The sequence below is a fragment of the Bos grunniens genome, chromosome 2 (genome assembly GCF_055505025.1).
Source record: "Bos grunniens cultivar Pamir isolate PY7600 chromosome 2, Bosgru_T2T1.0, whole genome shotgun sequence".
Lineage (NCBI taxonomy): Eukaryota > Metazoa > Chordata > Mammalia > Artiodactyla > Bovidae > Bos > Bos grunniens.
Genome location: NC_141166.1, coordinates 124,245,666 through 124,317,754, shown reverse-complemented (window position 1 = coordinate 124,317,754; position 72,089 = coordinate 124,245,666). Strand labels below are relative to the sequence as shown.

At 36.0% G+C, this 72,089-nt stretch overlaps 1 long non-coding RNA gene across 1 annotated transcript; it reads right to left on the bottom strand.

Annotated features, from left to right (window-relative positions):
• Positions 1 to 34,871: 34,871 nt before the first annotated feature.
• LOC147378702 (uncharacterized) lies at positions 34,872 to 53,971 on the bottom strand. Its single transcript, XR_015148717.1, has 4 exons — positions 53,755 to 53,971; positions 39,906 to 39,953; positions 38,551 to 38,621; positions 34,872 to 38,031 (listed from the first exon to the last, which is right to left on the bottom strand). It is a non-coding gene; the product is annotated as an uncharacterized LOC147378702 (long non-coding RNA).
• Positions 53,972 to 72,089: the final 18,118 nt, after the last annotated feature.

Here is a 72,089-nt window from a genome sequence, read left to right as displayed (position 1 = left end):
AAACTAAGAATATGTCTACCAGTCTACCATATGACCCAGCAATCCCACTATCGGACACATAATCTGCTGCTGCTGCTGCTAAATCATTTCAGTCGTGTCCGACCCTGTGGGACCCCATAGACTACAGCCCACCAGGCTCCCCCATCCCTGGGATTCTCCAGGCAAGAACACTGGAGTGAGTTGCCATTTCCCTCTCCAAAGCATGAAAGTGAAAAGTAAAAGTGAAGTCGCTCAGTCGTGTCCTACTCTTCGCGACCCCATGGACTGCAGCTTACCAGGCTCCTCCATCCATGGGATTTTCCAGGCAAGACTACTGGAGTGGGTTGCCATTGCCTTCTCCAGACATATACTCTGAGAAAACAACAATTCTAAAAGATACATGAACCTCAGTATTCACTGCAGCACTATTTACAATAGCCAAGACATGAAAGCAACCTAGATGTCCACCAAAAAAGGAATGGATAAAGATGTGGCACACATATACAATGGGACATCACTCAGCTATAAAAAGGAATGGATTTGAGTCAGTTGTAGTGAGGTAGATGAAGCCAGAGCCTGGTGTACCGAGTGAAGTAAGTCAGAAAGGGAAAAACAAATATCATCAGATCAGATCAGATCAGATCAGTCGCTCAGTCGTCTCCAACTCTTTGCGACCCCATGAATCACAGCACGCCAGGCCTCCCTGTCCATCACCATCTCCAGGAGTTCACTCAGACTCATGTCCATCGAGTCAGTGATGCCATCCAGCCATCTCATCCTCTATCATCCCCTTCTCCTCTTGCCCCCAATCCCTCCCAGCATCAGAGTCTTTTCCAATGAGTCAACTCTTCACATGAGGTGGCCAAAGTACTGGAGTTTCAGCTTTAGCATCATTCCTTCCAAAGAAATCCCAGGGCTGATCTCCTTCAGAATGGACTGGTTGGATCTCCTTGCAGTCCAAGGGACTCTCAAGAGTCTTCTCCAACACCACAGTTCAAAAGCATCTATTCTTCGGTGCTCAGCCTTCTTCACAGTCCAACTCTCACATCCATACATGACCACTGGAAAAACCATAGCCTTGACTAGACAGACCTTTGTTGGCAAAGTAATGTCTCTGCTTTTCAATATGCTATCTAGGTTGGTCATAACTTTCCTTCCAAGGAGTAAGCGTCTTTTAATTTCATAGCTGCAGTCACCATCTGTAGTGATTTTGGAGCCCAGAAAAATAAAGTCTGACGCTGTTTCCACTGTTTCCCCCTCTATTTCCCATGAAGTGATGGGACCAGATGCCATGATCTTCATTTTCTGAATGTTGAGCTTTAAGCCAACTTTTTCACTCTCCACTTTCACTTTCATCAAGAGGCTTTTGAGTTCCTCTTCACTTTCTGCCATAAGGGTGGTGTCATGTGCATATCTGAGGTGATTGATATTTCTCCTGGCAATCTTGAGTCCAGCTTGTGTCTCTTCCAGCCCAGCGTTTCTCATAATGTACTCTGCATATAAGTTAAATAAACAGGGTGACAATATACAGCCTTGACAAACTCCTTTTCCTGTTTAGAACCAGTCTGTTGTTCTAACTGTTGCTTCCTGACCTGCATACAAATTTCTCAAGAGGCAGATCAGGTGGTCTGGTATTCCCATCTCTTTCAGAATTTTCCACAGTTTATTGTGATCCACACAGTCAAAGGCTTTGGCATAGTCAATAAAGCAGAAATAGATGCTTTTCTGGAACTCTCTTGCTTTTTCCATGATCCAGCGGATGTTGGCAATTTGATCTGTGGTTCCTCTGCCTTTTCTAAAACCAGCTTGAACATCAGGAAGTTCATGGTTCACATATTGCTGAAGCCTGGCTTGGAGAATTTTGAGCACTACTTTATTAGCGTGTGAGATGAATGCAATTGTGCAGTAGTTTGAGCATTCTTTGGCATTGCCTTTCTTTGGGATTGGAATGAAAACTGACCTTTTCCAGTGTACTGAGTGAAGTACTGAGTGAAGTAAGTCAGAAAGAGAAAAACAAATACCATATATTAATGCATATTATGGAATCTTGAACAGTTGTACTGATGAACCCATTTGCAGAGAAGGGATAGAGCTGCAGATATAGAGAATACAACTGTGGACACAGCAGGGGAAGGAGAGGGGGTCCAAACTGAGAAAGTGACACAGACATATATACACTATCATGTGAAATACAGAAGGCTAGTGGGAAGTTGTTATATAATACAGGGAGCCCAACGTGGTGCTCTGTAATGAGCTGGAAGCCTGGGACTGGGGGATGGAAGGGAAACTACAGAGGGAGAGGATATAGTTATAATTATAACTGATTTGTGTTGTTGTACAGCAGAAACCAACACAATATTGTAAAGCAATTTTCCTTCAAGTTAAAAAGAAATTTTAAAATGTTGTCTTTATACATTAATATGTTGCCAAAATTTTCTATATCAACATGTAGCATGCATATTTTAAAAACAATATCATTTAGAAAAGTATTAATAATTCAAAATATTTAAAATTTCAAATATTTTTTCTTATACTTTTAAGAATCTTAAAAAAAAAAAAAAGAATCTTACACTGAAACCACCAGTATTCACAATTATAATTTGTCAGAAATGGTAAACAGATGATAATTACATTAAAAATATCAAATTTGCTGAGACAAAATTCCAACTTGTGGAAGTTACTTTTCTTTTATCTTCCTTATGACAAAAGTAAGAATCAGAAAGTTTATTGACTTGGTTCATGTTACATCTCAAGCTAGTGGGATATTTGAGAATCTAGCCTCCTGAGTCTCATATGAGGTTCTGTCCATTATCCTCATGAATGGTTTATGTTTCCTACTTCCTTTTATCTTGTCATCCCCACCAGATAATGAGTTTTTAAAAAGAAAACCAAGTCTCCTCCTAGTTTTATTACAATTCCCTATTCAGCAGTAACCTGAACACTAAAACTTCAAATGCATATCAATTTGCCAAATATCTTTGCTTCTGCAGAAAACAAAATGCTTTTTTAAGCGATAGAGTGTATAAAGAAAAGAGTGGTGGTAGTGGGACCGTTCAGAGTTGACTGCAAGCAATTCAGTATAAAACAATTTCACAAAAGCAATTCTTAGGTATTGAAAGCAATTACTAAGTTGGGAAGATCCCCTGGAGAAGGAAATGACAACCCACTCCAGTATTCTTGCCTGGAGAATCCCATGGACAGAGGAGCCTGGCAGGCTACAGTCCATGGGGTCGCAGGAGTCAGACACGACTTAACGACTAAACCACCAGCACCAAAACTTTCCCATAAATCATTAAACATGGTGATAGAAAAAGATAAGGCAATTTAACAGAAGTCATAAAATGGTCTCCATAATGTGAATCCTGACAAATATTAGAGACATCTTATTTTCCATGTTCATTATTTCTATGTAAGCTAAATGTCCAGAAAGGTTAGTTTATCCCCCAAGATCTAGACAGGATGTATTTGTAGCCTCATCCCATACCTGTTTATATGCAATGTCATGCCTAAGTTATATATAAATTTCCCCAAGTACATATTACCAATGAATTAAACGCAATCAGAAATGAGGTCAGGTACATAGGCAAACCTTTGAAAATTACCTCTGACAGTATTAAGATCTTTCCATTAGCTATGTCACACTACATAGCATAAAGAAATTGGCCAAAGTTTTTTTTTTTTTTTCCTGTCGTAAGCAGAAAATCTGAGAACTGGGAATTAGTAACTTCTATCCTACTTGGCCGGCAGGTAGTGAACTGTGGCAGTGTAACAGAGGAATGTGCCTTATTTGCAGCTTGGAAATTTTAACTACAAACATGGAGTTCCTTGGTTTTTTCTTTCTTTTGATGATCTTTATTTTCAAAAAAAAAAAAAAAAAAAAAAAAAACCATGTTCTTTTCAAGTTAAAGGTGCTAAGGTTATAATAAATGTTGCCAAATGACCAGAATCTTGGACTAAGAGAAATCTGGAACAATAAGAAGCCTTCTGATACATATTCTGCTAGAGCAATTCAACTAAATAACTGAAATCCTAAAAAATCCTCCTAATGACTAGCCAGCAAATCAATATCTAACTAAATCATTACAGGGTTTTACATTACATTTTTGGACACTGATCTCTACCCACAAAATAGTAACCAATCACAAGGCAACAGATAAGCCAGCTAAACAATGAACTTTGAGAAAAAAATACTCTTGCAGCTTTGAGCTTTAAAAATATATATATATATATTTCAAGGACTCAGAAAAATAAACATTTAATAAAAATGTTACTACCAGGTGAATTTTTTAACAGTGAAATATTTAATCATAAAAAATTTTTAATTTCATATTTATGAGTCAGTGTGATCATACTGAAGTATTAGATGGAACCATCATATTTCAGTTCAGTCACTCAGTCGTGTTTGATTCGGAGACCCCATGGACTCTAGCATGCCAGGCATCCTCGTCCATCACCAGCTCCTGAATTTAACCAAACTCATATCCATTGAGTTGGTGATGCCATCCAACCATCTCATCCTCTGTCGTCACCTTCTCCTCCTGCCCTCAATCTTTCCCAGCATCAGGGTCTTTTCCAGTGAGTCAACTCTTCACATCAGGTGGCCAAAGTATTGGAGTTTCAGCTTCAGCATCAATCTTTCCAATGAACACCTAGGACTGATTTCCTTTAGGATGGACTTATTGGATGTCCTTGCAATCCAAGGGTTTCTCAAGAGTCTTCCCCAACACCACAGTTTAAAAGCATCAATTCTTCAGCACTCCCCTTTCTTTATAGTCCAATTCTCACATCCATACATGACTACTAGAAAAACTATAGCTTTGACTAGATGGACCTATGTTGGCAAGTATGCTGTCTATGTTGGTCATAACTTTCCTTCCAAGGAGTAAGCGTCTTTTAATTTCATGGCTGTAGTCACCATCTGTAGTGATTTTGGAGCCCAGAAAAATAAAGTCTGCCACTGTTTCCCATCTATTTGCCATGAAGTGACAGGACTGGATGTTATGATCTTAGTTTCTGAATGTCAAGTTTTAATCCAACTTTTTCACTCTCCTCTTTCACTTTCATCAAGAGGCTCCTTAGTTCTTCTTTATCTTTTTCCATTAGGTGGTGTCATCTGCCTATCTGAGGTTATTGATATTTCCCCCAGCAATCTTGATTCCAGCTTGCGCTTCATCCAACCCAGCGTTTCTCATGATACACTCTGCATATAAGTTAAGTAAGCAGGGTAACAATGTAAAGCCTGGAGGTACTCCTTTCCCTATTTGGAATCAATCTGTTGTTCCATGTCCAGTTCTAACTGTTGCTTCCTGACCTGCATACAGGTTTCTCAAGAGGTAGGTCAGGTGGTCTGGTATTCCCATCTCTTTCAGCATTTTCCACAGTTCATTGTGATCCACACAGTCAAAGGCTTTGGCATAGTCAATAAAGCAGAAATAGATGTTTTTCTGGAACTCTTTTGCCTTTTTGATGATCCAGTGGATGTTGGCAATTTGATCTCTGGTTCCTCTGCGTTTTCTAAAACCAGCTTGAACATCTGGAAGTTCATGGTTCACATAGTGTTGAAGCCTGGCTTGGAGAATTTTGGCATTACTTTACTAGCATGTGAGATGAATGCAATTGTATGGTAGTTTGAGTATTTTTTGACATTGCCTTTCTTTGGGATTGGAATGAAAACTGACCTTTTTCTGTCCTGTGGCCATAGCTGAGTTTTCCAAATTTGCTGGCATATTGAGTGCAGCACTTCCACAGCATCATCTTTCAGGATTTGAAATAGCTCAACTGGAATTCCATCACCTCCACCAGCTTTGTTCACAGTGATGCTTCCTAAGGCCCACTTAATTTCACATTCCAACATGTCTGGCTCTAGGTGAGTGATCACACCATTGTGATTATCTGGGTCATGAAGATCTTATGAAGATCTTTTTGGTATAGTTCTTCTGTGCAAGAATTGCCACCTCTTCTTAATATCTTCTGCTTCTGTTAGGTCCATACCATGTCTGTCCTTTGTTGAGCCCATCTTTGCATGAAATGTTCCCTTGCTATCTCTAATTTTCTTGAAGAGATCTCTAGTCTTTCCCATTCTCTTGTTTTCCTCTATTTCTTTGCGCTGATCACTGAGGAAGGCTTTCTTACCCAAGTCTGCCACACCCAGAGCCGCTGCCCCTGCAACACTCCACTGCTGACCCGTACCTCCAGGAGACACTCAAACACAATTCTGTCTCAGTCTCTGTGGGGTCTCTGGGACCTTGTGGACACAAGGTTTGTTTGAGCCCTCTGAGCGTCTCTGGCTGGAATAAGGTGCCCATTTTTTTAATGTGCTTGCTAAAAACTGCTTAATTGGTAATTCAAAAAACATTCCTAGGACAGGGACGGGGGAGCCTGGTGGGCTGCTGTCTATGGGGTCGCACAGAGTCAGACACAACTGAAGTGACTTAGCAGCAGCAGGAAGACAGAGCCAATCCACCTGAGTCAATCTCACTTGTTCCCATCCATCCACACCATCCAAGTTCTACCCCAAAGTGTGTTTCTGGTATATTCTAAAAAGGATATAATGAAATCCATTTTATTTTGCAGGATATTCCAACTGATGGCCCCAAACTGGTCAAATCTGTCATTCTGTAAACCCATCCAGAGTTGCTTGTGATCTTTTTTTGGCATTTCATTGATTACTCGGTCATCATATTTAGTTTATGATATTTATTTACACTGTTTCATCCTTCTTACAATGTCACATCCTAAAAGAAATCAGTCTTGAATGTTCATTGGAAGGACTGATGCTGAGGCTGAAATTCCAATACTCTGGCCACGTGATGAGAAGAACTGACTCATTTTGAAAACACCCTGATGTTGGGAAAGATTGAAGACAGGAGGAGAAGGGGACGACAGAGGATGAGATGGTTGGATGGCATCACTGACTTGATAGACATGAGTTTGAGCAAGCTCTGGGAGTTGGTGATGGACAGGGAAGCCTGGTGTGCTACAGTCCATGGGGTCACAAAGAGTCAGACATGACTGAGTGACTGGACTGAACTGAACAATGTCACAGTAGAAACAGTTTGGGCACCATCTTGCAATGCCACAGTCAGAACTAATAGGGCCAATAATATTGTCTTTACCTAATTAGGTTATTTTAGGTGAAATCTAGAATGTGGGAAAACAGATATAGGGATTTGACTCTGAGAGCAGAACTGGGCTTCTGCTCCCAAAGCTAAGGTACCTTGGCGAAAATTTTCAATTCTAACCCATTCTCCTGGGCTTAATAAAAATTCCTCTCATGAATTTAATACTCCTCACCAAATATTATGGATTCTTCCTCCCTGACACTTTATAAGAAAATTAGAACTAGATTCATTAGCAAGTATTAAGGCTTGCACTCCACTTATTTATCTCTCACTAAATAAGAATGGAATTTTTTTTTATTCCTTTACTTTCAGTTTAAAAAGTCATAGGTTTTTTTGCTGTCTCACATACAGGGTTATCGTTGATGTATGGCAAAACCAATACAATATTGTAAAGTAATTAGCCTCCAATTAAAATAAATAAATTTAAATTAAAAAATAAATAAAAAGTCATAATTTGAGGTAAAAAAGAACTCTAGTTTTGTATCATTCAAGCTAAGAGATTCAAAAACAATATGTTTACTAGTGATTTTACTAAATCTGATTATGCTGTTAACATTTTTTAGGATAATCAATTTGAAGTAGCAGTAATCATTTATCTTTTTAGTATAGAATTGATATGCACTTATTATGAAAACTCAGAAATACATAGAACATATAGAGAAAAGCATAAATGTAAATAAACAGCAAAAAAAAAAGCAAATACCAAAAGCCAATAAAGATAGCTATTGCAAATACTGTCAGCCTTTTTAAAAATTCTAAGCACTTATATTTCTAATAAGACAAATCCCTAGACCAACTATATATTTTCACTTCTGATATTTCTGCTTTTTACCTATGTGAAGTTTATAAGGATCACTGCATTTCTTTCATGGTGTACTTGGATTAATTTGCATTTCCAAAAGAAATTTTATGTCTCCATTTTTTAAATTTTCTTTTTTTTCCTTTTTAATTCTTCCAGTTCTATTGAGATATAATTGATATATAGCATTGTATAAGTTTAAGGTATACAGCATTTTGATTCACCTTCATACATCATATATCATGAGATGACTATCACAATAAATTTACTGCATATCATGTAATGTTATGTAGCTACAAAATTTGAAGATAGACACCAAATTAAAGAAACAGAAAAAAATCTGATGAGAGCTCTTGTGATTTACTCCCTCAACTTTCATTAACAACATACAGCAAGGTTAATTATATTTGTCATGCTGTATTCATGTCTCTGTTTTTATCTAAGTCTCTCAAGAAGATTGATAATTATTAGATTTTGTGTGTGTGTGTGTCTATGTGTGTGTAATTCAATTCATAATCAATAAAGCATCTAATGCACCTCTTAGAGAGAGAAGCTAAGGAGTGAAGTTTACACCGGATTGCTTTCTGTACCACTTCATTCATCTGCTTCTACAAGAGAGCTACTAATGGATCAGGGACCCAGAAAAGCCAATCAGCCCATGGCAGCAATCCAGTCCTCCTTCTCAGTGCTTTCTGCATGTGTTTGAGCAGCTGAGGAAAGCATCCAGGAGTTTCCATCTTTCAACCAACCATCTAACAGAGAAAGTTTGGCAAGGTTTATGTTTTATGAAATTGTACACAAGATAGTGTCCAGATCACTCAGTCACTCAGTCATGTCCAGCTCTTTGCGATCCCATGGACTGTAGCATGCCAGTCTTCCTGGTCCATCACCAACCCCCGGAGCCTACTCAAACTCATATCCTTTCAGTTGGTGATGCCATCCAACCATCTCATCCTCTGTCGTCTCCTTCTCCTCCTGCCTTCAATCTTTCCCATCATCAGGGTCTTTTCTAATGAGTTGGTTCTTTGCATCAGGTGGCCAAAGTATTGGAGTTTGAGCTTCAGCATCGGTCCTTCCAATGAATATTCAGGACTGATTTCCTTTAGGATTGCATAGTTGGATTTCCTTGCAATTCAAGGGACTCTCAAGAGTCTTCTCCAACACCACAGTTCAAAAGCATCAATTCTTCAGTGCTCAGCTTTCTTTATAGTCCAACTCTCACATCTATACATGACTGCTGGAAAACGATCACACAAGGGGTACAAATTAAATTATATGTACTATGTAGGTAAGGAAGTAAAATGATCTTTGGCTTATTGTCTATAACATAAAATACAACTCATTCTCCACAAAATATCATCATGATCACTTAAGGTACAGCATTTAATAGTTTAATAGTTTATCAATACAAATAAGCTGTACTGTTTTGGCTTAACATAGAATCATTCTTACTGGACTCCACCACAGTGTCTTTCATCAATCAATCCAAAGAAATATTATTTTTTAAAGTCATATTAAAAAGCAGAGACATTACTCTGTTGACAAAGGTCAGTCAATCAAAGCTATGGTTTTTCCAGTACTCATGTATGGATGTGAGAGTTGTACCTTAAAGAAAGTTGAGGGCTGAAGAATGGATGCTTTTGAACTATGGTGTTGGAGAAGACTCTTGAGAATCACTTGGACTGCAAGGAGATAAAAACAGGCAATGTTAAAGGAAATCAGTCCTTTCCATTGAATATTCATTGGAAAGATTGATGCTGAAGCTGAAGCTCCAATACTTCAGCCACCTGATATGAAGAACTGACTCATTGGAAAATACCCTGATGCTAGGAAAGACTGAAAGCAGGAGGAGAAGGGGTTGACAGAGGATGAGATGGTTGGATGACATCACTATCTCAATGGATACAAGTTTGAGAAAGCTCTGGTAGTTGGTGATAGATGGGAAGCCTGGCATGCTGCAGTCCATTGGATCACAAAGAGCTGGACATGACTGAGCTACTGAACTGAAAGTCATATCACATGCGTTATTGTACTTACTATAAGGCTTTAGTTGAGTATATTATCTATTATAATATCAAAGTATCATTTATATCATGCACTGTCCAAAGGATTTTATAGAAGAAATTTGTTTCAAGTTTCAGTTCCAGAAATGCCTATCTTCTCATTGAGAGTAGGCTTGAATTTATCTTGCTATGTAATGAAATTATATACAATTATGATTTGCACTTCTATCTGGCTTTAAGTAATTAGAGCTAAATATAGCTAAATGTATAGCCCATCTCTTATAGCTATGTGAGACCTATGCTGTGCATTTCAGACAATGTCATGAATTCCAGTTTTTGTTATCTTCCTATCATTTTTAAAATTTAATTAATTTATCAGCTCTTTATTTTAACTATTTTCATGGTTTCCACTATTTTAAGCAGCTTCAATTTCTTTGTGAAACAAATATAAGTTAATAATGTTTACTTGATCAGGCCTGATGCTTTTAAAGGAAATTCTGTTACTATTTTATCTGCTTTTATCTAACTCCTTTAATGATATATGTGTCTGTGCACATGTGAATTTGAATACTCTTTGAGTTTGTACAAGAATAAAGACACTCAAAGCTCTTTTAATAGCATTGTCCTAATCTGCAATTTCTATTGAATTAGGAATGAAGAAAAAAATGTTCAAATCCTTTATTTTTCATTTAGTTCATATACTCATAAGGATTTTTCAAGCAAATGTAACAAACAACATAAATAAATGGATTTCTAAAGGGAGTTCAAATTAATAAGCCATAAGCAGCTTCACTAATCCAGTATAGAAAATTAGTTCTTAAGAAATCTCTTGGTAATCCACTTTCAAACCTCTCCGGTTTGTTCAATAACAATATAAGTTTATAGAGGTCCCAGAGTAAGTAACCTCTCTGTACCATGGTTTCAATGTTCAGCTTATAATTAAGCACTTGAAATGCTTGGGAATATACTTTTCAAGGTATCAACAAACTGTATAATTTATTTCTCTCTCCTTCAGATAAATATTATGAATGTGTCAGCACGAGCCATAGACTTCTACAATGCAGTATGCATAGTGGGTTAGTCAGCATTATCTTCACTTGGTTCTGCTTAGGAGACAAAATTGAGATTATGTAAATTAAAATACTTTATCATTTTTTGATTCTCTTACTTTATTTTGTATGCTTAAAAATATAGCTATTTCTTCAAAAGTAAAATCAAGGACAGATTTTTACTCTGTGAATGATATAAGCATTCATAAAAGTATAAAGGTCATGTTCCATTCATGTAGGAGAACATGATATTAAAAGTGAAACTAATGCAAGCAATATGGCAGAACTTATAATATTTTCAAGAGAGAAACATCTTCAGAAGTGAGATAATTTGGCCCCTTTGTTTTGTAGGTGATGCTATTAGCCAGGAAGCTGAGTAATTTGCCCAGTCACAAAGCATTAGAATTATGTTAGAACTCAGGCCCTAGATGGCCCAAATCTGCAGGTAAATTATCAAGAGAAGAAAGCCTTCCTCAGTGATCAGTGCAAAGAAATAGAGGAAAACAATAGAATGAGAAAGACTAGAGATCTCTTCAAGAAAATTAGAGATAGCAAGGGAATATTTCATGCAAAGACGGGCTCAATAAAGGACAGAAATGGTATGGACCTAACAGAAGCAGAAGATATTAAGAAGAGGTGGCAAGAATACACAAACTATTAAAAAAAGACCTTCAGGACCCAGATAATCACGATGGTGTGATCACTGACCTAGAGCCAGACATCCTGGAATGCGAAGTCAAGTGGGCCTTAGGAAGCATCACTATGAACAAAGCTGGTGGAGGTGATAGAATTCCAGTTGAGCTATTTCAAATCCTGAAAGATGATGCTGTGAAAGTGCTGAACTCAATATGCCAGCAAATTTGGAAAACTCAGCAGTGGTCACAGGACTGGAAAAGGTCAGTTTTCATTCTAATCCCAAAGAAAGGCAAAGCCAAAGAATGCTCAAACTACCACACAATTGCATTCATCTCACACTCTAGTAAAGCAATGCTCAAAATTCTCCAAGCCAGGCTTCAACAGTATGTGAACCATGAACTTCCAGATGTTCAAGCTGGTTTTAGAAAAGGCAGAGGAACCAGAGATCAAATTGCCAACATCCACTGGATCATCAAAAAGGCAAAAGAGTTCCAGAAAAACATCTATTTCTACTTCATGGATTATGCCAAAGCCTTTGTGTGGATCACAATAAACTGTGGGAAATTCTTCAAGAGATGGGAATACGAGACCACCTGACCTGCCTCTTGAGAAATCTGTATGGAGGTCAGGAAGCAACAGTTAGAACTGGACATGGAACAACAGACTGGTTCCAAATAGGGAAAGGCGTACCTCAAGGCTGTATATATTGTCACCCTGCTTACTTAACTTATATGCAAAGTATATCATGAGAAACGTTGGGCTGGATGAAGCACAAGTTGGAGTCAAGATCGCCAGGAGAAGTATCAATAACCTCAGATACGCAGATGACACCACCTTTATGGCAGAAGACAAAGAACTAAAGAGCCTCTTGATGAAAGTGAAAGAGGAGAGTGAAAAAGTTGGCTTAAAGCTCAACATTCAGAAAACTAAGATCATGGCATCTGGTCCCATCACTTAAAGGTAAATAGATGGGCAAACAGTGGAAACAGTGACAGACTTTTTTTGAGGGGGCTCCAAAATCACTACAGATGGTGAATGCAGCCATGAAATTAAAAGACACTTACTCCTTGGAAGAAAAGCTATGACCTATCTAGATAGCATATTAAAATGCAGAGATGTTATTTTGCCAAGAAATATCCGTCTAGTCAAGGCTATGGTTTTTTCAGTAGTCATGTATGGATGTGAGAGTTGGACTATAAGGAAAGCTGAGCACCAAAGAATTGATGCTTTTGAACTGTGGTGTTGGAGAAGACTCTTGAGAGTCCCTTGGACTGCAAGGAGATCCAACCGGTCCATCCTAAAGGAAATCAGTCCTGAATATTCATTGGAAGGACTGATGCTGAAGCTGAAACTCCAATACTTTGGCCACCTGATGTGAAGAACTGACTCATTTGAAAAGATCCTATGCTGGAAAAGATTGAAGACAGGAGGAGAAGGGTACTACAGAAGATGAGATGGTTGGATGGCATCACTGACTCAATGGACATGAGTTTGAGTAAACACTGGGAGTTGGTGATGGACAGGGAGGCCTGCAAGGCTTCAGTCCAGGGGGTCGCAAAGAGTTGGACATGACTGAGTGACTGAACTCAACTGAACTTTTGTGAAAAAAATGTTTTTATCATCTCCACAATAAATTTTAGTCAGAGAATATTTGTTACATAATCACATTCATATTTTTCTCAAAAATGTATTATTTGAAATATACAGCATCCTATTTCCATAAAGAAAATAATTTCACAACTTGAGATAGTAATTTGTATTTGAATAATTTTTCATACCTTATTAGTGGCCCTCATGGACTTTCCATCTTTATTAAAAGAAAAAAATAGCTTTAATTACACAGAAGGGTGGGAGCAGAATGGGAATTATAGAAAAAGCACTGCAAGAAATAGTTAACTTTGTAGGGAATTTTTTTTTTCTTTCCAGTTGTGTGCACTTTTATTTTTTATTATAAAAAAGTTTCTCAGTCATGTCTGACTCTTTGGAACCCCATGTGCTATACAGTCCATGAAATTCTCCAGGCCAGAATACTGGAGTGGGTAGCTTTTCCCTTCTCAAGGGATCTTCACAACCCAGGGATTGAACCTAAGACTCCTACTTTTCAGGCATATATATATATATATATATATATATATTTTTTTTTTTTTTTTCCCTTAATCAGCTGAAAACAAGGTAAGTCCAAAAGTACTGGAGTGGGTAGCCTATCCCTTCTCCAGTGGATCTTTCCAACCCAGGAATCAAAATGGTGTCTCCTGTATTGCAGGTGTATTCTTTACCAATTGAACTATCAGGAAAGCCTCCCCCACCCCTTTTTTTTATAGGTGTACCCTTTGCAAAGTTTTTCTAGATACTAATGTGAACTACATAAAATGCAGAAACTAACAACCAGGAAGTCACTTGGTAGCACATGACAGAAAAATCACACAAAACTAATTGGCCTAAACTATGAATGTCTTGAGGCATGTAACTTGAAGGACAGAGGGTATTTTCAAGCATGTCTGGATACAGAGAATAAAAGAACATCACAAGGACTGTGGCTTATCCATTATGTTCTCTGTATTGCTATACCATGGTAAAATTCTCAACTCTCCTCCACATGATGGAAAGATGGCTGCCTATACTTTTTAGCTTATACATCATCCTAACCACAATGTCAGTGGGGGAATACTTTATTTCCAGTAGTTTCAACAAAAGTCCTAAATACATTCTCTAGGACTCAGATTGCATCACCTGCTCACCTTTAAATTAACCCCTGATGCTTTAGTTTCTCAAGCCTATGCCCCATGGCCATAGGGTTTGAAGCAACTTCACTCAAATTACATTAGAATATGCATGAGGAAAGATTGGTTTTATCAGAAGACAGGGAAATGAGTACTGTGCTTAGTTGTTCAGTTGTGTCTGATTCTTTGCTAGCCCATGGACTGTAGCCTGCCAGGCTCCTCTGTCCATGGGAATTCTCCAGGCAAGAAAACTGGAGTGTGTTGCCATGCCCTCCTGCAGAGGATCTTCCCAACCTGGGGATCAAACCTAGGTCTCTCACATTTCAGGCAGATTCTTTACAGTCTGAGCCATCAGTACTGGGCATGTTAAAAATGACAGATGCTCACTGCAGTGAGCTTGTTATACAGACAGAAAAGTTTGAGGACCATTTCCTTTCTGATTCTTCCTCTTTATTCTTCATAAGAAGTTGTTATGAATTATTTTCTACTAAGCTGACAGGAAGGAGTACACTCAAATAGTAGGTAGAATCACAATGTGGTACTAGATTTTGCATGGACACGTTTCTCTTCTATCTCTCTATCCAAGGGACAGAAATGCTAAGTGGTAGATCTGCTTTCAAAATGGAGAAAGACTTAGATTTCTCAGGCTTCCTCTCAATTTCTCTCTAGTCCATTTTTCCTGTGCTACCTTAATTCACAATGGTAAGAGCCAAGCAAAGGTTTTGATGTTAAGGAGGGAAAGTCTGGGAGAAAGAGTGCAGTTTTTATTAGAATTAGTACTTAAGCTGGTAAAGAATCCACCTGCAATGTGGGAGACCTGGGTTCGATCCCTGGGTTGGGTAGACCCCCTGGAGAAGGGAAAGGCTACTCTTCTCCCAATATTCTGGCCTGGAGAATTCCATGGACTGTATAATCCATGGGGTTGCAAAGAATCAGACACAACTGAGAGACTTTCATTTTAACTTCACTTTTTTCCTCATTTGCTTTGACCAGTGAATACTGTATGTGCTGCATCTAATCAGACGCTTTAAACTGGCTGGTGTGTTTGGCTTGCGGTTTTGGGCTCCTGTCATCTGTCATCAGAAGATCTTGCCTACATCTCAGAATGAAAGATATGTGGAACAGATATGAAACTGACTTGCAGACTGAAAAACAGCCACCCCAGTCAACTCCCAGACCCATGTTCATTGTAAGGCTCTCACTGTAAGTCACTGGGGTTGTTGAGCTGTTTGTTAGGCAGATCTGTCACCCCAAACTGACTAAAACAACACATTAGAGAAGTTGTCTACATTATGATTTATGCCAGAGACAAATCTAAGAAAAATGTTATTTTAAAACTTTAGAGGCAAGATTCAAATGGTCTCTTTTCAGAGTACTATTATAATATTAAAATAAATTTTTTAAGTCTAAAAGCCAAAGTAAGATTAAATTAACTCAAGATTAAATTAAATACTCAATTATTTGTGTATTTCCTACATTTTGAAGTTGATATTGAAGTAAATGCAGGATTTTTAATAATACCCTCCCTCCTTTTTTCCTCATATACTTCTCACATCAAATATAGTCTCTGGAAACCTACACACTTCACCCTAATCTGTCTTTAATCCTTAATCTATACTCTGTTTCTTTTCTTTCTTAATTGACAAAGTATCAAATAAAATGTTTTGGCAAACTAGGATCTCCCTGGAGAAGTAGGTGGGAGATACTAAGCCAACATCAGACAAATCAGAATTCTCTTTCACAGGGAGAGAAAACTGATAGACTTTTTCCTATGTTCTGCTTGGGAACTGCTTGGGAAGAAGTGATTAGTCAGAGCCAGTATTTGGGTATATTTGCTCCCTCAATCCTGTTCATGTCAGTCGTCAAATGTCGTTTTAATATGAAAAATTTCATTTTATTCTCATTTTGTTTGTATGTCCTTGTATTTTATTGAATTTTTAATTCTGAAAGAAAGGTAGTTTTATTTCAAGAAATTAAATAGTCCAAATTTATAAAAAAGAAAATGTTCAGTCAGTTCAGTCGCTCAGTTGTGTCCGACTCTTTGTGACCCCATGAATTTCAGCATGCCAGGCCTCCCTGTCCATCCATCACCAACTCCCAGAGTTCACTCAGACTCACATCCATCGAGTCAGTGATGCCATCCAGCCATCTCATCCTCTGTCGTCCCCTTCTCCTCCTGCCCCCAATCCGTCCCAGTATCAGAGTCTTTTCCAATGAGTCAACTCTTCACATGAGGTGGCCAAAGTACTGGAGTTTCAGCTTTAGCATCATTCCTTCCAAAGAAATCCCAGGGCTGATCTCCTTCAGAATGGACTGCTTGGATCTCCTTGCAGTCCTTGCAGTCCAAGGGACTCTCAAGAGTCTTATCCAACACCACAGTTCAAAAGCATCAATTCTTCGGTGCTCAGCTTTCTTCACAGTCCAACTCTCAAATCCATACATGACCATTGGAAAAACCATAGCCTTGACTAGACGGACCTTTGTTGGCAAAGTAATGTCTCTGCTTTTGAATATGCTATCTAGGTTGATCATAACTTTCCTTCCAAGGAGTAAGCGTCTTTTAATTGTGTCTTTTAACTTCTCACCTCCAGTTCCACTATCTCTGAAGTAATCGGGGCCCAGTGTTAAGAGTACGCATTTTGAAATATTTATCTATATAAATATCTCGTGATTATCTACTTTTTTCCTATAGAAATGAACTCATACACTTTCATCTAAGAAGTGCTTTTTTTTCTTCCATATAATAAATAAATGTCATTTATTTTACCATTATAGAGTAGAGCAAAGTTAATGGGGGAGGATGTGTAATCTTATAGGCAAGATAGAACAAATTATTTGAGTCAACTATATAATTTGCCACATGGTCTTTAGTAATGTGTGTGCTTATGTGCTTCTGTTGAGATCTTTGCTCTTTTGATTCTTTTCCTTTATTGCTTCAGAACTTCCTGATTCCTCAACAAATCTCTGGGACAAAATGATTGTATGCTGAACACAGGCCAGAAATATTGAGCAGAATAGGTAACTTATTTTGTGATATGCATTCAGAAATTTAGAAAAACTCAGCAATCACCTCAAATTCCTCTGAAATTGCTTGCTAACATTTCTTTGTCTTAAAGTAACTTTAAATAACACAGAGGGTTAACATACTGTCTCATTAGAATTTTACATATTATCTTTAATACTTCTGTCAAATCGTGCATGAGAGTAATTTGTATGTAGAAAAAATGAGTTAAACAGTAATCCCAAATTATATATTAAACTAACTAAAATCTAAAAATGCCTCAAGGAAGATTGAGCAAGTAAGGGCAAATTCAACTAAATTAACTTCATAAAAAGGCAGACATAAACAGATGATTTTATGTTGATATTTTGGAAAGCAAACACACTTCAATATGTTGTATCAGGCAAGAGCCTAAGGTACTTGAAATAGTCAAATCATGCTTTATCCTTCAGCCTGAGAATAGATGGCAGAATAAGCCAAAATAGAGTATACTTTAATCTTTCAGATGCAGTCAAATTTCATGGTTGACAGAGCCAAATTTTGTGAGCCTTCCCCCTAGATGTAGGACTCTGGGAGTCACCACTTTCCTTTCCAAGAGAAAGAAAGCAGTTAAGTATAGCAAAAAGCAGAGCATCTGAGTTCCCATTAGAATGTAGGTACATTTCAAAACAACCATCCTTTAACTGATGATTGTGAAATAGACCCAAGCAATGAATGTAAAATCTTTCTTTGTCTCATAAAGTACTTGACAAATTAACCATCTTAAGAATATGCCTACTTTTTAAATAAAATAAAAAATGTTTAACTGTGATGAGACCCTGATTCTAAGCCAAAAAAAAAAAAAAAAAAATTCTTGGAGAACGAACTCCTTAGCTTATCTTAAGCAAAAATATTAGCTTTATGGATTTTTATTTCCCTTTGACCAGTTCCCCACAGCCTGGAAGTGCCACTGCAGAAAGATCTAAGTGGATCTAACTAACATTTTCCTTCCACATGAGAAATCACTATAATTGCACACTTGTCTTTCTGACTTGAACTTTATTTTTTCAGAGACATTTCCTTAATCATTAAAAAATGATCTCTTAAAGTCATAGGGAAGTACTGTGCAATTGATACTGTGAAATCTAGCAACAGAGGGAAAGCCTAACATTTGACGTGTCCCAGGATTTTAAATAACTTGACTGAGAGATTACTCTCCAAAAGTAACAATAAAATGGGTAAAACATAACTAAAAAGGAAAATTTTAAACATACTTTCTAATAGTTCACATAGGATTATCAAACATCAAACAAAGTTAAGAAAATATGGCCCTATAATTATACAGGGTATTCATTAAAATGGGATATAGTTGGTATTAAAACAGACTATAAAAGGAAGATTCAATGCCTGACCCTGATGCTGGGAAGGATTGAAGGCAGGAGGAGAAGGGGATGACAGAGGATGAGATAGTTGGATGGCATCATCAGCTCAATGGGCATGAGCATGAGTAAACTCTAGGAGATGTTAAAGGACAGGGAAACATGGCATGCTGCAGTCCATGGGGTCGTGAAGAGTTAGACACAAGTGACCAACAACAATATTATTGAATAATTTGAAATCAGTGATATTAAAAAAACCAACTTGATCATTTTTTATCGCCATCCTTAAAACTGCTGCTGCTGCTGCTAAGTCACTTCAGTCATGTCCGACTCTGTGCGACCCCAGAGACGGCAGCCCACCAGGCTCCCCCGTCCCTGGGATTCTCCAACAAGAACACTGGAGTGGGTTCTATTTCCTTCTCCAATGCATGAAAGTGAAAAGTGAAAGTGAAGTCGCTCAGTCGTGTCCGACTCTTAGCGACCCCATGGACTGCAGCCTACCAGGCTCTTCCGTCCTTGGGATTTTCCAGGCAGGAGTACTGGAGTGGGGTGCCATTGAGTTCTCCATCCTTAAAACTAGTTCTGCCAAATTATTTTTCTGGTAGTAAAAATCCATTCTGATCTAATATCAAGGCATTAGTATTTCATTTACACTTTTAAGCTCTCTTGCTCCCTCTGCTTGAGCCTGTCTCAGGCTGAGAAATCTTTAATCTGAGAGAGGCCACGATTGGATTTTCACTATTTCCCCACTTTATTCTCCTCCCCTTTCTCCTTGACTCATTTTGCCGACTTTGGGGTTAGAGACAGGAAAGAACAGCAATTTGGTATGTGTGAAATAAAGAAATAAAATAGGTTACCTATATTTGAACACCTGAGTAAATTCTAATTTTTCCCTCATTTATTCAAATAAAAATGAGTTTAGAAAAGAAAGGGAAATGTCAAATGGCAGTTTTACTTATCTGACACTTTTTCTAGGGTTCTTGTCATAACAGCAGATTTCAAACCACTGAATGCTACATGTGTGCCATATAGTCTAATCTTACGTGCAATCTCTTGTCCAGCAAACAGATCTTAATAAAAATACATTGATGAGGACTTCATAGGTCAGTTGAGATAAAAGTGAAAAAGTCATGAATAGCTAGAACTTTTGTTTCTGCACCAAATAGTTCTTCTGAGCTTCAGGCTCAACTTCAACTCTATTTTATTACTGTATGAACAAGACAGACCAAGATTCCTGACTTCACAAAACATACATTCTGCTGAGTGATAACAGACAATAAATACTAAATGTAAACAATTACATATTGTAGAGTGTGTTCAAACTTGTGAGATGTAATAGAGAAAAAGGAAAACATAAGTCAGGTCTAAAGAGGATACAGAATGTGCAAGTCACAGGGGAGGGTTTGGTCAACAGATTGCAATGTTAAATAGGATGGTCAAGGTAGACTCATTGAGAAAGTAATATCTGGGCAAGACTGGAAGCAGGTGAGGGAATGAGGCAAATGGAAGAAGTGACAGTTGATGCAAAATTCCTAAAGTTGGAGCTCACTCAAGTAAGAGCAAAAATGCCTGGTGGCTTGAAGCTCAGTGACTGAGAGGGGAATATGAGATGCTATGTTCATAAAGCTAGGGTGCGAGTGAGGTGTCACATCAGGCAGCATCTCTTCAGTCATTGGAACACTTTGACATTTTATTCGTGAAATGAGATAGATCACATGAGCTGATTTACAGTTTTGAAAAGATCACTCAGCCTAATCTGTTGAGAAAGACAGGGTATAGCGAGGGACCCTGGATCATTGTAGACTAAATTCAGTACTGTGGTAGCATGCAACCCTAAAATTTCAGAGGCTTAAAAAACCAACGAAAATGAAAAGTTTCTTTCTCACTCACATCACATAGCCATTGGGCTAAACTGTGGCTCTGCTCCAACATTGCCTTCTCTCTGGGATCAGGCTGACAGAATAGTTGCTATCTGGGACAATGCCAGCCACATAGCAAAGGCAAAAGAGAGACAGGCTGACCAAGATCCATCTCTCAAAGCTCCTGCTCACAAGTGCACTCTCTAGATTACTTCCAAACCCATCTCATTGACCACTGCAAGTCATGGGGTCAAATCTGATATCAGAAGACAAGAAATATATAATCCTTTCACTGAGAGGAGAAAAACCTCAAGTCACACAAATATTTTGAATAATAATACAATTTTCCAAAGTGGGCAAGAGGAAAATAAAGGGAGATTACCTAGAAGGTTATTTTAACCCTTTATGTGAGAGATGAAAATTACTATTTCTATATCAGTTACCTATCAAACAATGAAATCTGGAGGTTTCCAAGGGTATTATATAGAAACAAGCTGGAGACATGACAAAGAAGAGAGAACTATAACAGAAAATATTTAACATCAAGAATGGCATGGAGGAAACTCAGTGAGAAAAAAAAAAAAACTGGCCAAAAAAAAAACACACCCAAAAATCACAGAAGTATTATAAATATTAACTTATATCTAAACATTTCAGATACACAACTCATTTCCATGAGTACTTATAAATAAAATTCTCTAGGAAAGATTCCAAATAAATTTATTTCTAGTGAAGAAAATGTGGTGACCTAAGTATTGCTTTCTGTAGACTTAACCGACCTTGTAATTCAGAAGGAACAGTTTCTCAATAGCATGCCAATTTTGCCTCCTTTATTCAATTTGCTCTGTTATCTTAACTTGACAGCAGGATCTCTCTGTTAAATCAGATATTTCATTATCCCCAATTTCACTACGTGTTGTTGAGTAAGTGTAGACAGGTGACAACATTCAATTTATACTTCCTGTTCCTACTCTTACATCTTTCCCTTGTAGATCCTTCTGCACAATAAAAATCCCAAAGTTTAAATATGTCCTTTCTTGTATCCACCACAATTGGTTTATTCATTTATGTTTATTCCTAACATGCTCCAGGGAATATGCTAGATAATAGGGATACTAACATCAAAAGAACTACTTCTGTGGATGAGGTTCTTAAATTCCAGGGATAAAGATAAACTGGATTTATTGAGGCCATTGCTTGTTTGGAGGAATATGTGATGTGTAAAGATAATAGAGAAAGGAAAGTCAAACTCCACATAAGGAGACTTCAAAAAGAAGAGATGCTTTAGTTAAGTCAGTGTAAAGAAAGGGCGATAATTTTTTTTTTAAATGCAGTAAACAGAATTTCAAGCAGAAAGAAAGGCATATAAAAAGACGTGATAAAGTAATTAAAAAAATTATTTGAATAATAGAAACAAATGGATGAAAATATGGAAAAGGGCATTGCAGGAAGATACAAATGAACAGATTAAGAGATGAGATCACAGAGAAGCCATTGTGTCAAGATTAAATACCAAACAAGGAGGGATTGAAGAGAGTCAAGGAAGAAAATAACATCATTTAATGTTCATGGCTGTTAATGATTGCTTTCAATAAATGATCATTATTTTTATCACTGTTTGTGAAACACAGGAAAACATCTCTGCACTGAATAGTCATTCATGGAAGTCTATGCTGTCATTCAAAAAGCGAACCAGGTCTGGAGGCCCACCAGAACTCTAGTCTTTACAATTTTAGAACTAGAGTTTTTTTCTGTTGCCTTCTACTCTCAGAATTTCATGGCACACCTCTCAGCATCTTTATCTTAATTTCACAGTTCTGCAGCAATGGTTCTCAAAACTTTTGGTCTCAGGATTTTAAGATTTTAAAATTCAGCAAGTACTCTAAAGAACTTTTGTCTGTATGGGTTAACTATATCTGAAAATAAAACATTTTAAAATATTTTATATTATTATTTAAAATATTGATATTATTAAAATATCAATAATAATGCCATTGCTACTAGCTAGTCAAGATGGTTTTATTAGGTAGTTAGAATAGGAAAAAGGAGTCCAAAATGGCGGTGGCTAAAAGACAAGGAAGGGAAAAGTCCACGAAAATAGAACAAAGGAAGGTCAAAAGAAGGTCCGAGGACCAGAGTGAAGACCTCAGGTAGAACAAACAGCACTCCTGGCTAAGCCCAATTTGCATAGCGCAGGCCCAGGGGGAGGAAAAAAAACATATAAAAGGAGGAGCTAAAGCACTTTCTCTCCCCCGCGTGTGTGCGCTTTTTCGCTCTCTCTCCCTCTCCGTCTTTCTCTCCCTCACGCTGGCTCACTCCTCCACTCTCTTCTCTTTGCGTCTTTGGGTTGGCATGCCCTCACGCTTCAAGGATGGATTCTCCTGCTATCTTCTAAATAAAACAGACCTGTAACACTGATTTGTCTAAGAGCTATAACGTGGTGTGTCCAAGACCCGAGAGCTGTGACGCGCCAAGGGCTTTAATGTCCGTCACTCCAAATCTTTGTGTGACGAGACAGAACCAAGGAGAATACACTAGTCTGACAGTTTTATTTTATTTATTTATTTTTTAGTGGTCTTTTTTTTTTTTTTTTTTGGCTGCGCACCCAAACCCTCAGCAGTGAGAGCTGGAGTTCTAATCACTGAACTGCCAGGGAATTCCCAAGAGTGCTTGTATACTTTTACAAGTTTCATTAATGTCTTGCTTGATGAGCAGATTCTTTCATCTGCTTTCAGTCAGCTGCAACATGGTTGGTTGAAGTTCATGAAGATAATGTCCTCACACACATACATATTGCTAGAAAATGTAAAACCCTTTCATATAATGGTGAATAATCTTTCATAATAATATGTCCAAACTCAGTAAATGGTTTCACAAACTTTGTTGTAATGTGCAATCTGAAAACATGTCAATGCACTTTTTGCACTGTTACATTAAAATATCTTAATTTATCTTTCATTTAATGAGTTTTTGCCCTTGCAAGATTTTGTTACCTCTTCCATTGGTCATTTGTAAAATATTTGTTCATTGAGTTAGGCAGATATTTCAAATTTGGGCACATATATTATACTATATTTGATAATATCTCATCAGAAAATCTCAAGTATTGTAATTTTCCAAGCTTACAGTGGAAGATGCAAATTTCCCAAAATTATTGTTTTTCTTTGAAAATTTACATTTTTTATTAAATACTTTTATTTAAGAAAATTTATACCAAATATCTGAATTAGAATAACTGTACTTTGTCTGTTAGCCATTTCTGAAATGAAAATGGTGTTTAATGAAAAAATAGAAAAATTGGCTAGTTCAGCTCAGAACTGAATCACTCCAGGGTTTTTCCTTGAGATAGCCACCATACTTCAGTGTATGCCTCATGTATACTTCCTATTTCATCTTATACACTATTTAAATCTTTTTTCTATTAGGTTGTCTTCCTTTTTTTAATGACATGTATGAGTAATTTGTATTCTCTTCATTGGATACAAAAACTTTCTTCACTGGATCTATGTATTGCAAATATCTTCTTTTACTCCATGGCTTGCCTTTCCACTCTTTAAACAATATCTTCTAATAAGCTTAAGTTTTGAATTTTCAATTAGTTTATGATTTTTTTCCTTCCATGGTTACTGATTTTCTGTCCCATTTAAGAAATCTCATTCTATCCCAAGGTCATAAGGATACTTTCCTATATTTACTTCTCAAAAATGTTTTCTAATTTTCAGTTTAAGTGTTTTATATGTTTAAATGGCTTCATTTTAGGTATGTTAAATATTCTGATGCTATGACAAGGACATACAATTTTCTCACTTTCTATATTTTATTATGTCTATATAAGAATACAATTGAGTTTTATATATCTCTGTATCCAGCAAATTTGAATCATTAACAGTAATTCCTATAGTTTTGCTGTAGAGTTTTTAAAACTTTTCCATATACAATTATGTCACATTCAGATAATGACAGTTTTGCATTATTTTCTCCAAATTATAAACTTTATTTGCCATTTCTCATTTTATTTAATGGGAATTCTAAGACAGGACTGAATGGAAGAAATGTTAATGGGCATCATTAATAAGATTTTTCTTAAATAACTACATTTTTATTCATAGTTTTAATATAAATTTATGGTTTTATTGGAACTATAATCAGAGATTATGGCCTATAAGATCTCTTCTGCAAGACTAAAGATGTAATGTAGATAACAGACAGAAGAGTACAGAAAGAAAGAACCAACGATTTGAAAATAACTCTGCTGTTTACAAAGGCAACTACCGGGATCCTTTACCCAAGCTGGACATGTCTTTAAAAACTTAGAGCTATGCTAGGTAAAACAGAAAGCTCATACTAGAATATATCTCCATTCCCTGAAGAGAAAACAAATAAACAAACAAAATAGCTACATGTATGACTTGAAAGAGATATCTTATACAACCGTAAAACTTTACACCCAAATAAATCCCTGCTTGGACTCTCCATCTGCATCCCAAGATTCAACCATTTTCTCACACTACCAATAGATCATCACAACCAAAGGATGAATGCCTATTTTTATCTGGAAAGGATCAGCAGGCATTAAGACAATAGCAAATACAGCCATGTACATACAATTTTATATACTAATAAACCTATAGATGCAATTTCTCAAATGTTGGTCAAAGAATAAGAAATTTAAATACTAATAAATATTACCAGGTTGTCTTCCCAAAAGGTTAGAGCAATTTATTCTGACCAACAAGTATCTCAGTATTTATATTTTCAAATATTTTAAGTTTCCTAATCTCACAGATAAAATAATGATATTCCATTTTTGCTTTAATTTGCATTTTCCCAACCACTGAGGTTGATCATGTATTTATATATTTATTACTCACATGCTTTTTCTCTTCTGTGAATTATCTATTTACATTTCATTTCTATGCTAATATTTAACAACAAATTTATAGAACTTTGTTTTAAAAGACATTAATCTTTTGCCATATGGATTCCCTTTGTCTACAGACTTTGTTAATCCTCTGCTTTTTTTAAATAAATAGTCAAACAAGTAAATCTCTTGCATGTTTTCTGAGCATACATTCTTAAGAAGATCTTCTCACTCTTAAAGTGACAAAACACTCTCGTTTGTTTTCTTCGACTGTAATATATTGCAGTCTTTATATTAAAATGCTTAGTATATCAGTATTCCATTTTGCCCATGAGAGTGGTAGGGGATAAATGTTGTCATTTTATAATTGTGAAGTCTAGGACTTAGAGGTTATATAAGAGGGCATATAAAAACAAAAACAGAAACAAAAAATGATTGATGGTGGGGAAAGAAAACCATACTAAAGGATCACTGTGTTTATCTTACTGTGTTAGGCAGTTTAATTTTTTCTTAAATTTAGTCAGCAGTCTTTTCCTCAAGGGCTTCCCTGGTGGCTCAGATGGTAAAGAATACACCTGCAATGTGAGAGACCTGGGTTCTATCCCCAGGTTGGGAAAATCCCCCACAGGAGGGCATGGCAACCCACTCCAGGATTCTTGCCTGGAGAATCCCTATGGACAGAAGAGCCAGGTGGGCTACAATCCATGGGGTTGCAAAGAGCTGGACATGACTGAAGAACTAAACCAGGCAGCCAGCTTTTCCTCAGAATTGAGTAGGTGAGAGTTTGTAGTGCTTACATATAGCAAATGCATGCATGTTCTACCTACAATTTATTGGGTTATTAAATACCATATTCTACTGGGAGAATTTTGGGGAGAATGCATTGGGAGAAATGTTTGAGGTCATGAGAAAGGTTGAAAAAGGTCAGGAGCATCACTGGTGGCAGCCTCTTCCCTCTCAGTCATTTTAAAAGTAAAATCATAAAACTGAGTGCCATATAAACAAGAGCTCTCCTGAGTTCTAGTTAAATGAACATGAGGAAATGTTTGTCAGCTTAGATAATAGAAAAAAAATGTAATATAAACACCTTTCAGTTCAGTTCAGTCGCTCAGTCGTGTCTGACTCTTTGCGACCCCATGAATCACAGCACACCAGGCCTCCCTGATGTGAGTTTACTCAAACTCATGTCCTTCAAGTTGGTGATGCCATCCAGCCATCTCATCCTCTGTCGTCCCCTTCTCCTCCTGCCCCCAATCCCTCCCAGCATCAGGGTCTTTTCCAATGAGTCAACTCTTCACATGAGGTGGCCAAAGTACTGGAGTTTCAGCCTCAGCATCAGTCCTTCCAATGAACACCCAGGACTGATCTCCTTTAGAATGGACTGGTTGGATGTCCTTGAAGTCCAAGGGACTCTCAAGAGTCTTCTCCAACACCACAGTTCAAAAGTATCAATTCTTCGGTGTTCAGCTTTCTTCACAGTCCAACTCTCACATCCATACATGACCACTGGAAAAACCATAGCCTTGACTAGACAGACCTTTGTTGGCAAAGTAATGTCTCTGCTTTTGAATATGCTATCTAGGTTGGTCATGACTTTTCTTCCAAGGAGTAAGCGTCTTTTAATTTCATGGCTGCAATCACCATCTGCAGTAATTTTGGAGCCCCAGAAAATAAAGTCAGCCACTGTTTCCACTGTTTCCCCATCTATTTCCCATGAAGTGATGGGACCAGATGCCATGATCTTAGTTTTCTGAATGTTGAGCTTTAAGCCAACTTTTTCACTCTCCTCTTTCACTTCAACAAGAGGCTTTTTAGTTCCTTTACTAGATATTTTAAAAATCATTTTAAAAAATCACTTCACAGAAATATATAATAACTTTCTAATGTAAAATAGGCTCACTGAGGCATAGAGCTATGTTTATCCCATTCAATTAATAAGGGATTTATAGGGAGTCAAAAGAGCAAAATTACCAAAAGAATTAATTCCTTACAATACCCAGTGGTAGCCAAATAAAACACAGAAATATTAACTCAGATAATTATTTTAGGGCTTAGGAAAAAACTTCTTTCTCAGTATATAAAGCAACAGAAAACCTCCATATTTAGTTAGATAATCCATCATTAGATTCAAACAATAAAAAAAAAAAAAACCTGTATTCATTTTCCATGGCTGCTACAAACTACCACAAACTTAATGGATTTAAACAGACACACACTTATTACCTCACAGTTTCTGTGGGTCAAGAGATCATGCATGGCTTAAATGGGTCTTCTGTTGAAGGTTTACAAGGCTGCAGTTAAGGAGCTTGCCAGGGCTGGGTTCTCATCGGAGGCTGGACTGGGGAGGAATCTACTTTAAAATTTCCTCAGATTCTTGGCAGAACTCATTTCTGTGCAGTTGTGCAGAAAGTAGCTTTTACAAAAGCAACAACAGAAACTCCAGTAATACAGGCACCACCGTCTTATGTAATCATCTATCCATAATCAGTGCACCCCATTGGTTACAGTTACAGGGGCCACTCTCACTCAAGGGGAAGTAATGAGCAAAAGCAACTAATGACTGTACGGAGAAAATTAGGAGTCAGATTTGAATTATGATTCAGTCACTTTCTAAATATGCTTACTTGAGATACATTCATGAACTTCTAAGGACTCCAATATCTTTATCTATAAAATGGAGTGCATTTATATGACTTATCTCACATGGTTCTTGTGTCAATTAGAGAAAATATTTAGGTACATTGAATAAGTCTGATACATAAGAGTTACTCAGCAAAACATGAAAGTCATTAGTATAATCACAGGATTCAAAGCCCACTGTGTACATAACACATTTCATGATATTACGAGATACATTTTTAGAGTTTAGGTAATATCCTCTAAGGAAAATATAATTTATAAGGGAAAATGAGATAAGCAAACTGACTCAGCATGCACCAAAAGGAGCAGTCAAAATGTATACATGCACACATATACAAATAATATGTTCATTTTCCTTTGAACGCTTCATGTACATTAAACTTCAAGTTGCTTCTTTTGTTTTTGAGTCGCAATTCTTCCAATACATATCAAGCAACCTTGAGTGTACCTCTCAAGCTAGAGTACCTGAAGTGACATTAAATATACAGATTCCCAGACAGTAATCTCTGAAGATGGAACAGAGTCTACATTTTAAACAAGGCCTCTTATTTGGAGGACTGGATTTTTATGTAGAATAAATGTTTAAGACACACTGGCTTACTGTTAACCCAAAGAATGAAAGTAGATACTTGGCTTCAAGATCTAGGGAGTTAGGACATAAATATTACTGATTCTGACCCTGATTCCACTTCTGACCACCAACTAATGGTTTTGACTAAGTCCCTTTTCATTGGCTCGTTTCCCTTTTCCTGCTTTCAGGGACATTCAAATATCAATTAATATGCAGATACATATAAGTGAAAACTAGGCAACATAACTTAAGTAGCATTAGGAGAACTAGATTGAAAAAGAACTTATCATTTACAGAGGATGGCTGGTTTCGTTATGCTTCAAAGGAGAAAGTGTTTGGATACTACTTAAAGAACAAAAGACTATGAGTAAAAATTTATATGAAAGAAAATATAAGGTTGCAGATGAAGTTTGGGCAGATTGCAATGGATCTGTATCCAGAAAAATAATGAATAATAACCTACAGGTGGTAGAAAGGATCTAATGAATCTAAAGGATTGAATGCTTTTGACCGGGAAAGAGTTCTATTTGGCAAACAGTTCTGTTCCTAATGACTTGAAAGATCACTTGGCCCTAGTAAGGTATTCATATGTAATCTGATCCTAATGCAATTAGTTGTTTGCAGGAACAACACAAACATAAACCTTGAGACTAAAGGCAAACCTGAAAGGAATCAAAGTTTTAATTAGTTACAACCATTTTAGGAATTAGCTCACAGTTTTGAAGAGAGGGAACAAAGCTACAGAGAATAGCTGTATATAGCCATCTGGGACACAATATGTAAGGCTTATAATAAGGTGACCAAAACCAAAAACCTGTAATGTCATTGATATATTGGTGGTAACAGTTTACAAGGGTTAGGACAAAACTTGTGGCTGTCTAACCAGGAGAAAATGGTTAGATCAGGGTGGTATAGTGAAGGCAATAGCTATATCAATTCAGTTATTTGTAAAGGTAAAAAATCCCATATTTTATATTGTGAGGTCTTTAGAGAAAAAGAATTATATTATAATATGGTGTTTGGAAATTTAAAGATTCACCAAGGAATCGGCACAGAGTTAACATATTAAGGATGTAGATTCTTTAACAAGTTATTCTGCTTTTAAAATATTCTTTATTTTTATATTATTATTCAACAAATACAAGCCACCTAATGAATGAGTCACCTAATACAAGTTAGAGGGAAAACTGGAACCTGTAGTTAAGCCAGCACAGCACTGATCTCCCAGTCAAAGTGAAGCAGAAGTTTGTAAAGCGATTCTCATGTTAATCCATTGTATTTTCACACCTTCCTATAATACTTTTTTCCTTCTGCTTTTAAAATAAAATGTAATTCTGGCCAAAAAAAAGGTTGAAATTGAGTTCTAGAAATTGTCTTTGTCTTCTAATATCACTTTTCTGCAAAAGTCAAATGTTTTTAAGACAAGAAGATATAGATATTTTTACTATGCTGGGTATTAGTGAATCTTCCAGGTAACAACAGTACAAGCCAATGCCTTTACCTTGATTCTTAGTGCATAGTCATTTTATTACACTAAATCAACCACTTACAGTCTGAAGTAACTGTAAAGTACCATCATCCATTGCTAAAATTACTAAGACCTAGAATTAACTGACACACCAGCATAAACTGAAATTAACATAGTATCAATTACTAAAAGCAGTTTGTTTCTTGATTAATTGCTTGATAATACATTATGCAACAAAGAAAAATGAATTTGAATAAAACTCACACCACTTTTTGACAACTGCTAATGAATTCATTGTGCTCTTTATACGTATTTGGATCCTGTTTTGGGACTACTCTCTATAAACTTCATGGGTAATATGTTCTTTTTTCAATCTTCGTTATGACAAGAAATTACCTTGTGTGGCAATCATTTCATGTCACACTTGATTTTAAGGATATGTAATTACAACCTGCATGCTGATACCCATAAAACTGCATGGAATAAAGTGTTAGAATAACCACATAATTTCAAATATTGCCTTTTTAAAAAACTCTTCTATTTTTCATTCTCCTCATTAATTTTATTATGATATATACATTGTAAAATCTTGCAAATATCATTGAAAGTTTAGTAAATAGAAAGTACTGTACTTTCATCTCATCAAATCTATAGACATTACAATCAAATGCTGAGTAATGCTCAAACTAGAATTACCATTCAACCAGTATATGACGACTGAAGTGGTTTTAGTTCCAATTCAGTTCCATAAGATTAGTTCCAATGTATGTTTTTCATAAAATCTTTATACATTTTAGAAGTATACCAATATAATTCTGATTTACTATATCAATCCTAAAAGTATTTAAACCTTCAAAAACAATTTTCCATTAATGGGAAGAATATCACAAATATACCACTCAGGTTAAAAATGATTATCATCAAATAGTAATGGTTTCTTCTTTTGCAGTTCCTTAGGCTTACATGAGACTTTGAAATAAGAATGTATAGCCGTCATTACTAGAGCTAAGTAGGCTGCTAATTAACAGAAGCTTAGGAATTGAAAACATAAATTAATTTTTATTTTGATCAAACAGGTAAAGTTAATGTTAAAAAAACAAAACAACAACAAAAAAAAACACTGACAGAGAAGGTCATACTAGACTCGCTTGTGTAGACATTCCTGACAACATCATGCTGAGAACAGAATCAGCCTCCAAAAAGTGTCAACCTAAATAAGATCATTCTGGGAAAATCACTGGGTTTTTCAGAGATAGATAAGAGTCAGATCAACACCACAGTAGGGATCTGTGCAAGAATAAGAAATTTTAAAGGGAAACGATGCTTAGAAATATGCTGTAATACTGTCTACTTGATTAAACCATCCAGCACTTTCACTGTGCCTTGAGGCTTAAGTGTAAGTGTATGCCATGACTGAAACAACACAGTGGTATTTGATACTTGGAATGTTGTTCAAAAAGAATGCAACTGATTATTAGAAAAAAAACCTTTTGCATTCTCTTATGAAATGCCTTTTCATAAAAGTGTCATTTTATAACTATATTTCATAGACATAAATAAAACTATTCCCCTAATGGGGTACTATGTACAATTATAAATGTTTATGTATTCACATAGATATAACAGCTGCTCATTTTGGCTTTGCTTTGGTTATTCTCTATTTTATTCTGCATTATTGCCAGAGAATCTTTGTCCTTTCTGAGTTCCCACTGCTCGATTCAACTTCACTGACAGTTATTTTTTCCCCTGAGAGCAATCAATGTTTACCATACCAGACTACACCTCGTGTCTTCACTGATAAACAATGACTTAAACACCAATGTCAAGCAATGTCATCACAATTAAAGCAAATTGTGATGATAGCATGAAGCCTCCTGTTTGATTTACTGTTGCATAACTACAGCAGAAGCAAAGCAAGAGGAACATACCATGACCATATAAATGATGTGTCCCTACCACAATATCTTTTAAGTTTCCTCATTATTTAGTTATTTAACTAGAGTGCTGACTATAATTAACAATGCTGTATTACTTATTTGAAAGTTGCTTAACAAAGTGCCCCCCAGGTAAATTGTAATATGAAGTTTTTAAAATAATAAAATACTATATTTTATAATCTAGAGATTCTAAGATTACCAAAATATATAATTTTTATGTTATGCACTTTTAATAACAAATATTTATTTGATTTTCGTCTGATTTTTTGGTCTGATCTGTTTTTGATGGTTGGAATTTGGAAAAGCAGTCCCTAAAATTCAACTGGGCATCAGGAAATGTGAATCTGAGGTTTTTTGTTTTTGTTTTTTTTTTTACACATGGATAAATCACTTTAAAGTCCAAGAATGGAGAACGAGATGAAATTGAAAACACAGAACAATTTTTCATAGCTTTCTCCAGCTTTCACCATTACTCTTCACCTCTTTCAAATTTAATTCCCTGTGTGAGGAAATACAGTCAATAGAGTTTGTGGCACAATGTACCTGAAATCATTCATTCCTCTGTGCCTGAGAGACTCTCTGTGTTATAGGGCGCTCTGTTTTGGGTACTTACATTCTTTACTCAGCTGGGCATGTGTGAGGTACACCCAAAACAAGAAGAGTCATTTAAAAATTTGAGCCCAAAGTTCAAACTGGAGATCAGAATAATTTTCCAATAGAAAATTAGGCTCCGCTCCTTTTTGACACTATTCTTATAATAAATTTGGTACCATGTAATTATTGGAGTTTTTTTTCTGAATGTCTTACAAGTTTTCAAGCATTTTATTTGACTATTAGCCAATAACATCATTTATGAGACAATGAATCTAGTCATAACCTAGACTTGAAGCCTAATGAGAAAATGATATAAATGTTTACTGGTATGGATTTCTTTTGAGACAATGTCCTATTATAGGTAAAACAATTTTGGATATTTGTATTTTTCCAGTGATTTTTCAGCTCTGGGCATGCCGTTATCATTGAGCATTAATGATACATTAACTGTTAAAGGGCATGACCCCCATAGTCCCCACTAAGGTGAAAGCCAGGCTGCCAGAGCATTTTTAGTGCACACGAGGAATACATCATGTCCTCAAATACCAACTCAATAAGACACCTGGTGATGAGGCGACAACAAGAATAGCAAACTTTCCAACTCGTTTCTTTATGTCTCTTCTGAAGGAGGAATTTTTATGTTAAAAATCATGTATATGATATTTCTTGATATACATTAAAATGAAAATGGAATATTTTAGTGAAGATCAACTGAAAAGTGACCTTGTGTTTTTCTTCAAGTTTCAGATTTTCATGGTGAGCCTAAATTGAACTTGGTAGTTGCTAGGAAATGCCATTTATTTCACAGATAAATATACAGATGTATATATTATAGGAAATCACCCATGGGGCTCTCTAACTCAAATGCACTGGCTTTTATGCAACCTTATATTACTTTTACAGAGAAATATTACTATTCATGTATTCCCTTTTGAAACAGCAAAAACAAATCAAGTAAAATCCAAGTCTTGTTCTGTACCTTTTTAAGGAGTTGTGATTGGAAAACAGCCATCAGCCAACACGCCAAATTCCTCTGTGTTTAACAGAGGCCACAGGGAATGCAGTTATCTTCTGACAATCAGACAAAAATTGATATATGTTGCAATTTTCTCTATGAGATGAAATACTTTTTTCCTTGTATGCCACTTTATCAATTTATAAAATGAATAGATCTAACACTAAAAGTAGGTTCCAATCTTATGTCAGTTTTAAGGTATATAAGAAAACCATGTTTTAAAGGTAGCTTCAGTTCAGTTGCTCAGTTGCATCCAACTCTTTGTGATCCCATGGACTGCAATTAGATATTACTAATTGCAGATCCCCTGGAAATATGAGGATGTGACATGATTAAACTTATAGCAAAATCTGCTGTTAGGAACCAGACTGATATTCTCATAGGCAGAGTATAATAATATCAATTTTCTTTCTTCAGATTATGCAAAATATGCAAATAACTGAATTATTCCTCTTTTTTTAATTAGCTTTCAGAATGGTTAAAGGACATCTTCTGTATGTTATTCTTCCTGGAAAAGTGAAAATGATTATATATTTTTTAGACTTCCTTAATAAAATGTATGATCAACCTAAGTAGTTACTTTTTATTGTTTTAATTGGCACATCAAAATCCAAGGGGAAAGAGATAAGAGATAAGCTCTCTCTACTAAATAACTATGTCAGTTTTATAAAAGTTCTGTAAAACTGATGCCTTCACTATCTTTAAAGTGTATATGGCAGGTTATAGAAAAGACTCTCTCATAGCATAGTTATTTTGATATCATGACTGTTTTTCCTCTGTTGGAGCTGGAGTAACCAGTCTGATAAAGCCAAGGGCTGTGCTATCACTGACTTTGGAAATAAGAGGACACTCAAGATTGGCAGACATATTGCTTTGCTTTTTAGCTCCAATTTGCACCTCCCTTAGGACCAAAAAAACGGTATTTTGGGGTGAGCAAATGCAGAGCGTAAAAATAAACCAATTTGGCTATGAGATCTGTTTATTCTGAATCTAACCTAATAGAGTTTTGAGTTAAGGCAGAAAGAAGTACATGGCTCTTCCCACACTACCCAACAAACTTGATCCTCAAATCAAGGTAACAAAAACGTCCAGGCTTTCTCTCAATGGGCATAATAAAAAGAATATAACTGAAATTCTGATCTTAGAAAATATCCTATCTTAGAAGCCCAGGCAAATAAATGGTTGCAGAGGATATCCACGCTCCAGATGGAGACTTCAGCCAGAATGTGAAAAGAAAGAATGACATGGGGAGACCAAGCATTGGTGAGCAAGGCCCGTAGCTTTATTTTCAACAGAGGCTTTTATACCCTAAGTTACACATAGAGGATAATAGGGGATGCAAAGTCAGCAGTTTTTGATCCTTATCAAAAACCAGGGTTTCTTTCCTGCAAATTTATCGTATGCAAATGGTTTAGGTGATTTACATCATCTTCTGGCCAGAAGGCCTATTAACATTTTATGACTCTTGACAAGGACTTATCAACAAAGACTTATTTTCCCTAAGAGTAATTATTTTAAGGTTTGGCACCATCTTCCGAAGATAAAATTGCATTCCTATAGGGCGGATGTGTAATGGGTTTACAACAAAGGAAAGAATTTATTACTTTAAGGGTCTAAAGTTACTAACACCAAGGCCACTACTTATTTTTTCTACATACCAACTATTAATTAATACATATTCAAGGATACAATTCAGGGGATGTGAAAACTTGGCAACAAGCATTGGCTCATCAATGAAATCTTTTACTAGTTTTATTCTGACAGTTTCTAACTCTCTGAGAGGCTCTAAGCTATTTGAATATCTTAAGCTTCCCGTGCCTCTCGAGGCTGGGAGACTGTAAACAATTGTATGCATAGCTGTAGGAGTCCGGGTAAACTTTTCAGGCAAGTTAGAGAGCCATCTGAGGAGTTTGGATTTAAACACTCCTAATTGCCCAGGAACTTTATTAATTGGAGCTGTAAGTTAACTCTTTGACAGAGAGAGAGAGATGGTGGTGGGGGACAGCCCCCAGTAAAGTCAGAGGTGAGAGCACAAAGCAATAAAGTAGGCAGACTCTGGTTTTTGGGGGGTAGATGCTCGAGAATATCCGGGGGGACTCCTGAGGCTCGATCCCACCTTTGCGTATGCCGAGCCTCCTTCCTCATGACTTTTGTCATGAGTGGAATGTCTCTTGCCGGCTCCCGGCAATCCTAAAATTTTTGAATATATGTCAAGGATGATCTTTATATTATTTATTTTAGTCCTTTTAAAGATATAAAGACTTGTGGTACTTAGTTTCTATAAAACTGAACACTTTGGGAAGCAGATATTTCTGTTTTAAGCTGTTAACATCTTATTTAATGACTGTTTGCCTGAACAACCTGAGATAATTTAACTTTCCAACATTTATACAACTATGAGTCAAATGTCCAAGCTAGCATAATTCAGGAGACATTGAATTACATGACCATGTTCAAAAAGTTTTATAAATACTTTCCTCTAAATATCTTCCAACAATCTTGGCAGGGGGCTTCCACCGTAAGAATACAAACTTAGGAAGACATACACACCAGCTTCAATCAAAGTCAACTCTCCATATGTTTGCAATTAACTTATGGGTAGACAGTCATTTTGAAAGACTCACTTATCAACAAAAATAACAGAATTCTTCTACCCCCAGGTGAGAAGCATGTTGAAAAACAGACTATAACATTTGTCCAGGTATATTTGCCAGTTGTCTGTAACTACCTTAAACACAGGATAGATGAATCTTCCTTGGAACATAGGTTCTCAAAGAATAACAGAATTTTACACAGTACTCAAACTGTGAAGCTACTGAATAAATGTAAATTGCTGGTAATTATAAAGATGGTGAAATAAGTGCACTGACATTTTGAAAAGGTTAGCTTCCAATTTTGAAATGGTACATAAGCAACTGCCTTGACACAGAAGCAGAAATGTAGTTCCTGCTTAGGAATCTGTCATCAGAATTTGCGGATTTATGTAGACACTGGAAGTGAGGTATCTGCGTGACATCTCTTGGGAATGGCCTAACTGTAAAATGTGCTGGTGATGAGGGCTATTTATCCTGCCAGACGGTACAGCAGCATCTTGCTCCGGTATGTCTGTACTCAAGAAGAAACAATAGTTTTAGGACTATTTCTTTTTAATATGCTGCCTTTAAGGAATTGACTGGGTATTCCTTTAAATGCTTGGTTCCACTCTTTATTCTTTACTTCATTCAAAAATATTTATTAAGCATCTACCATGGTTCAGACACTCTTCCAAGTGCTGGATATACAACAGTTTGATTTCAGATATTTTGAGAATATTGGCCCAGATTCTATCATAATTCCTGACAGAGTGGTGGGTCAAAGGTATTAACTGAATGATATGAATTCAAATTAAAAGTTGAAAAATTTTGGCAACAGTAGACTCTTGAAACCAGTAACAGTCATAAACGGATGCTTTACTCTCTGTGCTGCTGTTCAATATAGAAAATATGGAAAAATCCTTTTATGAGCAGAAAAAGCATTCTAATTTTTTTAATCCAAATATTATCTTCATCCTTATTTAATTTTTCTCAAAATTTCATTTTGGATCCAATACACATTTCCTAGCTTTTATTGTACCATATCTTACAGAAAATTACACTGATAATCTCAAGAAGTTATCTTTTCTGCTTTTTGCAAACCTCCCACTTATTGAGTACATTTTAATTCAGTGAACTTCTAAAGAACCCTAAGATATATCATTATCCACCATTTCACCTCTGACTCACTTCCGCCCACACCCTAAAGCTCAATTTCTTTTCTTTTCAGTAAACCTCTGTGGCTAAAAATGATAGATAAGTGGATAAGAACTCACTAAGAGAAGTTTAAATTTTGCTTTTGCTACACAAAATACGAATGAGATGTTATGCAATTTTTGATCCTATTGAATTACAAGAAAACAGTCAGAGGGAGGTGCAGGCCCTATTTTAATCCTGATAATATATGAAGCTCTAGATCAGGAACTCTCAATGTGCACTTCCCCAAATCATTAGTATAAGCATGACCTGGCAATGTGATAAAAATGCATATAGGGGACAAACAATCTGTATTTTAACAAATCCTCCTAGTGATTCTGATTCACTGAAAATGTTGATAATCACTGTTCTACATTTTTGCAGCTATCTTGCTCCCTAACACTGCTGCATCATTTGCTCTCTTCATGTAAGAAATTATCACATATAAATGTTAAAAAAAAAAAGAGTCATTATCCTCAATTAATAATCTGTATTTAAAGGCATTTTCAATCACTTTGCAAAAATCTGGATACAAGGTCATTGGGAAGATTAGATTTGATCTGTGTAGAACAAGTCCTGAGAAGGAGGTCACTGAAGAGTCTGAAGCGGTGCTGTGTAGTTTCCAAAGCCAAGAGGACCATCAGTGGATATCACTGAACACAACAATAAAAAGTTATAAACCCTTAATTAGGAAAGTTTAAGTATACAGTGAATCAATGTGTGAACCAGTGTGTAAAACATAGCTTCAGATCTGGAATTTTTTCCTCACAGTAATTCAATATGAGTTCAGAATGATCCAATACAATACAGGAAAAACCATTTCATTTCAGAAATTCAGAATCATGCATGACTGAAGTTGATGAAAGTACCATGCTGGTTAATACAGGAATACAGAAGTCACAAATTCAGTCTTTCTTTTTCTGTGGAACATAAACCTTCAATGCTTGATGCTTGAGAGAATTAAACCCTGCTTTTACAATCAAGTCAGAGAACTGACAGCAAGTATCTCAACAAAGAAACACCTGAATGCAACTCTGACGTACCAATTTTAAGTCTGTTTTCAAAAAATTTGTGTCAGCCTATTTTAATATAGTATTAATGCAGTATAGTGGTTAAGAACAAAGAGTCTGTAGCCAAACGAACACTCTTTGACTTCTGGATCTACTACTTACCTTAGGTAGTTCCCATCTGTGTGCTTCAGTTTCCTCAAATGTAAATTCAGACTCACTGCCTCTTATGGTTGCTATTTTGATTAAAAGAGTTAATATTTGTATTTTAACAAATATTTTTAAAGATTTATAAAGGATAGTATCTAGAAAATAGTAGGAATCTTGAAAATGTTCATTAACAAATATATGCACTATAGATATTTCAATTAGAGTTTGAAGGCAATGTGTGTAAGCAAATTCTTACAGCTAAATAAAACTATACATAAAATTAAGACCTGAGTTGTATATAAAGATTTTACATATAGCATTGCTTTTATTGGTTAATCTTGCTGACAATTTTTTCTAAGTAACTTCTATTGAGACAATGTGATTTGCTCAAAACATTATCTCCTTTGCAAAAATGTTACTCATTGACTATGAAAAAGGCAAAGAATGAAATTGTACTTATAGTAATTAACAATTAATAGAAGACAAGTCCAAGTGATACTGTTTCATAAACATGTAAATGAATTTATTACTAGCAGGCTTTGGATTGCTGATATATAGTACTATAGTGTCAAGAGAAAAAAAAACTCATTAAATATGTAAGTACTCAAAGGAAGCATATTGTTTGTATAAATTATTGAGGTAGATTACTTCTGACTGCAATAATCCATTTTCATAATTAAGAATCACTGAGAAAACTTTGCAGGAAAGTGTATTTTTAGAAGAATCTATAAAAATGTATTTGATTACAAATTTTTTCAGTGATTATATTAAGTACTGTCCAAGGAAAGTAAAAGAAATGTCATGATGTTATTTAAAAAGTGGTGCAATGCAGACTAGTATCAGTTAAAATCCAACCTATATTAACTCAGGGAAATACAATTAGTTTATTAATACTGAGCAAGCTGATCACTCAACTTTCAATTTAACATCAACTTCCCAATTAAAAAAAATCCTGTTTAATTTTATAAATTTTCAACAGTCCATTTACTTACTTTCTGCACAACTGCCAGAATTCTTAATTTTTTTTAAATTTTTTTGCATGAGAATCAACAATTTATAATGATGCATCCCACCAAGTAATTTTCTGATCCAGCTACAGAAGCAATAGAAAAGTCACATCTTTTGTCTTCCTCATGATAATTTGGGCTCCTCCCTGAAAGACCATCATCAATTATGTCTCAAATGAATCTCCAGTTATTCCTTTGCTATAGTCAAAGCATCATCCTTATAAAATGGCTCTCTATCCCCTGGGAATCTAAAACAGTATCATTGCCAGAAAATTAAGAAAAAAAAAAAAAAATCCACTGTTTCACTAGAGTAATGTTGCTGCTTATAGAGGACAAAGTGAGAAAATAATGCTTTCTACTCACTGTGAGCTCCTCTCTTGGTCTCTGCATCTTTCTTCTCCTACTTTTTTTCTGAAAAACAAAAAAAAAATTAAAATCTTTAAATGAAGAAAACATCACTGAAAAAGTATTTTACATGATCTGCATATGCAGACATTTCATTACAAATATGAAATGATTAAACAGTGAAATGCTGTGTTGTTGAAATATAGGGACTACAAAGACAACCAGGGTTCTTCAACATGAGAAAACTGACTTTAGGAACAGGAACTGGCTAAGTTATTCCTTCTGCCCAAAAGAAAAGCCTACAGGGAACCACTGCAAAGGGAACATAGCACCAATAAAATTAGCAAAGAGGAAATATTCAAAAAAAGATCAGGAAAAAAAAGACACAAATAGCTAAAGGGCTGGGCCTTGATTTGGAAAGAATTCACAGATAAATAACAGGTAAGTTGTATTAGGCATTTAGACAAAACATTATTAGAAGTAACCCTAAGCATTAACAGAACTAAGACTTTGTCATTTAAAAATCTAAACTCTGAGTCTACATTTATACAAAGGTTAAGTATTGTGCAATTGAGAAATGATCAAGTTGGTGATGATACTACTAATGATAAAACCTTTAAACATATCAGACATGTGGTAGACAATTCATAAACATTATTTTATTCAGTTCTCAAATATGTAAGCTAAATCTATTGTCCACTCTTGCAAAAACCAAGGCTTACAATGGATGGTGATTTGTCTAAGATCACCAAATCAGTAAGTGGCGGAGTCAGTATTAGAAAAATGGACACTAAAACCAGTGCTCTTTAATTGCTAAACAAAAAAGACACAGTTTTACTAGAGCAGAGACATTACTTTGCCAACAAAGGTTCGTCTAGTCAAGGCTATGGTTTTTCCTGTGGTCATGTATGGATGTGAGAGTTGGACTGTGAAGAAGACTGAGCACCAAAGAATTGATGCTTTTGAACTGTGGTGTTGGAGAAGACTCTTGAGAGTCCCTTGGACTGCAAGGAGATCCAACCAGTCCATTCTGAAGGAGATCAGCCCTGGGATTTCTTTGGAAGGAATGATGCTAAAGCTGAAACTCCAGTACTTTGGCCACCTCATGCGAAGAGTTGAGTCATTGGAAAAGACTCTGATGCTGGGAGGGATTGGGGGCAAGAGAAGAAGGGGACGACAGAGGATGAGATGGCTGGATGGCATCACTGACTCGATGGACATGAGTTTGAGTAAACTCTGGGAGTTGGTGATGGACAGGGAGGCCTGGCGTGCTGTGATTCATGGGGTTGCAAAGAGTTGGACACGACTGAGTGACTGATCTGATCTGACCATGGACTACAAAAAAATGCATCACCCAAAACCTGCAAGATGACGAAAATAGAGATTGACAAGATGAGAACAAATACCCCAGCTTTACCCATACCAGCTACTAGGTATTTCAGCTTATATAAAGTATGAAGACATTAAAAATAAACATAAAAATGTGATATATAATAATTACAATTTGTCAGACAAATAATTATGTTACATGGATGGTGCACTACTCTCATTCCATTCAGTTGATTTAGTCATTTCATTAATCCTTTGGTTAACTTGAAATGTTTTAAATTAAAAGTATAATTTTATGTAGCTATCTGACCTGAAGAATACCAATTTATTTTAACCTTTAATTCTGAGACACAGAGTGGACAGATAAGTGTTAGTGATTTTGAATGATGTATTATCAAATTTGGGGCTTCCTTTTTTTTGTAAAAGATGCCTGTAATTCATTACATTAGAGAGTTTATTTTATATTTTTTAAATTTTATTAAATTTTAACTGCTTGAGGATAATCTATGTGCATTTGAAAGTGAAAGAGGAGAGTGAAAAAGTTGGTTTAAATTTCAACATCCAGAAAACTAAGATCATGGCATCTGGTCCCATCACTTCATGGCAAATAGGTGGGGAAACAGTGGAAACAGTGTCAGACTTTATTTTTTTGGGCTCCAAAATCACTGCAGATGGTAATTGCAGCCATGGAATTAAAAGACGCTTACTCCTTGGAAGAAAAATTATGACCAACCTAGATAGCATATTCAAAAGCAGAGACATTACTTTGTCAACAAAGGTCCGCTAGTCAAGGCTATGGTTTTTCCAGTGGTCATGCATGGATGTGAGTGTTGGACTATAAAGAAAGCTGAGTGCCGAAGAATTGATGCTTTTGAACTGTGGTGTTGAAGAAGACTCTTGACAGTCCCTTGGACTGCAAGGAGATCCAACCAGTCCATCCTAAAGGAGATCAGTCCTGGGTGTTCACTGGAAGGACTGATGTTAAAGCTGAAACTCCAATACTTTGGGCACCTGATTTGAAGAGCTGACTCATTTGAAAAGACCCTGATGCTAGGAGGGATTGAGAGCAGGAGGAGAAGGGGATGACAGACGATGAGATGGCTGGATGGAATCACCAACTCAATGGACATGGGTTTGGGTAGACTCTGAAAGTTGGTGATGGACAGGGATGCCTGGTGTGCTGAGGTTCATGGGGTCACAGAGTCAGACATGACTGAGCGACTGAACGGAACTGAACTGATTGGAAGAATCTTCCTCAAAGATACTAAATGCTGTTTAGACATACTAAGGCCACTTCTCCATCTTTCATCTGGGATGGTCTTCACAACGTAACTGCCTCCTCTACTTTCCCTTTCCTTAAACGTTGACAAGAGAAAATAAGCTATGGACAGTGCTTGTAGTAGGAATCACCTTTACAAGGCAGTCAAACAAGAAAACAAGCTTTTTTCCCAAAGCCTTGTACAACTAAATTTCAGAGGAAAGTAGCAAAACAAGTAACAGGAAACTACAGCCAAACTAGAGATCAAATTGCCAACATTTGTTGGATTGGAGAGAAAGCAAGGAAATTCCAGAAAAACATCTACTTCTGATTCATTGACTATGCTAAAGCCTTGGACTATGTGGATCACAACAAACTTTGGAAAATTTTTAAAGAAATGGGAATATCAGACCATCTTAGTTGCCTCCTAAGACACCCACATGCAGGTCAAGAAGCAACACTTAGAACCAGAGGTGGAACAATGGATTGGTTCAAAACTAGGAAAAGAGCATACCAAGGCTATATACTGTCACCCTGCTTATCTAACGTCTATACGGAGAACATTATGTGAAAGGCTGGACTGGAAGAATCACAAACTGGAATCAAGATTTCTGGGCAAAATAACAACCTCAGATATGAGGATGATACCACCCTTATGGCAGAAAGTGAAGAGAAACTAGAGGACCTCTTGATAACAGTGAAAAAGAAGAGAAAAAGCTGACTTAAAACCCAAAACTCAAAACTAAGATTGTGGCATCTGGTCCCATCACTTCATGGCAAATAGCGTGGAGGAAAAGTGGAAGCAGTGACAGATTTTATTTCCTTAGGCTCCAAAATCACTGTGGACGATGACTGTGCTGTGCTTAGTCATGTCTGACTCTTGAGACCCCATGGACTGTATCCCTCCAGGCTCCTCTGTCCATGGAATTCTCCAGGCAAGAATACTGCAATCACGCAATTCAAAGATGCTTGCTCCTTGGAAGAAAAGCTATGACAAACCGAGACAGTATATTTAAAAGCAGAGACATCACTTTGCCAACAAATGTCCATATAGTTAAGCTATGGTTTTCCAGTAGTCATGTATGGATATGAGAGTTGGATCACAAAGAAGGCTGAAGGCCAAAGAATTGATGGTTTTGAATTGTGGTGCTGGAGAAGACTCTTGAGAGTCTCTTGGACTCCAAGGAAATCAAACCAGTCAATCTTTAAGGAAATCAACCCTGAATGTTTGTTGGAAGGACTGATGCTGAAGCTAAAGCTCCAATACTTTAGCCACCTAATGCGAAGAGCTGACTCATTGGAGAAGACCCTGATGCTGGGAAAGATTGAAGGCGAAAGGAGAATGGGGTGACAGAGAATGAGATGGTTGGATAGCATCACTGATTCAGTGGACATGAGCTTAAACAAACTCGAGATAGTGAAGCACAGGAAAGGCTAGTGTGCTGCAGTCCATAGGGTCCCAAAGAGTTGGACAGGACTTAGCAACTGAACAACTATAGCAGAAATATTAGACTTATCTAGACATTGCCTTATATTCTCTTCAGAGCATCATGAAACGCACTGTCAACTGATATCACATGAAACTATATCAACATATTTATCCTGGTCCTTACAACGTTTGAGACACTTATTCAAATAGACAATTTTCTGTATTCTGGTGCTAATGTTTTCTCCCTCAGTGCCTACAAGAGATTTTTTGTATCTTTTTGACTAGCTAGAATGAGCTGAATTAGCCTCTATGCCTCCAAAACAAATAAGTAAACAAATACATAAGTAAATATGTTAGATTTCTATATTGCAATTCTTAAATTTGTTTGAGTTATATCAGCAAGATAAAAGTATAATAAATAACCACCTATCTCCACTTTCACACAAAATCAGATGAATGCCTCTCTTGCTTGCATCAAATACTGGAATAGTTGATCAGCTAGCTATTTCTATAATAATATTGAAAACATTTATTGACTGCTTATCATGTATCAGGAATTGTGGTTTACCAATTCTTAAAGTAACTGTAAGAGGTACCAGTCTCTTAGTATTCCAGTTTCATAGCTGAGGGAAATAAGATTCAGATAAAATCACTTTCTATGACACTGTGCACAAGCTCACACTGTTAGTAGATTGGAATTGGAGCCAAGTCTTGAATTCAAGCAGTTTGTCTCTAGGGTTCATGTTGTCATCACTTCCACTCCCCTGCCTCTCATTTGAAACTTTCTTTTCCCACTTCCTCTCATGGCAAGCTTTGCTCATGGATATCATCATTTCTTTATGAAGCAAATTCCTAACCACTGGTACCACTTTGTATACCTGTCAATTAAAAGCTACAATTACATTTTTATTATTTCTCTGATCTATATCCTAACAAACTGATCACACATATATCTACCAATAATCATCTATATTTCAATGATCTCCAAATCTATATACCCACATTCACATATACCTTCAGTTGCAAGATTAAGTTCCTGTCTCACTACACATCTGTTTTATTTCACATCAACCTGTCAAATTAAGTATATCCAAATCTGAACTCTTTTCATCCCCGTCACTGTCTCCTGAATTTCCTACATCATTTATGAGATACTAACATTTGCCATTCTAGTATGGCTCAATTATATCCTGTCTAGAAATGTAACATCATTTTACTTAGACTTTGTTCTCTAGTTCACGCTTGTATTCCATTTTTTTTCTATCCAATTCATGACCAAACTCTGTTAATATTTACTACCTCCTAAAATCTCCTTATCTCACCTCTTTCTGTGAATTAAAACTGCTTTCATAGAAGTCTTCATTATATCTCACTTGGGTGGCTAAAAGTTTGTCCTATTTTTTTTCATTTGCTTCTCTTCTCTGTCCTCTTTAAAACATATTAAAGATTCAGAGTTATCTCAAAGTCAAATTCAATCCATTTACCTACTATGAAACAATACCCTTAACCCCTATAAGATAAATGTAAATTCCTAACTTTGACAAACAGCATTTCTGGACTTCACTCTTCCTAGTCATTTAGCATAATTCCTTGCCTGCCACTCCAGCTCTTGAACCTGATTCTTCTGTCACATTTGATTGCTTGAAATTCCCCATGCTTTCTCATATTTCAGTGTCCTAGTACACATCACTGCATACATCTAGATTCTGTTTGTCCTTGTCTTTACCTTGAAATTCTTTCCTTAAAGTATCCATAATACACATGGTCATTTTATATTGTTACTTCTTCATTGTAACCATTGTACATATTATGGTCACGTCATTTCTCAAAATTAATTATAATGGTGTTTTTGTTTACATTACTGGATATAAGTTCCTTCAGATCTTGGACTGAAATTCTTCATTTAAGCAGTGCCTGTGAATGCCATAATAGGCATACAATAAATACTTACTGAATAGATAAATAAATGGATGTCTGGATGAATGAAAAGGGACCTATGTTCTGGGCTTCAATATACAAGCAGGAAGAAATTGAATCTGTGTCAGTTTCCCTGTCATGAAGTGAAGTGAAGTCGCTCAGTTGTGTCTGACTCTTTGCAACCCCATGAACTGTAGCCTATCAGGCTCCTCCATCCATGGGATTTCCCAGGCAAGAGTGCTGGAGTGGATTGCCATTTCCTTCTCCAGGGGATCTTCCCGACCCAGGAATTGAACCGGGGTCTCCCGCATTGCAGGCAGACCCTTTACCGTCTGAGCCACCAGGGAAGCCCTCCCCTGTCATAAGTAACTATAAATATATTTTGCTTCCTACTCCTTAAAGTAAAGTAATATTAGCCTTTAACAATAAAAGTTTTATTTTAATTTTACTATATATTCCTTAAATTTACTGAGGTGAAAAAAATCTAGTTTTTAGCATTTTAGTTTGAATTGCTATAATTAATATATTCAAATTATGATTCAATGAAGCAATCTGTACAACATTTAACACATTCTAGTTCATAAGAATGTGTTAAGTTCTCAAAAAACTGTAATTGAATGATATCAGTTATCTAAAAGTATACATTGGAAACTTTACTTTCATAAAGTAGTAACTGAACTCAAACATATTGCTTTTTAAGTAATATGTGATCATCTAGAACAAATAGAGGAATTACAAAAGAAAGCATTTATCTTCTAATAACCACTCCCTAAATTACCCAAATATAATATATTTAGCACAAAACATGAAATAACTCTACTAACCCAATGTCTAGTCCTCTAACTATTCAATCAAATTGAGTATGGAGAGTTCAGGTTATTAAGTAGACATATTTTCTGCCTCTAAATGTCACTCTCAAACGTAATTTGATGAATTATACAAAGAAGAACATAAACTATTTGCATAAAATATTCCATGAAATATACTCAGCTTTTGTTGAAATAACAAAATAATGGGCCCCAGTGTTTGCTGTCTAATGGATACTGAATAAAATGCTGTCAAACTCTTTTAGAGTGAAGCAAAGGCTGTATTGAGGAACATAAAGAATAATAAATGAATATTCAGTAGCTTTACAAAAAATGATTGGATTTTCAATTGCATTCAAAATGACTATTCAAATCAATAACCTATTATTTCGGAGGACACAGTCTATTTCATAAATATGGGGCATAATAATTAAAAGTGTTGTTGTCAATAGGCTAGAGGTTAATTGCAAAAGCAACCAGAAGGCCAGTGTTCTCTGTGCAATATTCAATATTAACTGTCAAGTATAATGAGCATTTGTGCATTTGCAAGAAATGTTTCAAAACCAATCTTGCATTGAATCAAAAAATTGTAAATATTTCATAAAAATACTTTGAACAAATACTAAAACGATATCTAGGAAGTTACTAGAAGCTACTTAAAAGTTTAAAAAAATATGTAAAATAGATAGCCAGTGGGAATTTGCTGTATGGCTCAGGAAACTCAAACAGGGGCTCTGTATCAACCTAGAGGGGTGGGAGGGGAGGGAGATGGGAGGGAGGTTCAAAAGGGAGGGGACATATGTATACCTATGGCTGGTTCATGCTGAGGTTTGACAGAAAACAGCAAAATTCTGTAAAGAAATTATCCTTCAATAAAAAATAACTTTAAAAAAAGAAGTGAAAGTTTAAAAAAATGTTGTTTACTTTTAAGCATGGCTATGTGAATTTTCAATAATCCCAGCATGTTCTATTATTCACTAACATGGTTCTGTAGATTCACTGTTATTCTTAACAATTCATACTACTTATATAAATCATTATATAAATTGGCTAATTTGGGTTTACAAGGAACTAACTTAGAAATTTGTATTTATAATACAAAAGAAAGGGAACTGTGAAATAAAAGAAATGTAATCTAATTATAAGATTGCTTTTACTTATTGAATTTTTATGCTTATAATGAGGTTCTTAAGCTTATATTTGCTTTATTGACACTGGAACTACCAAAATGATGCATTTAGATCAAATAATGTAGTGGCATATAGAGAAACATCTCTCTTCTCTGCTTCAATTTTATATTCTCTCAAATGCAACTCTTATCACTAAACTCATTATATATTATTCCATATATTTCTTTACATACAGACAAACATTTGAAAAAATATGCTTATCCTTTTAGTTGCTTACAAACACTGGTAAAAAATATACACCAAGTTCTGCCACACTTGCTGCTTCATCATGTAAAATGCGCGTCTCTTAAGTGAGCAAGAACAGAGCTAATCAGCTTTTAATGACTGTATGGTATTTCTTATTATGGCTGTATCATAACTTATCCAACTGCTTCCATTTTTATGACATTGAAATTATTCTCAGTGGGTCTTTTCATATTAAAAGTAATACAGAAATACACAAATCCAAATATATGTCCCTACATGCTAATATACTTATTTAAATCTCTAAGAAAGATTTTTAAAGGGTGAAATGACTGGGCCAAAGATATACATGTTCCAAAAATTTTTGTTAAATATTGTCAAGTATTTTCCAAAAGTTTGTACACATTCATATATTACTGATAATAATATGTAATTGTTATTCAATTATTATTTAACATGTTAGGTAGACTTTAGCTAATATAACAAGATAGGAAAACTGACAGCAAAAATTCGTAAACAGAAAGGCAAAATATTTAAAACTACTCTCCAATATTTAATTAAATTGTATCATTTTGTATATCTAGTAACCCCAAGAGATTCTATTAAAAACATTAGAATTAATAATTAACTTGTAATGTGTTTGTATACAAACTAAATATGCAAATTTAAGCTGTTTTTAGCGTAAGCCAGTTGTAAATGGTATTGGAAAAATAATCCACTTGTAATAAAACCTAGAAATATAAAAATATCTAAGAATAAATTTACCACAAGCTATAAAAGAAAAAGAAATTAACATAAATATACTGAACCCATAAAAACAAAATAAATGAAAAGAGATAACATGTTCTAATATGGAACACATAAATATCACTTATTTTCAAATAATACTCATTTAAGACAATTTTTATCTGACTCCAATATGTTAAAATTGGATTACAATGATTGAAAATGTTACAAAATAATAAATGTGGAAAATTGTCAAAATTTTTGGAAATATGATAGCTACTATACCTACCATCTATTAAAAGTTATTACAAGGCACTGGAAGAGTAAAGTTGTTATAGCATTTCAACTAGGATTAGATCCATGTCCATGTCAAGCTAGATGATTTAGAACAATAGATAGAGTTCAAGCAATACAGCACAGAAAAACAAGGAAGGACATCTTAGAAAAGAATTCCGAGTGGAAGTCCGTAATTATATGTGCAACTCTACCCAAATTTCTGAGAAGCCCCTGGTTTCACATGTATGAGGCAGAAACCAGGCAGTCCAGCTAAAATTAAATGAACTAACCAGAGATTTCTTCTGCCACCAAGTGCAGGAGAGGCACAAGTTCAACTACCATCATTGTTTAATAAAGCAAATACCACTACTCTTTAGAAACAGAATCCTGAATTTCCCAAAATATCACAATATTCCGGAGACAGTTCAGATCTCTAGGCTTAGGAAGAAAAAGGAGAATGTAAGAAAAAGGACCGACTCTGAGATGACCAAGATGTTAAAATAGGCACATACCATAATTGTGTTCAAAGACTAGAGCAATATATGCTCATAATGAACACATGGGAAATCTCAGCTGAGAAACAGAAATTATGAAAATGAACCACATGAAATTATGAAACAAACATATAATATCAATTTACAAAATTCAGAGGATGATCACAATATCAGAGTGGAGATTTTTTTTTAAGGCATGCAAGCTGGCACATTGATCAACAGAATCTGTGAGGTAGGGAAAATACACTGTTCTAAAATGAAAAGGTACTAAGGGGCCGCAGGACTATATCAACAGGTTTAACAAAAATGTAACTGGAGTTCCAGAAGGAGAAGAGAGAAAGGAGTAGAAATTTTTTTTTTTTCTTTTGAAGAAACAATGTCTAATAAAACCTGAATTTTGGTGAGAGACATAAATATATGACTCAAGAAGTTCAATAAACTTCAATTATGATAAAATGCAAATACAAAGAAGAGGACACATACACATATTATAGTCGAATTGCTGAAAACCAAATATAAAGAGAGAAATCTTGAAAGCAGCTAGAGAAAAACAGCACATTATCTAAAGAGGAAGATGACAGATAGTTGATGACACATTCAAAATAATGGAAGAAACTGTCTAAACTGTCTAAGAATGATGGTGAAATAAAAGTAAAATACGAAAAAAGATACGAAAAAATTAAGATATCTGTCACCAGCAAGTAAGCTTCACAAGAAATGCAAATGAATTCTCAGAGTGAAGTGAATTTATATCAGACGGGAATATGCATTTGAGGGAAGAAATAAATACAACCAGGTATTGTAAGTTTGAAAACAAATATTAAAAAATTTACTCAGTATCCTTAAAATGTATACAAGTTTTGAAAGCCAAAATTATGGCATCATAGCATGGGGCTTATAATGTCTGTAGATGCAGTATATATGTCAAAAATAATATAAAGAGGGCATGGGGAAGTATGGTTGCAAGCATATATTTTATGAGAAGTGATACAATATTACAATAATTCCAAGTAGGTTGGAAAAAAATTAAGGATGTATCTCAAACACTAAGAATATAATTCAAAGAGATTTATCTAAAAAGTCAATAGATTAAAGAAAAGTCTCAAATATTTGACTAGCTCTAAAGAAGGCAGACAGAGAAGGCAACGGCACCCCACTCCAGTACTCTTGCCTGGAAAATCCCATGGATGGAGGAGCCTGGTGGGCTATAGTCCATGCGGTCGCTAAGAGTTGGACACGACTGAGCGACTTCCCTTTCACTTTTCACTTTCATGCATTGGAGAAGGAAATGGCAACCCACTCCAATGTTCTTGCCTGGAGAATCCCAGGGACGGGGGAGCCTGGTGGGCTGCTGTCTCTGGGGTCGCACAGAGTCGGACACGACTGAAGTGACTTAGCAGCAGCAGCAGCAGCAGCAAAGAAGGCAGAAATAGGATCAGAGAAACAAAAAATAGAGGGACAAACAATAAACAGTAAAATAAATGGTAGACTGAAGTCAGAACATAACAACAGTTAAATTTTACATTGTCTAATCATTCCAACTTGAAAAGCAGTGATTATCAGAAATAAAAAATAGCAGGTTTCAATTCTGTGTTGTCTGTAAGAGTTTAAATATAAAGACGAAGGTAGAAGGAAATTGATAGAAAAAGACTATACATGCAAATAGAATGCATAAGAGCACTGGAGTGGTTAAATTAACACCAGATAAAATAGGTTTCAAGACAAAGAACATACCAAAATTAAATATTTTGTGGTAAAAGGTTAATTCAAGGACATGAAAATCATATATGTTTATGTATCTAATAACAAATCTTCAAAACTCCTAAAAACAAAAGTTGACAGACTAAATGAATGAAATAGATAAATCCGCAAAATAGTAGATTTTAACATCCTTCTCTCAGCAACTGATAGAATGACTAGAAAAATATAGAAAATCAATACACTAAAATGGGCACTATCCATCAGGTTGGACTAATTAATATTGATAGAATATTATAGATGGCATCTGTAGAATACACATACTTTTAAGTGTGCATAAAATTCATCTAGACAGACTATATGCTAAGCCATAATCCATGCTCCAATATATTTAAAAGAATTAAAATCACACAGAATTTGATTTCTCTCACCAAACAGACCAAATTAAAATGATTTATAAAGGAATTAAAACATACTTATAAAGACTCCCTGGGTCAAATTAGAAACCACAAAAGAAATTTTTTAATGTCTGAAACAAAATTATAATGAAAATATAAAATACAAAAACAGATAAAGCAATGTTTTTGAGGGATTTATAGCTGCAAATTCTCCTAAAGAAGTGAATATTATTATAAGATCTCTGTCTTCACTATACTACATGAATCCATGCATATGCGCACTCACACTGCTTATGACCACTAGAATAGAGAAGTAGCTAGAACAGACTAGCAACCAGAAATAGAGGGAAGTATATGGGAATATATCCTTTGATATAAGGAAACTAAGGTCATAATTTTAAAATAAACTTTTATTTTATTGGAACAAGATAGTTTATTTTAAAAAATTAAAATTAGCTAGAGATTAGGGAAAATACTATATTACTATCATATGAGTAAATATTTCAATTTAATAATAAATAAAAGAACATTTGAATTACTTTGTCATTTATTCTTAAAATAGAAAAATGGGAATCCAGAAAGTAAACTATTGATATTATAAATCTCATAAATCTTAAATTATTCTTTGACAAAATATATTATAAACAAACTTAAAAGACAAATAACAGATTATGAGAAAAGATATGCAGCACATCTCAGAATACAGATTTCTTTGCTATGTAGAGTTTACAAATTAATTTTAGAATATGAATAAAATAATGCAATTTGAAAAAGAAGTAATGTTGGAAAATAAATAGGCAAGTTGCTCAGCTTTATTGGTAATCAAGTAAATGCCATTTAAAACAGTGATATAGATATACATTTTTTGGTCCAAAATATTGGCAACAACTTTTTTAAATCAATAAAGTCATGTTAGCAAAATTAGATTTTTTCATCAACTGTTTCTATCTGGAAAGTTAAAGTTCTAAAACGGTATTTGAAGCAAAATAAACTTTGGAGCAAGAGCAGGAAGACCTAGATTATGAGTACTTAGAACACAAAAACCAATCATTCACAAGCCTGGACAGTCAACAATAAAGGCAGCCACAGACAAGATGCAGAAGCAGAGAAACAATCATATCAGGAGTAGTTCAAACTTGACCTCAATAGCAACTGTTTAAAAATAATAATAAAATGTAGGGACCTATCAGGCAGAAGAAAATTGCTTCAACTTCCCCAGCAGGGCACTCTAACTACTGGTTGGCAGGGCAAAAGAATCTCATGGTATCCTAAGCCTGCAATTCATTTCCTCCACAGGGAAACCACCACTAAACATTTTCTGCCCCTTAGAAAAAGTGTAGTTGAATCTATCTGGCTCTGAAGCCAGACGGACTGTATTAGAATGCCTGCTTTCTACAAAGCCTTACTTTCTTCATCTAAAAATGTAAATATTACCTACATTGTGAGGATTAAATAAAAGAACAGAAAAAGTTAATCACACAGTCTCTGGAACAGAGGAAATATGTACCAAAGGTTAATTTTCCTTCTTTTCCTATCGCCTGTACAGTTCAAACTAAGCATCAGAAATGCTTTGTACGTATTGTTATGTAGCTGAGTAAGTCAATTGGTAACCCTTTGATTTCATGTTAATTGACAAAATTATTTGATAATTACGAAAAATGAAAGAATTTCTGAAATTGAGTTGAATTTGTCTACTCGGGGGGGAAAAATACTGTTTAGCACTTACATTTTAATCTTGCTGCTACTGCTGCTGTCACTTCAGTCGTGTCCGACTCTGTGCGACCCCGTAGACGGCAGCCCACCAGGCTCCCCTGTCCCTGGGATTCTCTAGGCAAGAACACTGGAGTGGGTTGCCATTTCCTTCTCCAATGCATGAAGGTGAAAAGTAAAAGTGAAGTCGCTCAGTCGTGTCCGACTCTTAGCGACCCCATGGACTGCAGCCCACCAGGCTCCTCCGTCCATGGGATTTTCCAGGCAAGAGTACTGGAGTGGGGTGCCATTGCCTTCTCCGCATTTTAATCTTAGTTTTATCTAAATGACTCCTTTCAGGTTTATTCTCCTTATTTCATTCTTAGGTACAGTGACAAAAACAATGGAATTAGAGTTTGAAAAACTTCCTTCAAGACGCAACTGTTTTTTAGACTACTCAGCTAATGGTCTTACCTATGTTGTTTAATCACTAAGTCATGTTCCACTCTTTGTAACCCCATGGACTGTAGTGCCCAAGGTTGCTCTGTCCATGGGATTCTCCAGGCAAGAATACTGCAGTGGGTTGCCATTCCTTTCTCCAGGGGATCTTCCCAACCCACGGATCGAACCCAGGTCTCTTGCATTGCGGCCAGATTCTTTACCGTCTGAGCCACCAGAAAGGCCCCTGCAACAAGAGAAGCCACCACAATAGAAGCCCCTGCATCACAGCAGAGTAGCCCCCGTTCACTGCAGCTAGAGAAAGCCCATGCACAGCAATGAAGACCCAGCACAACCGCAAATACATAAACCAATAAATAAATCTTTGAAAAATTCCACTTCACCTGATCCCGATTCTAGTATTTTTTTCTATGAAATCTTACTTGGCATTTATGTTTTTATTTTTTGAAGAACCCAAAGGAAGAAATTATTGAATTCATTTTCTTTAAATTCATTATTTTTTAATGTCTTTCTAGTATTGTTCTGATAGGTTTAAAAAAATTTATAAGTTATAAAATATTTTATAAGCTTTTTATAAATTATAAAATAAAGCATACTCTCCTCACTGAAACAGAAAAAGCCATAAATTTTTATATTTACAAATTTTAGTTCCCAGTCTTACTACCTTGAAGTTAAGGACAATTAAAAGCCAAATGAACCTAATCTATGAAACAGAAATAGAATCAAGGACACAGAATATAGACTGATGATTGCCAAGGGGGTGAGGGGTGGGGCAGGGTTGGGTTGGGAGTTTGGCATCAGCAGATGGAAAGTGGTATGTATAGAACGGATAAACAATAAGGTCCTACTATGCAGCATAGTGAACTATATTCAATGTTAAACCATAACGGAAAAGAACATAAAAATGATTGTATAACTTATATATGTAAATCTGAGCAACTTTGCTGTACAGCAGTAATTAAAACAGCACTGTGATCCAACTATATTTCAAGAAAAAATAAATTGTAAAAATAGGCTAAAAATAAAAATTAAATCAGTATTTAACTACCTCAGAAATTTTGAAAAATGCCAAAAAAAATTAAAAGCCAATGGTGATATATATAAATTATGATCAACTGAAAATGTTTTAAATTTCCAATTGTCTGTTCCATTTTGTGCTTCTTTAAGTTTATTTTTGCAGGCAAGTGCTTATGGCATAGGGACTATAGCCAGACTTCCTGAATTTGAATCTCTGCTCAGCCACTTACTAATTATGTACTCTTTGGAAATAATGAACATTCCTGTGCTTCAGAATGTTTCATTATTGATACAAGGGAAAAAATGATAGTATTATACTTATAGGATTGATATGAGTATTGAATAAGTTATTAAATATAAAATACCTGGAATAGTGCCTGGCATACTAATATAGAATCTTAATCATTTTAAAATCATAATATAAAATGTAGTACCTAAATTTTTCAGAAGACGATCTAGAGACCCAAATAAATGATAATTCCTTGTAATGTCTTTACACCAACATAACTGAGGCTGTTTGGAGAATCATAACTTTCCTCAGAGTTGAACAGTCTCTAACGTTTTTATGCTGTCACTTGAACAGAGCTGTTGTGTGCAAGAAGCACAGCACAGAGAGTGAACGGCATAGACCAAGAAGCAGAGATGATAAAAAGCCTTAGTGCAGGCATTTAGCATATATTTTAAGGCCATCCACAGACTCTCTAGGTCTGGGAACTGTGTGCTCGTTTCAGTCAGTCATCTTACTCATTTTTCTTAGTGCAAGATCTGCCTTTTAGATTTTCAGATGGAAAATTGGAGAAGATATCAGTATTCAAGTAGTTTTACAGTTTAATAAGCTTAAGCAAAATCTTTATAACCCAGATTCTCTAATACAATTCAAAATTGCTATTCAAGCTTGGGAAAAAGAAAAAGAAAAACACCTCTAGGACAAGCAAGAGAAGGGGAAAAGTATGGAAATGATATTCTTTTACTGTTCCCTCTTTCATATGATGTTCTGTAATTAATGACTGTTGTTCTCTGAGTTCCCATTGAAATTACTGCTTTACTCTCTTCCCTGCTGGTAACTTTCACAATGATTGGTATCTAAGGTCAGAGACAAAAAATAATACTATGAATTAGGTCACTGCATCCTAAATGACTAATTGATACTTTTTTTCATGATAAATACCACTGTACCTAAAATCCTAGTCTCTAGCCTTCTCTTGATCTTAACTCTTTACCAGTACTCAAGAGCAGTCCTAAAAATGGATCAAATTGTCTCTAATGACTGTGACTCTCATTAGGCCAGGTGCGCCACTTCTCTGCTCTCTCTTCCTCCTGACACAATGTTCATAATTGTTAAGTTGGGTCATGTCTTCATGATAGTTAATTTTACTACTTCTCTAGTGAAGGTCTGAAATTTTTCATAGTAAGTTTTTTAAAAAATAGAGAAATTATTACTCATCTTTATATTTTATGAGAAGCTTTATTTAAACATAATTTTGCTAAAAACTTTTAAAGATTTTTTACAATTTAGCAATCCAGGAAAGCTTTAAACAGTATAGCATGTAGCTAATCTGTTTATTCACCCCCCTTCTCCCCCATTGACTGGAAAGCAAACACTAGATGAAAATAATCATAAGGAAAAAAAAAACAAAACACTTTTTTCTTAAATATTAACTCTTATTAAGCAATAGTGAACATTTTAATTGAATTGCCACAACTTAATTATTTCTCAATGAATTCATTGTTAGATGTCTTCTCCACTCTGGCACATAATAAAAGAAACCTCTCACCAAGCCTTCTCTGCTGTGAGTGAACAATGCCTAATTAAAATGTATCTAAATTCAGTCAAACAAAATCTAATGTTTCTTTCCCATACTTTTACTTCCACTCCTTTTCTTCTCCATGCTTTCTTTTAACATGGACTCAGAAAACTTATATAACTTTAGAAATAGTGAAGTCATATTTCATATTTTATAATTAATAAGTGAAGTCGCTCAGTCGTGTGTGACTCTGCAACCCCATGGACTGTTGCCTACCAGGCTCCTCTGTCTATGGGATTTTCCAGGCAAGAGTACTGGAGTAGATTGCCATTTCCTTCTGCAGCAGATCTTCCCGACCTAGGGATCGAACTCGGGTCTCCTGCATTGTAGACAGACGCTTTACCGTCTGAGCCACCAGGGAAGTCCATAAGGCAAAGTCAAAATTATCCTTTTTAATTTCTTAAAATTTCATCTTCAATTTAACTGAGAATGCAGCACTGCTTAGTAATGCTTTTAAATATACCAAATAAATATTAAAGTATATTTTATCCCATAAAAGAGAAAAGGAGCAGAAAAGACAGAACAGTAAGACAAAATGTTCAGAATTTGTAAAACTTCCTGGGTTAACCATATCCTTGCTTCCCTCTAGGTTAACTTTTTTGGACACACACACACAAATCACAAAGCACCTCTTTTAATCCATTTCTCATCTTCTTTCTCCCTTCTTCCCTTCCTTCCTTCTTACCTGTTTCATCACTGGTGTACCTGAAGAAGTGGAGAGACAGGTATACCTGAATAAGTGTAAGTTAGTCTACGACACAGCCTTACTACATTATATTCTTCTCAGTTAAACAATAAAATATTTCCTTTTAAGAATTCAGAGACTACCCATCCTCTACTCATCACAATGCAAAGCACAGCAGTGTCACATGTCACAAATGCATCAGTGTTTGCCCTGACCAGGTCTAAAACACAAGCGTTCTCAATTTCTCAAAAGTAGGAGAGACATTTTATGTTCTAAAAAACATCTTTTTTTAAATTTTAATTTATCAAAGTAAGGACTCCTACTCTTTACTTGGAAAATGAATACACTGGTTACAAATGACAGAGAATCAGCTTAAGCAATAAAGAGAAATATATTGCTTCTCTTCATTGGGAAGGAATTCACAAAATCTAAAGCAGTGCAGCAAGTTCCAGGCCTCAAAGATTTGAACCAGGATATAGTCAACTGCCAAAGGTTTGGGACACACTTCCCTCAGCAAGGCAATCCAAGGAGGAATAAATATTCTTTTTCCAATGTCTGCATAGTAATCTGAGAAGTTTGTGTTTGAGGCTTACCTCTAGGATATTTATCATTCCCTAGAAACTGAGGTCCTACAATTGGCCAAACCTAGAACACACATCTATACCTACAGTTCGACAATTGGATCTCTTCTTAGAAGAAACAAAATGAGAGAGAAAGTATCCTTGACAATCAAATACAATAGCTACTTTGTGGACCTTGGGATGTTCATTATGATATGAAGTCAGCTTTGTTCTACCAAATGTTTTTTTCTATAATTATATATAATGTGTATTATAAACATGTTCACAAGTCAGTATCTAAATAGTCAAGAGATTTACATTCTTAGGAAAAAAATTGTACTCATTTAAAATTCTACATTTCACTTTCAATGCTAATATGATAAGCTAGATATGTTTGGATAGATAATTAGGACTGCATACATCTGGAATTTTAAATCATTGTACTGGGAAAGGAAAGGGAAAGCTTTGGAGATCTAATGAATTGCAAAAATAGGAGAATAAGAGATATCTGTACCACAGAGTGAAAAATTAACAATGATAAAAAGAATTCTGATCAAAGATTTAATCCAATCTCAGTATATTTTCTTAAAACACTTTTGTCAATTAAAGAAACTATGTCAAAAAAGTGGGCTAAGGCAAATAGACTAACCCATAAAGAAAATTAAAAGATAACATATCAACAGTCTACTTCCTTTCTAAAATCTGAAGCTACAAAATTATTTCATCTCATTTTTATCAAAAATTGTTTAAGAGTACTTTGAAAAGCTATAGAGGTTTGTTATCATGGAGGTGAGTAAAAGGGATAAAATCCTAAATAATCAATAACATCTTTTTCTTAGATTTATAAATATGTTTTGGATATCTTCTGCAAGATCAGAGAATAATGAGATACAATAACATATTTAACTGATTTTTCACAATCTGAAAAAAAATAAGTCTTTAAATTCTTGAAATAAAGTCATTTCATGAAAATTCATAAGCTATATACATACTTGTGTTAGGCCAAATATGAGTGCGTAAAATATTCAGTTTTTTTAAAAATTTAACATAATGTGCTTATACTGCATTTCATTTCCAGTCTCACACAGAAATGCCAAAGCTTCACCCTTTCCTGTCTAAACAAAGTACACAATGAAAATCCAGATAATTTTTAGAGTTTCTATATCTATCAAAGTCTCAGCAAGTTGGTTGAGATTTCCATTGAAAAATTGATTCGTTATTTTCATATTGTCTCAGAAATGATAACAAATTGTTGGGCAGCTACTATTCGCCAGTCATTTTAAAGGCAATTTAAAACATAAATGCTTTATAATAGAACATTTATCACAGATATTAACATATTTTATCAATAAGAAAGCTAAGGCTTGGAGACAATCTACATCAACAGAGCCAGACAGAATTGAATCAGGTTCGACTCCAAAGCCAATTCTATTGTATTTACTATAGTAAATTGTCTCCTAATTATAGACTTATACTGATGGGGAAAATTATCATTCCCAGCTATTTTTTTCATTTCCTCTAAGAGGATTATACAGCTCTATCCATTGCCATGTGACTTACAGCAGCTCCCTGGTGATGAAATATACTAAGCATCAGGCTTATCCATGTTACTCACCTTAATCCATTAGCCATGAACATGTGTGATGTATGTTGCTGCTGCTGCTGCTAAGTCACTTCAGTCGTGTCCGACTCTATACGACCCCATAGACAGCAGCCCACCAGGTTTCCCCATCCCTGGGATTCTCCAGGCAAGAACACTGGAGTGGGTTACCATTTCCTTCTCCAATGCATGAAAGTAAAAAGTGAAAGTGAAGTCTCTCAGTTGTGTCCAACTCTCAGCGACCCCATGGACTGCAGCCTTCCAGGCTCCTCGTCCATAAGATTTTCTAGGCAAGAGTACTGGAGCGGATCACCACTGCCTTCTCCAGTGATGTATGTTATGTCTGAGCAAAAACTTTAAGAGACACTCAAAGTTACTACCAATTGCTCTTTCCCTCTGCCTTGAGAATAGCATGTGAAAAATGCAGTTTGCTATTCTTACCTAATTCCAAGTATGAAAAAGATACATGCAAGAGATAAACAGCCAACAGCCATCAACATTTAATACCAAGGAGAAATAAATGTTTCTTGGTGTAAACCCCTGAGAACTGATGCTATATGTTATTGCAAATAGCTGATGAGTATAAGAAGTACTAAGACTATTGATGAACAGAATACTATCATTCGAAGAGGAATGAAATAAATGTGGCCTTATTAGAATGTTCTGTTTCCTATTATAAAGATAAAACTTCAAATGGAGGATGCTGCATTCTGCATTAACTTTTGGTATGTAGCTCTAATGCCTAGGAATGCATCTGGGGAGCCTGAAGACAAAAATAAAATATTAAAGATCAAAAGAAAAGACAGAAGGAATCTGAGACTACCTGACACTGTTGATTTACCTAGACTGCAATGTCCAGACTTCTTGTAGTGGGAGAAAAATAAACACTGTACATGTCTAATCTACTAAAATTAAGTTTATATTGCATGTATGTGTATGCTCAGCTGCATCTGAGTCTTTGCGACCCCATGGACTGTATTTCACCAGGTTCCACTGTCCATGGAATTTTCCAGGGAAGAATACCAGAGTGGGTTGCCATTTCTTACTCCAGGGGATCTTCCTGACCCAAGGATTAAATCTATGTCTCTTGAATATCCTGCATTGGCAGATGAATTCATTACCACTGTGCCACCTGGGAAGCTGTCTTTCTCTCTAGGTTTCCAATTTAATAGATTGCTTTTAGAACAGTGTTTGGTTTACAGAAAAATTGAGATGTGGGTACAGAGTTCCCATATATCCCCCCTCTCCTTCCCAACACTCCCCTTGTCCCCCTAGAGTTTCACTTATTATTACTATCTTGAATCAGTATAGTATATTTGTTGTAACTGATGATAACTCATATATTTTATTAAAGAAATCCATAGTTTACCTTTAGGCCTCATGTTTTGTGTTGTACAGTCTACAGGTTTAGACAATGTACATCCTAAAAGATGATGCTGTTAAAGTGTTGCACTCAATATACCAGCAAATTTGGAAAACAGCAAAGGCCACAGGTCTGGTAAATGTCAGTTTTCATACCCATTCCAAAGAAAGGCCATTCAAAGAATGTTCAAATTACCATACAATGATAACAAGACAGTGCTCAAAATCTTTCAAGCTAAGCTTCAACAGTACTTGAACTGAGAACTTCTAGATGTACAAGTTGGATTTCGAAAAGGCAGAGGAACCAAAGTTCAAATTGCCAACATCCATTGGATCAAAAAAAAGCAAGGCAATTTCAAAAAAAAAAAAAATCTACTTTTGCTTCATTGACTACACTAAAGCCTTTGACTATGTGGGTCACAACAAACTGGGAAATTCTTAAAGAGATGAGAATACCAGACCACAGTACCTGTGTCCTGAGAAATCTGCATGCAGGTCAAGAAGCAACAGTTAGAACCACACATGGAACAAAGGACTGGTTCAAAATCAGGAGAGGAGTATGTCAAAACTATATATTATCACCCTGCTTATTTAACTTACATTCAATACTAGTACATCATGTGAAATACCGGGCTGGATGACTCGTAAGCTGGAATCAAGATTGCTGACAGAAATATCAGATATGCAGATATGCAGACTGTATAGCTTTTATGGCAGAAAATGAAGAGGAACTAACAAGCCTCTTGAAGATGGTGAAAGAAGAGAGTGAAAAAGCTGGCTTAAACTCAACATTCAAAAAACAAAGATCATTGCATCCAATCACATCACATCATGGCAAATAAATAGGGAAAAAAGTGGAAACATTGAAATTTTATTTTCTCAGGCTCCAAAATCATTGCAGTCAGTGATTACAGCCACGAAATTAAAAGATTCTTGCTCCTTGGAAGAAAAGTTAATACAAACCTAGACAGCATATTTAAAAGCAAATACATTACTTTGCAAACAAAGGTCCATATAGTCAAGGTATGATTTTTTTAGTAGTCATGTATAGATGTGAGAGTTGGACCATAAAGAAGGTTGAGCACCAAAGAATTGATGCTTTCAATCTGTGGTGCTGGAGAAGACTTTTAAGAGTCCCTTGGACAGCAAGGAGATAAACCAGTCAATCCTAAAGGAAACCAATCTCTGAATAATCATTGGAAGGCCTGATGCTGAAGCTGAAGCTCCAGTACCTTGGCTACCTGATGCAAGGTGCCAGCTCATTGGAAAAGATCTTGATTCTGGGAAAGATTGAAGGCAAGAGGAAAAGGGGGCAACAGAGGATGAGATAGTTGGATAGTATCCCTGACTCAATGGACATGAGCTGGAGAATACAGGGAAGCCTGGCATGCTGTAGTCCATGGGGTCGCAATGAGTCAAGACGACTTAGCGACTGAACAATAATAACATTTAATCATCATTAGGGTACCATACAAGATACTTTCACTGCCCTAAAAATACCCTCTGCTCCACTTATTCATACTTCCCTCCCTCACTCCCTTCAGCTTCTGTCAACCCCTGATCTTTTTACTGTCTTCAGAGTTCATAATGTCGTAGAGTTGGAAGCATTTTCAGATTATCTTCTTTCAGTTAGCAATATGAATTTAACTTCCCTTGATGACGTTTTTGACAGGAGGCCTCAAGCTGCCCAGTGGAAAGATGGTAACAAAGAGAAACTGAGCCCTTTTGACAAAAGTCAGTACAGTTTGTCAGCCATGTGAGACAGCCACCTTGGAAGTAAATCCTCTAACTCCAATCAAGCCTTCATATAGTTTCATCCCTGGGTGACATGTAACAGCAATTTCATAGAAGACTCTGAACCAAACTTTGTATCCAAGGCCTGTCTTACTTAAAGAAATTAGGGGAATTTTTCAGAAGGTAAGTTTGGGGGATAATTTCATACATACAGCAGTGGGTAATTAATCCATATACATTTTCCTCTAAGAATAAATTTTACTGTGTCCTGTTTTGATTGGAACTGATATCAGTGGAGTGTTCTCTAAAGAATTTCTATTCTGTGCTATGTAGATTACCTGCAAGTATTTTTTCCCTTTTATTTTCAAGAACTATCTTTGATTTCTTGCACAGTTCTATTTCCCTTTAACTGGTGAATGACTTTTCCCCTGGTTAAATAATTCTCAAGTTGCAGTCATTTTCCTTCACCAGTTTATAAACAATCACAGCCTCCTACCTGTACCGCTGGGGGTGCAAAGTTCAACAATGGTCTGATTTTTTTCCCCATTTGTACATAGCCTTGTTCTTTGCTTTAATTTTCTGAAAACTTGTAAGATATCTTCTCTTGCTCATTTGCTAGGATATGCCTATGAGTGTCATTGATTTCTTTTTCTTCAGTGCAGCCTTCCTTCAATGAAGCCTATAACTTAGGTGACCTTTTAAGTCTGCAAATTAAGACCTTTTTCATTAAAAAATTTTTTTTCTGATACGTTTGCTTCCTCTCCTTCCTGTTCCCTTTTCTCCTTCAGTAGAACCTATTGCTCACATTCTGTCTCTCAGATTTATTCTATGAATTTTACAGTGTCTACTTTTTCTTTTAACTTGTCTGTGCTTTGAGATATTTCTTACATCTGATCTTCTAAGGTATTAATTCAGTTTTCAATCCAGATTACGTTCTCCTTTATTTCATAAATTCAATTTTCTAGATTTGACTAGTGTATTTTTATGCCCCCAGATGACTTTATAATGATGCCACTAGGGGTTTAATTGCAACTTTTTTGCTGTTGTCTTTTGTCTTTGTAATTCAAGATTTCATCCTTTTTTCCCTAGTAATTCTGCACTACTAGGCACACATTTGATTATTCACCCTGATTCTTTTCTACGTATGGAGGCTATCAGAAGAAAAGTTACTTAAATACTTATTTATGCATTTATTTATGGGTTTATTGGGCTTCCCAGGTTGCACAGTAGTCAAGAATCTGCCTGCCAATGCAGGAGATGCAAAAGACCCAGATTCAATCCCTGGGTTGGGAAGATCCCCTGGAATAAGGAATGGCAAGCCACTCTGGTATTCTTGCCTGGAAAATTCCATTTACAAAGGAGCCAGGCTGGCTACAGTCTACAGGGTTTCAAAGAGCTGGACATGACTAAGCATCACCACCACTGCTACATTGGCTTTACTTGGGCTCATATCTAAATGTGGGGCATAATTAAGATGTAAACAACAAAAAGATTTGCTATACCATGAATCTGTGGATTAAGGGCAAAGTGCTAGCCCCTGTGAAGCAAAATTTTCCCCTTATGGTCTTTCCCAATCTCTGTTTAGAGGAGACCCAACCTGTCCCCCCAACTTTCCCTCTGATCCTAACCTTTTCTCTCAGTATTTTTGGAATTTGAGCTTGTTCTTTTGGCTCCTTTTAGGCATTTTGACACTCTCCCTAAAGGCTATAGCATTCCTCCCAGACCTTAATAATCCTCCTCACAAAAGCTTCTTCTAGGAACCTCTTTATTCCAGTAAATCTTTGGACTTTCATGCCACATTCTAGATAATTTCTCATCTCCTCCATCACTCTTTAAAAGGATACCCATTATCTTGAGTTCTCAGACCTTCTCAATATTCGGTAAGCATTGCACCACTTAGCTCAGGGGTGGCAAAGAATCTAGATTTGGCAGAAGAGGGTAGGGGAAGAAAGTCATGTCCAGGCTCCACATACCCAGTATTCCCTTTATAATGCTTAGACAGGAAAAGATTCTACAGATTCATTAATTTTCTATTGTTGGCCTAATAAATTACCACAAACCAAACAGGTTGAAACAACGTTGTTTTTATTTTTATTTTTTTATTTTACTGGTGGTGCCTATAAGATCCCAAGTGTGAGTGGCAGAAGTCAAGGCTTTGGTGGCATTGCATTCCTGCTGGAGGCTGTAGAAGAATATCTGCCTCCTAGCAGTTCAGGCTATTGGCTGAATTTTGTTGAAATTGTAGAACTGAGGTTCTTATTTCCTTAAGACTGTGAGCTTGGAACCAGCTGTACTCCTAGAGGCTTCCCACATTCCTTCTCATGTTTTCCATTTCGTTCCTCTAGGTCTCGTAGGTTAAATCTCTCTTATGCCTCTAAACTCTCTCTCATTCTCTCTTGCTATATCTCTTCAAAACTTCTCTGATGTTAAGGATTCATGTGATTACACTAAACCCATCAGATAAACCATAATAATCTCCCTATTTTAAAGTTCATAACCTAACACTTCTGAACTTTCACTTTTCACTTTCATGCATTGGAGAAGGAAATGGCAACCCACTCCAGTGTCACTGCCTGGAGAATCCTAGGGATGGGAGAGCCTGGTGGGCTACAGTCTATGGGGTCGCACAGAGTCAGACACGACTGAAGCGACTTAGCAGCAGTAGCAGCAGCAACAACCATAGTGACAGAATCTAGGGATCAGGGCTTGGACATCTTGGAGGGTCATCCTTCTAACATGGCATATGTAAACATTGCTGTGAATAGCTGTAGCTCCAATAACTCATGAATCATGAAGTAATCTTGAATAGGGAGTGACCTCAGTTTGGACATTGAAAAAAAATAATATTGAATCACTTAAAAGTTCAGAAGCAAGAATGGTGAGGGCAATGAGAAAGTAGTTCCTTTAGAAAGCAAAATAAAAGTTGGCTAGATGGACTAATTAAGAAACCTACTCTGTCTCTGATCTGCTGCAGCTGTTAAATCACTTCAGTCGTGTTCGACTCTGTGTGACTCCATAGACAGCAGCCCACCAGGCTCCCCTGTCCCTGGGATTCTCCAAGCAAGAAGACTGGAGTGGGTTGCCATTTCCTTCTCCAATGCATGAATGTGAAAAGTGAAAGTGAAGTCACTCAGTGGTGTCCGACTCTTCACAACCCCACAGATTGCAGCCCACCAGGCTCCTCTGCCCAAGGGATTTTCCAGGCAAGAGTACTGGAGTGGGGTGCCATTGCCTTCTCCACTGTCTCTGATGAGGTAATCTTTATTATTCCTGGTAATAGGATATAATAATTGGTATGTATCACTAAATCTATGTGTTTTTTAATTTCTTTTCCAAATGGGATAGTTTATGATGGTGAACCTATAACTTCACTATCATGCACTGGCTATGTTAGGAAGAAATGTGCTTCTGAGTTTATAATTTGATAAATCAAAATTAGCCAAATCAATGCTCAAAGTATAGAACAATAAACAAAGAAATCTTAATCTTTCATCTAGATTTCATACTCTTATGGAACATTAGATTGTTCCCTTAAGGAAGGGGACTAGTTTAACCTTATTATGGAATGAAAGGTGTACATGAGCATCTGAGTGAGCTTAGAATCAAAGTAAGGCAGATTTGTCTTTCAATATCCATTCTTGAGTTCTTTCTCAGTAATATAACTTTCTCACATACCAATTCAAAGTGATAAATAATGACCTTAAAATAATGAAAATGTCTATTAATGGCAGAACTTGTTGAAACAAAGTAAAATAATCTTGTAATTTCTTCCTACATTAGTGAAGAATATTTTAGAGACTAATAATACCAGTATTAAGCTTGATTCCATTTTGGCCCTTGCTTTTGTATCAGTCGCCTTCTTTCAAAGGTATAAAAATATTCTGTCAAATTTTAGAGCTTCTAACAGCTTCATTTTCACAACTTATTTATCAATTTCAAATAACACTTTTAATTTCTAATTATTTCATTAGTTCAGAAGGTTATCAGATCAGATCAGTCGCTCAGTCGTGTCTGACTCTTTGTGACCCCATGAATCGCAGCACACCAGGCCTCCCTGTCCATCACCAACTCCCAGAGTTGACTCAAACTCATGTGCATTGAGTCGGTGATGCCATCCAGCCATCTCATCCTCTGTCATCCCCTTCTCCTCCTGCCCCCAATTCCTCCCAGCATCAGGGTCTTTTCCAATGAGTCAACTCTTCGCATGAGGTGGCCAAAGTACTGGAGTTTCAGCTTTAGCATTATTTCTTCCAAAGAAATCCCAGGGCTGATCTCCTTCAGAATGGACTGGTTGGATCTCCTTGCAGTCCTAGGGACTCTCAAGAGTCTTCTCCAACACCACAGTTCAAAAGCATCAACTCTTTGGTGCTCAGCCTTCTTCACAGTCCAACTTTCACATCCATACATGAGCACTGGAAACACCATAGCCTTGACTAGACGAACCTTTGTTGGCAAAGTAATGTCTCTGCTTTTGAATATGCTATCTAGGTTGGTCATAACTTTCCTTCCAAGGAGTAAGCGTCTTTTAATTTCATGGCTGCAGTCACCATCTGCAGTGATTTTGGAGCCCAGAAAAATAAGGTCTGACACTGTTTCCACTGTTTCCCCATCTATTTCCCATGAAGTGGTGGGACCGGATGCCATGATCTTCGTTTTCTGAATGTTGAGCTTTAAGCCAACTTTTTCACTCTCCACTTTCACTTTCATCAAGAGGCTTTTGAGTTCCTCTTCACTTTCTGCCATAAGGGTGGTGTCATCTGCATATCTGAGATTATTGATATTTCTCCTGGCAATCTTGATTCCAGCTTGTGTTTCTTCCAGTCCAGCATTTCTCATGATGTACTCTGCATATAAGTTAAATAAACAGGGTGACAATATACAGCCTTGACGAACTCCTTTTAGAAATCCCCCAAATTTATTCACTATTATGTATGATAATGTCTTTCTGTGATTTTTATTAGAATTAACCACAATTGCTTCATCTAACATTGTATGCTGTGCTGTACTTAGGCGTGGCCAACTCTATGTGGCCCCATGGACTGTAGCCTGCCAAGCTCCTCTGTCCATGAAATTCCCCAGGCAAGAATACTGAAGTGGGCTGCATTCGCTACTCCAGGGAGTCTTTCCCACCCAGGGATCCAACCCGCATGTCTTGCGTCTCCTGTATTAGCAGGCGGGCTCTTTACCGCTAGTGCCACCTTGCTGTTGCTCAGTCGCTCAGTCGTGTCCGATTCTCTGCGACCCCATGGACTGCAGCACGCCAGGCCTCCCTGTCCATCTCCAACTCCCGGAGCTTGCTCAAACTCATGTCCATTAAGTCAGTGATGCCATCCAACCATCTCGTCCTCTGTTGTCCCCTTTTCCTCCTGCCTTCAGTCTTTCCCAGCATCAGGGTCTTTTCCAATGAGTCAGCTTTTAACATCAGGTGGCAAAAGTACTGGAGCTTCAACCTCAGCATCAGTACTTCCAATGAATACTCAGCATTGATTTTCTTGACTGGTTTGATCTCCTTGCCTGTCCCCAGGACTCTCAAGAGTCTTCTCCAACACCACAGTTCAAAAGCATCAGTACTTCAGCACTTGGTCTTCTTTATTGTCCAACTCTCACATCCATACATGACATCCATACATACTGGAAAAACCATACCTTCAACTATAGGGACCTTTGTCACAAAATAATGTCTCTGCTTTTTAATATGCTGTCTATGTTTGTCATAGCTTGGAAGCCCTAGTTTTAACACAACTGTGTTCGAATTAAAAAAAAAATGAAAATGAAAAATGATAGTATTTGGTGTACTATCATTTTTCTTATTTAATAAAAGTAGGAACCCTTACTTTCAAAAAAAAAAGAAGAAAGAAAAATGATAGTATAATGGTCAAATTACTAAGATTATATAACTTACTCAAATATTTTCCTTACAATTTTGAATTAGAACTTTGAAATAATTATTAGGTTAAGTTCTGAAATATCCAATGGCTTTTTCATTTATTCATATGATACAGACATTTAATCAAGGAGTTTTCTCTAATTTTTGTGACAAATGAAAGCTCTTAAAAATTAAGCAATTATTTTTAATTTTGACATAACAAGTTTATATCAAGCATATAAGAACAAATTATAAGTTACTATATCTGTTCAAATACACATTAATGTATAAATTTAGGTGCACAGATATAAAATATAATAAACTAGTCTATTTTAAGTACTCAAGTCTTCAAAATCTTTATCCTTTAGAATTTCTGGCCAGCAGTTTTTATTACAATAGTAGGTAAAGTACTTTGGTTTCCTCACACCCTAATAACAATATTTTCCTTGCATCTCTTTGTAAAATTTACTATCATTTTTCTGAATTCCTAAAAATCCATGCTGTAAATTGCATTTCTCTTAACCTATAAATTGATATTTATGGAAGAATAGGAGATAGAAATGGTGATATAAACAAGATAAGGAACAGGAGTCAATAATTTTCAAATAATAGCATATTTTTCATTCTTTTGGAAGACAATTTTCTACACGCTTTCTAAGTGAAGTACTATTTTTTTTTTCCTCTGCAGTTTCTGCATTGGAGGATAGAAAGTGTCTCCCTCTGAACAAATGCAGGAATGCTCACTGTCTCTTACAAAAGATCAGGGTTCCCTAATATGTAACCAACTTTATGTGTAGATATCCATCTGAGTCCAATTATAACACTTCCATGGGATTTGACAAAAGGGGGATGGACACAAGTATACTGATTAACATTCTGCTTGTTGAGCCATTGAATAAAAAAATCCTTCATCTCCAATCCAGTGTTCTCATGTTGTCCTGCCAACATTCATGAATACTGTGGCAGTCTAATATAGTAGCTCACAAGTATGGTAAAATCTCAGATTTTATACAGTTTTTTTTGGCACACCTTTATAATGACAATAGAATTACTTAGCATTTTATTTTTTCTTCTCTTTTCAACTGAATATTGAGTAAAAAGGCATATAGGATTGATCAAATCAAATCTAAATTTAGAATCTAAAGACAGGCAAGATATGCAACTGTGAAGCTAGTCAAGATCCTGGCCATGTCCAGGGTCAGAGTTTATATCCCATGTCATTTAGAGCTCTGGCAAAATATTATTCAATAAATCCAGAATGAAAAGAGATAGGGCACTGAATTTAAGTCTCTATTTTCCAATGTACATGTGAATACTAAATATCCCATAAAGTTTACAATGAGAAATAAACAAATGATTAGTATCTGCAGATGGGTGATAGATAACATGAAAAGATGCTTGACATCACTAATTATTAGAGGAATGCAAATGAAAACTGCAGTGAGGTACCTACCACACCAGTCAGAATGGCCACCATTAAAAAGTCTGCAAATAGCAAATGCTGGAGAGGGTGTGGAGAAAAGAGAACCCTCTTACACTGTTGTTGGGAATGTAAATTCGTGCAGCCACTATAGAAAACTCTATGGAGGTTCCTCAAAAAACTAAAAATAGAGTTGCCATATGAACTACCAATCCCACTCATTGGCATATATGTAGATAAATCTATAATTCAAAAAAGTTGCATGCACCCCTATCTTCATAGCTGCACTATTCACAATAGCCAAGTCATGAAAACAGCCTAAACCTCCAATGAAAAATGAATGGATAAAAATAATGTGGTATATATATATGCAATGGAAGGAAATGAAACAATGTCATTTGTAGCAACATGTATGGACCTAAGCATTATCATACTAAACCAAAAAAGAAAGACAAAGACAAATACCACATGATATCACTTATATGTGGAATCAAAAATATGACAGAAATGAATTTATCTACTAAGAAGAAATAGATTCACAGACATAGAAAACACACTTGTGGTTGCCAAGAGGGACAGGGGTATAGAGGGAATGAACCGTGAGTTTGGGGTTAGTAGATGTAAGCTATTATATATAGGATGGATAAGCAAAAAGTTCCTACTGTAGAGCACAGGGAACCATATATTAAATATCCTATGACAAACCATCATGGAAAAGAATATGAAAAAGAATGTGTGTGTATAATGAATCACTGTTATACAGCAGAAATTAACACAACATTGTAAATCAACTACACTTCAATAAAATACATTATAAAAATGATTAATCCTTCAAGATAGACTTCAGCAGTTTGAGGACTTCCAGATGGATATAGAAAAGGCAGAAGCACCAGAGATCAAATTGCCAACATCCATTTGATCATAGCGAAAGCAAGGCAATTCCAGAAAAACATCTACTTCTGTTTCATTGATTATGCTAATACCTTTGACTGTGTGGATCACAACAAACTGGAAAATTCTCAAAGAGACGGGAATACCAGACCACCTTTCCTGTCTCCTGAGAAACCTGTATGCAGGTCAAGAAGCAACAGTTAGAACTAGACATGGAACAATAGACTGGTTCAAAATTGGGAAAGGAGTACATCAAGGCTATATATTGTCACCTTGCTTATTTAACTTATATGCAGAATATATCATGAGAAATGCCAGACTGGATGAAGCACAAGCTGGAATCAAGATTGCCAGGAGAAATATCAATAATCACAGATGATATGCTGATGATACCACTCAAATGGCAGAAAGTGAAGAGGAACTAAAGAGCCTCTTGATAAAGGTGAAAGAGGAGAGTGAAAAAGCTGGCTTAAAGCTCAACATTCAAAAAACTAAGATCATGGAATCTGGTCCCATCACTTCATGACAAATAGATGGCGAAAAAAAGTGGAAACAGTAGCAAATTTTATTTTCTTGGGCTCCAAAATCACTGCAGATGGTGACTGCAGCCATAAATTTAAAAGACGCTTGCTCCTTGGAAGAAAAGCAATGACAAACATAGAATATTTAAAAGCAAATCAAAACCACTATGAGGTACCATTTCACACCAGTCAGAATGGCTGCGATCCAAAAGTCTACAAATAATAAATGCTGGAGAGGGTGTGGAGAAAAGGGAACCCTCTTACACTGTTGGTGGGAATGCAAACTAGTACAGCCACTATGGAGAACAGTGTGGAGATTCCTTAAAAAACTGGAAATAGAACTGCCTTATGATCCAGCAATCCCACTGCTGGGCATACACACTGAGGAAACCAGAAGGGAAAGAGACATGTGTACCCCAATGTTCATCGCAGCACTGTTTATAATAGCCAGGACATGGAAGCAACCTAGATGTCCATCAGCAGATGAATGGATAAGAAAGCTGGGGTACATATACACAATGGAGTATTACTCAGCCATTAAAAAGAATACATTTGAATCAGTTCTAATGAGGTGGATGAAACTGGAGCCTATTATACAGAGTGAAGTAAGCCAGAAGGAAAAACATAAATACAGTATACTAACGCATATATATGGAATTTAGAAAGATGGTAACAATAACCCTGTGTACGAGACAGCAAAAGAGACACTGATGTATAGAACAGTCTTATGGACTCTGTGGGAGAGGGAGAGGGTGGGAAGATTTGGGAGAATGACATTGAAACATGTAAAATATCATGTAAGAAACGAGTTGCCAGTCCAGGTTCAATGCACGATACTGGATGCTTGGGGCTAGTGCACTGGGACGACCCAGAGGGATGGTATGGGGAG